A 72,089-nucleotide genomic window follows, 5' to 3' on the forward strand; every position below is an offset into this window, starting at 1 on the left:
CGGGGCTGCACTTGTCGACCGCCAAGTCGGAGCTCCTCCTGTACACACAGCCGGAGAAACGCAAGTTCACCACTATTCTATTTCCGCCGGAAGAGATCAGGATCGAAATTCACACACGGTCAGGGCAGGCCATCCCCCGTGTCGATAAAATTCGGATATTAGGCATGTTCCTGGAGGAGCACGGAAGTAACTCTCATACTCTGACTCGTATTGCGGCAAAGGCGGAGAGCATGGTCAAGCTTATACTTCGGGTGTCTAACAGGCGTGGAGGGCTTTGTGAGGCCAACCTCATGAGGCTTTTCCATGCCTTTATTATGAGTCACATTAATTACATTGCCGCAGCGCATAGGTGGGAAAGGAAAGAACAAGGGAAACTGGATGCGATTATTCGAAAGTGCATTAAGAGGGTCTTGGGCCTTCCAAACAACACAAATGAGGAAAAGCTCAAGGCTCTTGGTATGCATAATACATTTAGTGAGATTGCAGAAGCGCAACAAACAGCACAAGCTGCACGACTGTCCTCTTCCAAAGCTGGGAGACGCATCCTGGAGTTTCTGGGCTGCGAACCAACTATGGTAGCAGACAAAAAGATACAGCTTCCACCCAAATTGAGGGAGCAGATTACGGTCTCACAAATTCCTAGAAATGTTCACCCTCTTTACAATGTTGGCCGCCGGGCCGCTAGGGCTAGGTCGCTCCTCAGTTCCGCCGCTGCCACCCCTGAACTTGTGGCGTTCGTTGACGCAGCACAGTATCCCGGCACATCCAATTTCGTGGCTGTGGTCACTGACCTTCACGGTAAAATCCTCACAGCAGCATCTCTTCGAGATACCACGCCGGCTAGGGCAGAGCAGGCTGCTATAGCAATGGTCGTGGCGATTCCCATGCGCACGCGCATTTTCACTGATTCTCGAGCTGCTGCACGAGCGTTCATGACCGGGTCAGTCTGTGAGCAGGCGGCCCATCTTCTTACCAAAAGACCACATTGCACGGAAATCGACGGCCACATCACCTGGTTTCCTGCCCACATGGGCAAGGATGTCCACCCTGTTATCCCCAATGCCAATGAGCTTGCCCATGCCCGAGCACGCGAACTGTCCCACCGTGATGGGCAATCGGCATCTAATTTTGGGGATGGCATCCGGCAGCTTGATTCGCTCCTCACCTTTAACGAAATTTGCAAAAATTATCAATTGGCCAGGCGTAGCTTTCCGCTCCCGCACCCGCAACTCTCTAGGGCCCAGTCAGTCACTTTAAGAATGCTGCAAACGGGTACTTACCCGTCGCCTTTAGTGTACAGCAAGTTTATCGACAGCATAAAGCCGCAATGCCCTCATTGCGAAGAGAGACGTTGCACGTTACCCCACATGCTCTGGCAATGCGCGGCGCTGCGCGATGGCGAGCCTCTCAGCACAGAAGCTGCCTGGAGGACGGCAATTACCAGCTCGGACCGAGAGGTCCAAATCCGGGCTGTCCAGAGGGCCCGCAATTTGGCGGAGGGGCTCGCTCTTCCTGTTCCCACGTGGGTGCGGCCCGCAGCCGACCCTCCCTCTTGAGGGGAATCGGCTCCTCAGGACAATTTGTAAATAAAGTTCATTGACTGACTGACATAAGGGCTCGTTTTTTTTGTGTTTTGACACAATATTAATGAGATCTAACAGACAGTAATGTCAAGGAATGTATAGGGGAAGTTGTTAAAACCAATGGAATGTAAATAAGAAGAAAGAAAAGTGGGTGAAAAAAATAACCAGCCGTGGGCAGGAATCCTGCTCACGGCTGATTATTTTTTCATCCACTTTTCTTTCTTCTTCTTTACATTCCATAGGTTTTAGTAACTTCCCCTATACATTCCTTGGCATTACTGTCTGTTAGATCTCATTAATATATATATATATATATATATATATATATATATATATATATATATATATATATATATATATATATATATATATATATATATATATATATATATATATATATATATAAACTGACGAGTGAGATAGGTTATTTGCCCCCCCCCCCCCCCTTCATGAAAGAGTTGGTACGCCACTGAACTAATGGTAATCAGCAGTGGATATATGAGCTCTGCATTTTTAACTCTAACTAACACTTCCATACGATGGACGCATCGAATGCAAGGTGCGGCATCCGCTATCAATCACTACTGATCTTTGCGAACGCTTTGCGCAAAGTCCTGTTATTAAACCCGTAACTGCTGCTTGTCCCGAAAGCAATAGATACAGAGCGCTTCGTGGCCCGCATTGTTTTTGCAACTTTGAGCTGGTGCAGTACTCTGCCATAGTAAATCAACAGCGTACTCTGAATCGTTGAACATTTTTAAATGCGAAGCATTTCTTAGCGAACTTTGGCGACTTTGAGGATATCTGTCTATCTACACACTTACGACTTTTAGCTCTCCTGGCCATTTCAATAACGGTATCGATACCAAACTTTGTATGGCATAACGGGACTGTATGACGAGTGTAAGTGACTAGTCATAACATGAATATCATGATATGTATGTCATGAAAGTTATAATTTAAATTTCATGGTTTTGCTGCTCTCGCGGTGGTTTGGTTCACAAGACATGTTGCAAAACTGGTATGGTACGACTTGACTGCATGGCGAACGCAAGCGACAGACCCTAACGCAGAAATCGTGACATGTTTGTCATGTAAGTCATGAGTCATGACTACACGCCACGCTCATAGCGCGCTCGCGGCCGTTTCGCTAGCTTCACATACCCCAAGTTTGGTATTACAGGACTTGAATGGATGACGAAGGTATATGACTGGTGCAAACATGATAATCATGAGATGCGTGTCATGTAGAGACATGACTACATGCCACGCTCATGATTCGCTCGCCGCAGCCTCTTGCTTGTCATTTAAGTCATGAGTCATAACTACACGCCACGCTCATGACGCGCTCGCGGCCGTTTCGCTAGCTTCACACATACCAAATTTGGTATTACGGGACATGAATGAATGACGAAGGTGTGTGACTGGTTCAGACATGGTAATCATGAGATGCGTGTCATCTAAGAACATGACTACATGACACACTCAGGGCACCAATACACTTCGACGGGACCCGGCACACGTGCGCGCCAGCATTCGTTTCGTCACGGTGCGAGGGAGATGCCACGCCTGGCGCTGGTCCTGTCATCCCGCAGTTGCGCGTTGCGCTGCGTTGCTTAGACACATGCGCGTTTGACCGCGGCCGCCCTCCCTCCGTCACGAAGAAAGGCAGATGCAGTGCTATCTGGGCGACGTCAACGGCGTGAAATGCACGAAGTCACATTTCGCACCGGTTCCCGCCGGGCCGCGCTGACGGACGCTGGTCACGCCTGGCGTGAAACTATAGAGTGCTTACGTTTCGCTAGCGCAGCGTCGCTGTGCCCAGCGTGCATGCGCGTCAACGTTACGTCGGAGTGTATTGGCACATTAATGATGCACTCTTGGCCGTATTGCTAGCTCTCCATATACCAAACTTGAAATAAGGTGACGTGAATAGATGACGAAGGTAAATAACACGTTCAAACATGGTATTGAAGAACAAGGAAGTCATGTACGGCATCATTTACCTCCACCTCGTAACGCTGTGCGGATTTTAAAGTGACATATCAATGTCGCTCCGTAGGCAACAATTTTGCGTTCCTGCTACTATAGGACTGGATATGGTAGATCCCTAATTGCATACCGCGCCCCACAGCTTATAAACCATTTAGGTGTACAATTAAATTTTAACCTCTCATTAACGCAATTCAAATACCACATAAAACATCTGCTCAATAATTGAGTATAGTAAAGATCATGTTTCCAATAAACTTTTGGCTAGGTTTCACATATACTCTCACCTTTAGGTACAAAACGCGTGTATATACAGTAGCATGTACGTACATATGGGCACATGTATGTATGAATATATGAGTGTATTATAGGAATATATCAATACGTATGTGTTTTAATATGTAATGAAAAGAGCCTCGATGTCTGATTCTGTGTGTCTATGAGCCTATTTTTTGTACTTACATGTCACCTATTTTTTCCTTTTATTCTATTTCTGTGTTTCTGTCACTATGCTGCTCCTTGTATTGTGATAATTATTATTCAACGTAGCACTGTTTGCTGAACATTTTTTCGTGTAGCGAAGCCACGTCAGGCCGAATGGCCTTTAGCTTCGCTTCGTTTTTCTGTATCTCTCCAGAAATAAAATCTGTTCATTTCATATCAACCTTCTTCATTCGTGCTTTGCATATCATCGATTCCCACTGTACGTGGGATCTGTCAATTTTTAAATGCGAAGCATTTCTAAGCAAACTTCGGTGACTTTCAGCATATCTATCTATCAATCTATCTAGCCACCTACGACTTTAGCTCTGGCCGTTCCGACAATGGTATCGATACCAGACTAAGTATGGCATAAGATGACTGTATGAGGAACATATTTGACTAGTCGTACAATGAAAATCATATGTATGTCATGAATGTCATGATTTACATTTCATGCTACTGCTGCTCTTGTGGTGGTTTCGTTCACACGACATGTTGCAAAAGGGGTGTGGTATTACATGATTCCATGGTGAACACAAACGACAGATCCTAACACGAAAATCATGACACCCGTGTCATGTAACAACATAACAACATGCCAAGCTCATGATGCATTCAAGGCCGTTTCGCTAGCGTTACATATACCAAACTTGGTATTACGGTACGTGAAGAGATGACGAAGGTATGTGGCTGGTGCAAACATGATAATCATGAGGTGGGTGTCATGTAACAACATGACTACATGCCACGCTGATGATGCGCTGGCGGCCGTTTAGCTAGTTTCACTTGTACCAAATTTGGTATTACGGAACGTGAACGGGCGACATAGGTAAATGACACATCCATGCGTGATAATCTTGACATGCGTGTTATGTAGCAACATGACTACATACCACACTCATGATGCGCTTGCGGCCGTTTCGCTAGTTTCACATATGCCGAATTTGGTATTACGTGACGTCAATTAATAACGAAGGTATATGACTGATGCAAACATGATAATCGTGATATGCGTGTCATGTGAGAATATGACTACATGCCACAGTCAAGGCACCAAAACATTTCGACGTGACGTGGTGCGCGTGCTTGCCGGCGTTCATTTTGTTACGTCACGCCAGCGTTGCCATGCCAGGCGCGTGTCCTGCCATATTATTGCAGGCACGCGATGCGCTGCGTTGGTTTGACGCATGCGCGTTTAAGCGCGTCCAACATCCCTCCCTCACGAAAAGAGGGAGAGGAAGTTTTGTCTGCGTAACGCATCGGTGCGAAATGCAGCATGTCGGATTTCGCGCCGGTTGCCGTCGGGCCACGCCGGTCACGCCCGGCGTGAAACTATAGAGTGCTTGCGTTTTGCTAACGGAGCATCGCTGCTCCCAGCGTGCGCACGCGTCAACGCTACGTTGGAGTATATTGGGCCTTTCATAATATGCTCGTGGCCGTTTTGCAAGCTCCACATATACCTAATATGGTGTTACGTGACGTCAACGGATGACTAAATATGTGGCTGGTGCAAACATGATAATTCTGACACGCGCGTCATGTATTTACATGACAGCATACCACGCTAATAGCGTGCTCGCGGCCGTTTCGCTAGCTCCACATATACTACTTTTGGTATCGCGGGACGTGAATAGATGACAAAAGTAAACGACACATCTAAACATGATAATCATGACACAGAAGTCATATACGGCATCATTTACCTACACCTCGTTGCATAGTGCGGATTTTAAATTGACGTATCAACCTTCCTCATTCGTGCTTCGCATATCATCGCTTCCCACTGTATGTGAGACCTGCAGTTTTTCTGTTTTGTTTTTGTGATGAAATATAGAGTACCAAATTGCACTCGACCACATCTGCCAGCCCGGCCCCCACATATCTCATGGAGGTGCCTCCCCGAAAATAAATTCTGCCTTTTCCCATGGCACAGCATATGCATACTTCATACAGCGCAATAAAACACGCTATCGTGCAACGCTCCATAAATATAGGCCTTCTTCTACGGAACCGTGTTCTGTTGCCCAGCCGCATCGAGGTGAAAGTCTTCTATGCCTTCTCAAACTGTGAATTCTGGCCGTCGGCGGCCCACGGGTGCGGCTTTTTACAAAAAATCATAATCACGAGATGATGTCGCTAAACATCATCGAAATTTGGGACGTCGTTACATTTCCATTATGACGGAACGCCACAATATAACACCATGATATCGCATCATAGCTAGCTCATAAGTGGGCCTATCACGGAGTTAATGCAAAACCCGGAGAGGCGCCTGCGATCTTGGAAGCCGTGCAAAACCACGTTAACTGCAGCAAGCTTTAGACGTGGTCGGGTGGCAAGAAAATTTTTATACCTCCTTAGAGGGCGGGGGGGATTAGAAAAAGGGGGTAACGATTTAGAGCACAGGGTACTCTACTATGGGAGAGCTTAAAGCCGTCCCAGACGCAGAACTTTCAGACAGTGTGTCTGTCCTTAGAGGGTAGCAGCATCAATTCATCGGCTGAGAGGAAAGCAGTATGGTTTTCGCTTTCGAGTCGTCTTAGGTGAATGCATATGACATGGTTACCGTTGGTAGCTGCTCTGCATCAAGTTGGCTACTTTTCGACCTGTTTGGTAGCGAAAGTTTCCGCTTGGTGCCATGGCCAATTTCTTGGTATACTTTTGAACTTTTATTCTTTTTACTATTATAAATTATTTTATTTATTCATTAACAGTAACAACTCTATTCATAATATCGCTCCGGTTCTATTTGACTACACATTTGGTGGCAATGGTAAATTACCTGGCTAGTTTGGCAACTTTCGGCTTGAGTTCTGTCGCCTTTATGAGTCCACCCAATGTAGACGCTGGTGCAAAAGATCCTGTCAGACTTTAGCTATGTTCCTTGATGTTACCAGTTGCACGGCTGCTGGATGAAAAACTGGCAGATCCCACGTATAGTGGGAATCAATGATACGCGAAGCAGAAATGAGGGAGGTCGATATGCCACCTTCAAATAACTATAACGTTAAGAGAAGGAAGTAAATTATGCAGTACTCAGCTTCAGTGTGAAGATTATCATGTTTAGATGTGTCGTTTACCTTTGTCATTTATTCACGCCACGTGATGCCAAATTTAGTATATCCTCCTGACTTCCGGGTTGGATTTTGGTCCACGGAATTGCCTGAAACTTTCACAACTGGGTGTGTAGGTGACGAAGATAAAAAGTGAAGCTTATTATTTCCGTGATGCCTGTGCTTTTGGTATGGCGTGATGTCCAACTAATTGGACGCTGAAACTTAATTAAAGCGTTAAGTAGTGGGCCTGAAGCAACACAAAGCAAGGCTACTGAAAAAAATTGTGACAAATTCCGGAATAACTGCAAGCTATTATTCAAAATGTAACAAATAATAAAAAACCAACAGAAAAGTGGACCTTAACTTTCGCCGTTTAACTTCTAGAAGATTGCCCTGTTGAACGCCACCATGTTTTCTTCTTTGTTTCGCGATCTCCTGGCGCAATTTTGACAAAACTTCATGGAGGGCGCCAGTAGATGTCCAAAATATTGGACAAGTGGTTTTTGAGGAAGAAAACATGCTGAGATCTTTGTAGTGATGGGGTATTTCATGTCCAATATTTTGGACAAATCGCCATAGCTGGAACTCAGGAGGATATGTGGAGATAGCGAAACGGCCGCGAGAACGCCATGAGCATGGTATGTTGTCATGTTGTTTAATGACGCGCATCTCATGACTATCATTTTTTGCACCAGTCATATACCTTCGTCATTCATTGACGTCAAGTAACACCAAATTTTGTATATCTGGACTTAGCGAAAGGGCCTTAGTGCATCATGAAGAGCCCAATACTCTCCAACGTAACGTTTACGCGTTTTCACGCTGGGCACAGCGGCGCTACGTTAGCAAAACGCGAGCACTCTATAGTCTGGCACCAACCGCAGCCGGCGCGACCAGCATTCGTCATGGCGGCCTGACGGCAACCGGCGCGAAATGCGACATGCTACATTTGGCGCCGATGCGTGACCCAGACAGCACTGCGTCTGCCTCTTTTCCAGACGGAAGGACGCCGGACGCGCTGAAAAGCGCATGCGTCAAAGCAACGCAGCGTGCGCCTGCGAGTATGGCAGGACCTGCGCCTGGCGTGGCAACGCCGGTGTGACGTGACGAAACCAACACCAGCGCGCACGCATGCCGGGTCACGTTGAAGTGTATTGGCGCCATGACTGTGGTATGTAGTCATGTTCTCACATGACAAGCATCTCATTATTATAATGTTTCCACCAGTCACATACCTTCGTCATCGATTGACGTCACGTAATACCAAACTTGGCATATGTGAAGCTAGCCAAACGACTGCGAGCGCATCATGAGTGTAGCATGTAGTCATGGTTGTTACATGACACGCATGTCGTAATTATTATATTTGGATGTGTCATTAACCTATGCCATCCGTTCGCGTCACGTAATACCGAACTTGGTAGATGTGAAGCTATCAAAACGGCCGCGAGCTCATCAAGGGCGTTTCATGTACTCACGTTGTTACATGACACGCATCTCATGTTTATCATGTTTGCACTAGTATCATACCTTCATCACTCATTCACGTCCCGTAATACCACATTGGGATAAGTGAAGCTAGCGAAACGGCCGCCAGCGCATCAAGAGCGTGGCATGTAATCATGTTGTTACACGACACGCATGTCATAATTTTCATGTTAGGGTCTGTCGTTTGTGTTCGCCATGAAATCATGTCATACCATACCAGTTTTGCAACATGACATGTGAACGAAGCCACCGCAAGAACTGCAGGACCATGAAATGTAAATCATCACATTCAATATATCCATGTCATGAGTTTCATGTTATGACTTCTCAATTATGTTCTCCATACAGTCATGTTATGTCATACCAAGTTTTGTATCGATACAATTATCCAAACGACTAGGAGAGCTAAATGTCTTAGGCGGCTAGATAGATAGATAGATAGATAGATAGATAGATAGATAGATAGATAGATAGATAGATAGATAGATAGATAGATAGATAGATAGATAGATAGATAGATAGATAGATAGATAGATAGATAGATAGATAGATAGATAGATAGATAGATAGATAGATAGATAGATAGATAGATAGATAGATAGATAGATAGATAGATAGATAGATAGATAGATACGCTCAAAGTCGCCCAAGTTCGCTAAGGAATGCTCTTCGCATTCAAAAAGCGCATGATGTGCACTTTTTCATCCAGCGGCCGTGCCAGTCCATCGTCGCTTGGTCTGAGGAGACACGGTCATAGATATAGTTCAACATATCGTGAGGAGCAGAATGCTTCAGGGGCGGGTGGGGAGGAACGGAACAACAATTTGATTCACAGAGAAAGTCATGACTTGTAGCGAGTCTCTCGCTCTGCCGTTCGTTATATTCTGGCAAGAGTTGTAACTGCCGATCGTATGAGTAACTGCATCATCAAGTGGGCATCATGCTTTCACTTTCAAATTCTACATGTAGGGTAACGTATTCCCGAACTTTCATTTTTTTTTTTTTGTCCACAACAGGCCAACGGGACAAGCGGCTCGACTTCGAACAAGAAATCGAGCTTCCCGGCGTCAAGGGAATGCCGGTGTCGTTCCTGGTCTTTCTGCTCATCGTGGGCTTCGTGGTGGTCGGATTCGTCGTAGTGGCCGCCATCAAGCTCGTCGGGGCGGCAGTGTTACCCAAGAAGCTCGAGGCGTACAACTGCACCACGGGTGCCTGCATCGTGTACGGCCGCTTCCTGATTGAAGGCGTTCGCGACGACGTACACCCGTGTGACGACTTCTACAAGCACGTCTGCGGGAAGTGAGGAACTACGCACCCTTCCTCTCTTGTTGATCTTTTTATCCTTATGAGAATGACACTATACTGTCCCAGAAAGTTACGCGTACACAAGGGGCATCAATATTTGGACAAATCGCTGTCACTGAAGTCAAGGAGAAAAAAAGGGAAGGATACGTACACTGCCAGAGAAGTAAGAAAATCATGAAATCGCAAAAGCATAGCACGTGAGAAATTTCCAAGAAGATATATTGTGAAAAATTGCACCATAGTCTCTCAATACTTTTCGTCGTGTAGTTATAAAAAATGTACCATATTCTCTCAACAAAGTATTGAGGGACTATGATTGTACGCATCTGTTTGTAAAGGGAATCACGAGTAGTATGTAAGGCAGCCATATGTTGACTTTAGGTTCTTAAGAGGTGCTCTTTATTAATCACCATAGATGTTCATGGTCGCACACACAGCCATTTTGCGAGCACTTGCCTCTGCCGTACTCATGCTTAGAGAGAGAGACACTTCATTAGAAAAGCCGATATTTTTTCCGGCATCTATATGTCGCTTGCGTTCTACTCTTTATAGGGATGGGGAAGGGGACTAAACAATTGCAGAAAAGAGGGAAGAAAAAATGATAATAATATAAACGAATATGAAAATAAACCTGATATAAATATTTGTGGTTAGGGTGTCCAGGTATAAGTTACAATTTTCTGATGTCAATTGTTCCATCAATAAAGCCTTTCGAAAAAGCGAACTTCGGACAGGCAATTGACTAATGAACATGAATCCCGGCGCTCTCTTGTAGGTCCAGGCACTGGGCTTCATATGTTACGAAACGTAAACTGGTCGTGGCAAATCATGTCAATTAGGCGTTCGAACACTTCCCTTTCATCGCGCTACGCGGAACACTGAAGCCCTGCGTATAGTATAGAAATAGAGGAGCAGACTCATGCTCATGTCTTCATACAGACTACTACGCTGTGTGTGTGAGAGAGAGGAGGAAGTGCTTTTCTTATACAGTTATACAAAGTATAGGGCAGCACCGATAGCAGTCTCCACTCGTACCAGAGCACACGCTGGGGTGGAGCGAGCACTTTACCGCAGAGTCATCTATTGCGCGCTCCGAGTACTAGCGTGGCTACGAGAACAGACGAGGAACAAGCCCCGACCATAAGCTGCTTCACATCTGAAGTTTGACAGGCCGCTACATTCATATGAGCGCTGATTACCAACAAACCCGTATTAGCTAGAGTTAACTACCCTCTTGACGTCTGTCAGGTTGTTACTCAGGCATTAGCGACAGCAGACGGTCTTTTCCGACTGGGGATCGAGCAAGGGGAGGGGAGAGGAGAGGGTGCTTATGGTTGCCGTGCTATGGCAGCAACAATCAGTGTGAAACTTGCCCCCCCCCCCCCCCCCCCCCCGCAGGCGGGAGCTTCTAGGGGCTGCTGTCTCCGCAGGAAAAAAATGGTGCCAAAAGTGTACCTGTAGCAACCATGTTCTTTTATACCAGCGTTTTATAGAGCTACGTTAGATCGGATTTAAATGAGTTGACTGCCAGCGTCACTTCGTATATCAACGCCGTTACTGCCTACGCACGAGCTTTTTTTGTGGTCATCTAGTGTGACCGCACCGCAGGAAACTCTGTTAGTCAGCAAGCGCATGCTTACTACAATTATTATTACTCCTAAAATTGCTAGCCTTACTTTGTAAAACATTCAAATATGTTGCTATTGCATTCATTGTTTCGCCCTTTTGGTGAAACACCGTACCACAGGAAAGAAACGAGAGGACAAGCACTGCGCGGCGCACGCGAAGTCGTTATCCGCATTCACGGAAACATTGGACGATAGAATTGTTCGTCCGGAATTGGGGCTGGATAAAATATCTCTTTACAAACTATTCTATCATCAAATCTTTCTGTGAATACGGGCACCCATTTCGCATGCGCCACGCAGTTCTTGTCCTCTCGTTTTTTCCTCACAATATACAGGGTGTCCCAGGTAACTTTAGCCAGAGTTTAAAGTATGCCTGCACATGCGATCACGACGCGACCAAATGCACGTTGCTCACCCTTACCTGGAGTTAGTCAGACTATTTTTGTGTTGTTAAATATTGTTTAATTATATATGTTTAGTTACCTAATTATTCAAGAAACGAAGATAGATAAAAAATTTCAAAGGCAAAGTTGTAGATCGGTTAGCAAAACGTCAAAATAGATAGTTTTGAACTTTATATCTGTTAGGTATTCGTGCTTTCTACTAATTACAATTGCCCGGGAAATACTAAAAATACCACGTCACAAACCCGCGCGTGCGCCAGTGCATACAATGATTCTAGTGCTCCTTAACGTTCTTTGTAGGAACGACCATATTATTTGCCTCATTGTGCTGTCTCGGCAGGGCCGCAACGATGGTGGTGGCTTTGCGATGAACACGTTTTGCTATCGGCCACAAAAACAATGACCGCTGTGACTGCTCATTACTGTCATGAACCGGTGCGAATGAAGCATATCGTTCATACGTGGAACGTTAGGGAGCACTAGAATCATCGTGTGCACTAACGAGCAAGACAGTTTGTCACGTGGTATTTTTCGTATTTTGCGGGCATTTGTAATTAGCAGAGAAACAATAACAAAAATTACATATAAAGTTCTAATATATCTATTTGGACGTTTTGCAAACCGATGTACAACTTTCTAATTGAAATATTTTATCCATCTTCGTTCCTTCAAAAGTTGGTTACTTAAACAGATCTAATTACACAATATTTAAGAACACGAAAATAGTCTAACTCCAGGCAATGGTCAACAACATGCGTTTGGTTGCGTCGTAATTGCCTGTTTCGGGATATTTTCAAACTCTGGCTAAAGTTACCTGGGACACCCCGCGTATGCACTAAATTTATCACTACTGTCCGCTTGCAGATGGGATGTCAACCGTGTGGGAACAAGCTTTCTGGACTACGTTCGTGACCGCTTCTACCGTGCCATAGTGCAAGCTGCGCGTGCCACGGAGATTCCTCGCATCGGTCAAACGCCAGCGCACAAGGCCGCTCAGTTCTTTCAGTCGTGCGACGACGTCTTGGATCGAGACCAGAGCGGTGAGGCGATGACAGCCTTGAACAAAGGCGGCATCACGTGGCCCCATGAGAACGCCGGTGAACCGGACGTACTGGCCGCAATATTTCACGCGAGCATCGATCTGTTCCTGCCAGCCGTCGTGCATGTGTCGCTCATCGTCGAAGGTGCCGGTCAAATTCGGCTTCACCTGCGGCGGGCACACAGCTACGACACATTGGCCGAGAAGCAGGCCCGTCTGATGGCCCTCGGCCAGTTCGACCGATACTTCGAGTTACTGCGCGCTAATTTCGTGAGCCAGAACAGGTCGTCGGTGAGCATCGAAGACACCGCCCGCTGGGAGAGCACGATCACGCCCGAGCTGCGGAGGTATGCCAGCAACGCCGAAACCGTCGGCGTGTCTGTGACCATGGAGCAGCTCGAATCCGCTACAAGAGGCTCCACGCGATGGACTTGGCGCGATGCAATAGGGAGACACCTTGAAAACGCAAGCAGTAACGAGAATGTAGTGGTCATGATTTTCGGAAAGGCGTTCCTTGACACCTTTTTGAACCTGACGCGCGTGCACGGAGAGCGTGCGATGCACCAATACGTCAGCTGGTACGCCGTGCAAGACATTGCAAAGTACGTGAACCTGGAACTGGCGATCAATCACTACGGTAGCGAAGACCTGGCGAGACGCGTGCACTCGATTCATTGTGCCCGTTTGACGGAAATGCTAGTTGGTGTTTCGTTCGCGTTGCCTCAACTTCGAATGTCCCTGCCTGCAGACGCTGCTCGAACGATATCCTCGATGGCGCAGATTGTGGCCCTGGTAACGGATGACCACCTGAATTCGAGGCAGAATGGTACGCTCGGATCTCTTACGGCCGAGCTGTCTGATGCATCGAGCCACGCTGATGAACCATCCGGTGATAACGCTACTGCTGAGCTTCCCGCGTTTCGCAGTTCAGAGGATGCGCTAAAAAACATTAGCGATATGTCAAAAGCTTTCCTTCCCAACTGGATTCTTGCCAACAAAGCTAGGCAGACTGATGCTGGAGAAGACACTGCTCTTGGCGTTGAGGTCAACTTTACTTTACCAGCCTTAGCGAACTCAAGGTTCTATGGCAGGACGGTGTACTTACGACCGTGGTTCGTCCTTCCACCTGTGTTCACACCAGATTTGCCACCGGGTTTCCTGTACGGGGGCCTCGGCGGCGAGCTGGTTTCTGCGCTCATCGCCCTCGACGCTAATCATCGAGAATCGGAAAGCTGGATGGAACAGGGGGACGACGGGCCAACTTCAATGCCGGCAAAGGAGCGCTACGACTCAGCCACCCTTTTATTCGTTGTCGACGTACTCGTGAGTGCACTAGGCTATGCACTCAGTAAGAACGCCTCTATAATTGAAGAATACAAACGAATCTTCGTACAGTGGTGCTACATGCGGTGTGGCAGCCCGCTTGACGCCGACTTGTGCAATCGACCTTTCAAGGAAACCACAGTATTTTCGCGAGTTTTTGCATGTCCTGTTGACAGAAACGTGACATTTACCACGACGGCTGAATAAGGTTGCCGTGGACACGTTCGCACACGCCCGTTTATAGTGCTTCTATTTGTCGTGAACATTTAATGGAATATAACGTATGATGAACCACTGAACTATATGACTAAGAGCGTTTGTACGAGCAATCGAGTAAACCGATACAGATGCGTGCGTTATAGACGGCCGCGCTATGTAACATAATGCCTTGAAAAAAGAAATATAAAAAATGCATTAGAATTTTCTACCTGCCATGCACTGATTTCTGAAACAAAATCAGTGCAGCACATGCTTCAATTTCAGCCGTATAAAATCTGTTGATATCTACACTAAAGGCTGTAATAAACAACTTCGGACGCCACAGGAGCTCAGATTTTCCAGCCGCTAGGGTTGCCCCACAGTACGCTTACTTTCTCAGAAGCTCGGTTCAGCAGAGGCAAGAAGTGCGTGTTCAAGGCCTGTCTGTAAGCACGCGCTTGTATCACGCATGCCTTCAGACCAGCTGTGCAATGTCGCGATTACTTTATAGCTGGGAGTAGACTGACTTTTATTCAGAAGTAGAACTATGTGTACTAATCACAGGTGGTATGGCCTGGATGCAAATAAGGAGCAAGGCATTGCGACTTCAGATTTAGTAATCGTGTTGTTATAGTTGTGAATTATTGTTTTATCGCTTCGTTATTTTTCTATGGTTTTTTTATAACATTCTTCTGTTAAAAATACATTGTCTTCTCATTTGCCATTGTACCTTTTTTCATCTTTTTTTTATTGTGGGTCTCCCCACAGTCTTCGAACTATGGGACCCTAGTGTGTAAAACGTCTCTTTCATTTTATTTATGGCTACTTTGTTACTAGCAAACTTCAAACACAAGGCGAGAAAAAAAAACAGTTATTTTTCCAGGATTTCCCTGTATGTCGCTATAAGAAAGCCTGACTCTTCGGGGATGCAAAGAGGAAAGCGACAGATTGTCGCTGTGCGCCACTTAGCAAAGCCTCAACAAAAACATACGAGCAAGTAGTGTGGATCGATAAAGTAACTTTTCTGTTGAGATTTTTAATCAGCTAAATGTTACATGAACACTATAAGGGCCATAAAGGGGTTAAGCTTTTATTCTAGCGCGTAATACACCAAAGTATGAAACACGTGTGCTCTATGCAATTTCCAAAACTAAGTCGGGTTCAGTGACTGAAAGACATAGCTGGGTGACTTGTCCTACAGATTACTTTATGAAGACGAGCGTACACTGAATCACTTGAAAGTCACGTTTGATTTGGTTTATATGGCCAACCTATTAAAGTAATACTTGTATGTCTAGAGATGCGTGCCACCAGGTCATCAGCAAACTGTCTTACCTCCAAGAACTATGCGTGTGGTACCATCATTTCTTGAACAACGGACGAAACAAAAGCTAAAGGTTTCTTCAGAGAAGATTTATTGCACCATGATTAGAGCTTAAAATTAGTAGCCTGGTATCTTAACTGAAACTCGGTATAACACGCTTCAACATTCAAGAGAACCGAGATTGGTTGACTGTTTGCCGAACAAACTGCAAACACCCACATACACACACAGAGTGAAACGCGAGTGCAAGCACTTTTAATTATTATCACGAAATGTCCTTGTGTCATCACTTAAAAGGTATGTGATCCGATAGAATTTGTTGGCTTACAGAGCATCCGGATTACCGCAGAAAGCTCACAAGGCGCTTTTCATAGCTGAATGCCACGTACGAGACTAGCATAAGAGAGTCACCGTGACTTTTCGCTAGACCACCAGTTCGGGGTATCGGGAAAATTCTTCACTGCGCAGGTATTGCTCGAGGATCCGCAGGGAACGCGCCGACAGCGCTGCCTCGCGGGCGCCTCTGCGTTCTGCCCAGGTTGCTAGGCGCCGCTGCCGCTCCTCTTCGTACTTGCGCTCCAGCCATCTGCGACCAGAAAAGCACACCACCTTTTGTCATGCGACCTCGCTCACGCAGTCATTCAATCCTGACCAAACGACAAACAACCTGGCATACCCCATTGGTCAATCAGAAAATCGGCTGGATTTATTATCAACCTTATTCATCCTTAGGCAGATTTCAGTCGGGAGTCCCTGACTGCCACACTCACTAACTACACCATATGGAAGAACATACTTATATGTTTCGTCACTAAACGGGTTATCTGTCACTTAGTTTGTTTATGAGTCACTGAGTACAAGCATAGGCGTGCATACATAATTGTTATTGTAAACGTTTCACTCCGATTTAACACAAGTATTAACAAGATACAGCGTTAAGATGGAGAAAAACTATGAGAATTAGGAATCCACATGGCGTTCGGAAAATTTTCTCACACAAAACTATGCAGGCCAGGTGCATTCATGTTGAATGCGTACAGCTCTACTGCATGATTGACACATTTTAAATGCCGTTGTTGTTCTTCTTCTTATTGTGCACCATTTAGACCAGAGGTAAAGTTAGGGCTAGCGTTTTCAAATTCATCTACTATTAACTTAACTGATGCAAGGAACGATACAAAACCACTGCTCGAGTCCTGCATCTGCGATTTATGTCGAATCCTGTGTGGCTTTAGTTATTAGAGAATAAAATGCCAAAACGTCATATAATGCGCTCGCAGCAGCAGTATAGCTACCCCGGAGCATGCCTTTCTCCTTAGGAAATTCTCTTAGTGACACGCTCTACGCAGTGGCACAAAACGAACAGCACAGTTTCAAAAGGCGGCGCAATGGGTGTGGCCACTCACGCGAGGTACACCTTCTGCGCCTCCTGTCGTGAGCAGCGGGGTTTCTCCGTAGCCGCCACGTCGAGCTGACGTAGCCTGCGTCGCAGCTCTTCCTCGCGCTGTTGCCGCTGCTTGCGGCGTAGCCAGGCCTCATAGGCGCCCGAGGGGTGCCTCCCATCCGAGTCCGTGGCACGCGAAGATTCGCTCCTCGAAGAATCCTCCTGTCAAGCGCAGCAGTGACAAAATCCAATCAGGCACGCACCATTCAGAGTTTGAGAAAATCTATTCGACGAAGCCTTGGGCCCCTTACAACATCTATGCAGTGCTAACTGCACTGCTGCATTGATGTTGTAAGTGTGATGCATTGATGTTTTCAGTGTGATGTAGAAACATGATCGTAAAAACATCGCTGCAGTGAAAACGCAATTGATTATGCAGTTAGCATTGCATGTTTCCAATGCGCACAGAACCTGCAACTGGCACCCCAGTGCATAAAATGTTCATAAAGGTAGCATTGCATGTTGCATGGTCTGGTAACATTGCATTATACAAGACATTCGCAAAGTGCTCAGTTAGCGATTCATACTGCAAAGTACAATTAAAGTGCAGTATTTTTTTTCCAACGTGTTATGTATAAATGAGCTTCTGACAGTTCCAAACTTTTGACAGTTCAAAATCATCTTTTGACTGTTCCAATTCAAGCGCGCCGAGTACTATAGTACCACATTTGATAAAAATGCTGGAACGGGTGTCAATTAAATATGAAGAAGTCAGTGTCAGAAAATGACGCTGAAGATATGCTCTAAATCCTTTTGAAACAATGTGATGAATGTTAGTGGCCACTGAAACTTGCTCATGTATAGATATGACTGGAATGTAGTTGAACAGAAAGGTCGTTTCATTATATCATTACCATTGTATCAATCTGCCCTGCTAAAGAACTGCAGTTATTGTGGCTGTAAACAATGCTAGAGATGAAAGTGAGTGCTGTAAAAACTCTCTGTCAGGCACTTTGTTTGCACACATTGAAGCGTGTGCGAATCCCGAAGGATTACGGCCACTAGCCTGGGTCCGGTCTTAGCGAACCGCAGGGCACGCGTTAACCGTCGTCATGGCGAGAACATGGCACTGCTCAAGGTCGCAACGCTTTATTGTCTGTGACAATAGCAAAACGCAGCACAGATCCCATTGCAAAAGAAGCGGTGGAAAAGCAAATGGGTTTATCCACGCCACGGGCGAGAATCACTACACAAGGGGCCACGAGCACATCTCCGTAGGCAAAAGTGATTCACGGGGACACCGGTATAAAAGGGCCCGGTAACTCAAGCGAGGGCAAAAACGCACTCGCGTTGGTGTCGGAGAGATACGGGTTGGCGTAGTCTGACCGCGCACTAGGACCCCGCACCACTCTTCGGCCTAGCGTTCGCAAGGGGCAACAAAAGGCGAGCGTTCACCGCAGGTGCAAAACGCCGTTGGCAAAGTCTGACGAGCCCCAAACAATAAGAGGCGATGGACGAAAAACTGCATGCGCACCCTAAGTCATTCAGGAGAGATCTGACTCACTCTCCAGACGCGCGCGCGCGAAACGTCCCGAGAAACTCCGCGCACGGCACCACAGTCGACATTCGCTACCGGGTGAGAGGGGTTAAACGTCTTTCCCGCTCCCCAACGCGGCAGACCACGGAGGAGGGAAGTCATGTCAGGACATGAGAATGGCAGAAATAGGGAGCAAATCCCGCGCGAAGGCGGCGGGCTAGCCTCGATTTCAACAACAGTCAAGTTATCAAGTATTGAAAAGCTGCGTTCTCACTCAAACAGATGTGACATTCGAGATCAACAACATATACATTGAGAATGACATTCATTTGATATTCAATATGCAGCATCCTCAAACAATGTCGTAATGTCAAAAAGCGATACTCCCTACGATATATGCTTTAACCGTTTTCGACTACCTTTATTCCTGACAACTTATGGGATGCAAGCCCTTATATCAAATATATCATCTGCTCCACAACCATAGCTCTGTCCGTGAACTTTTAAAACAAAGTAATGCTAAAAACAGAGTGTAGAAAAAAGTTAAAATGTACTTCTTCCTTGTACCGTGCCCTAATTATACTATTACAAGTATTTTCTTGTGTTTTTTGTACGTTCGTATAATTTCGTAAAAGTAGCTCGTTTTTTTTCAGATGTGTGTTTCTGTATAGTACTTCGGACTAAATATTCTCATGGTTTCAGTTTTTTTTATATTTTTTCATCTTGCTATTGTGAAATTAGTGATTGTAAAGTGATATTTTAAAGTGTTTTATTTTTAATTCGTTATACTGGCAGCGGCGTTCACGCTGGTGCTCATCGCGACGTTGCCCAGAAGAGACACCTGAGGAGGCGCAAAACACGCAGTGATGGATCGGTGTTTTCTACTGAAGCATGTTAATCGCTGTTGATGGGCAATGAGAAACAGAACATAGGGATTATACACAGACAACCGCAGTCCGCTTTTAGTTAATGCGCACGCTGCGAATTTGTATTGTTCAACAACGCACAGGATAAATCTCTCACCAGCACTACCGTGCAGGCCTATAGATATGCAGCGTGGCCAGTGAACGTTTTGCAGTGCGACCAATGGTTTTTTTTTCTTCTTCAATCAAGAAACCTGTTAACAGGTGCTGCCTGCGTTGGCGTTGCGTAGTGAGATAGTGGGTGTCGCGTGCGTCGAAGAGCGGAGAGAGAGGAAGGGGACGTGCGGTGGAGCATGAACGCCGCTGGATCAAGCTCGCTCATAAGATGCTTCGCATCTAGAATTTGCGTGAACATAAATAAGCGAACCTTTGGAGCATGAAATAACGTGGGCAAACGGCATAGGAGAAAGACTCGGGACTTGGCGCTTGGTAAGATAGGACAGGTTTTGGCAGCGTGAAGTCTTGTCAATCTTCCTATTCCTGTTTGCCCGTGCTGTTTCCTGTTATGAAGCCAAGCCAATAAGCTCAAGTTGGTGCTCTTTGGGGCTGACTCTGCCTTCCACCCCTCCACTCTCTCTTAGGTGAATGTGGGGGGGGGGGGGGGGCAGTCGCCAGTCCCTTATCCTCCTGTTGCGCGTGCCTATGCTGTAATTACATGTCGTAGACTACTCACATCTCTGCTGACTGAGTTGTCAGTGCGCGTCAAGCTTCCCTCTCGACGCTTTTTAGTCAGCCATGCGCGAAAAGCTTGCTCCGCCTCCAGAGCGCGTTGTCGTCGCTCACTTTCCTCTCGTGCTTCGCGTTGCAGTTGTAGCTCCCTCTCGTGGCGCTTCTTGCGCGCCAGCTCCTCCTTGAGCTCTCGTGGCAGCACGTACGTTGACTTTGTGCTGCGCACGACGGTGGTGGATGCGTCATTCCTATCAGTCTTTGCCCGGTCTGTAGACGACGCGTGAGCGCCGCTCGCAAGCAGTGGCTGTCGCTGACCCTGTGCATAATCGAGAAGTAGCGCTTTGTAATGAAAGCTTTGCAGGAACCAATGATGAGCCTCGGGCCAGTTGACTCTGCACAATCGAGGTTCTTAGCATGTAGAGCTAAGATTGACTTGTTCTTGTTCTTTATGCTTCACATGTTGATTATTCTAAAGCAGCGTTAAAGAGCGCTTTAAATAAAAGTATCTCACATCGGAATTATGCTCCATCACACATGATCAATTTCACTGGTAGCTTTAAGCATAATTCTGTAATGATTCAAGCATAAATGATACAGACATACGTTTAACCACAATATTACCTATACATGAAGATCTAGCAACCGTATAAAAAAGTTTCTTTACTGGCACGACCTATTTATTGATAAAGTGTTAATAAACTCAGTTGTTAGTCAGCGTTGTGTATGTCTGCTTTTTTTCGTGTTCCTTGTCCCCTCTCGGCACGCTGTTTTTCATGCTCAACTGGTATTCATTGTAGTAGGCCACTTGAAATCTCACTGTCTCATGACGTGACAAATGGCACCGAAAAGGCAGGCAGCGCCAGGGGAGGATAGAAACCTCGTTTTTTGCATTATAGGAGGTCGTTTAGGGCTCTTTAAGGTGTCATTCTTTTGATTTAGTAAATCGATTAAAAGGCCGCAAAAGGGATTAAAGGAGAATGTGAAATACGGAACTATACACCGGGCTCCTACAGGGGAATTAATTTTCTTTCCAGAATCTCTTGTCCTGAAATATTTCGTGGCCGGCTGTTCATATTTACCTGCCTCACGGTGCTGCAGCGCGTGGGAGGTTGCTGACGCTTCCCGGACTCGGTAGACGATGCCGTCGGCTGTCCCGATGGCACGCTCCGAGCATTCAGTACTGAAAACTGCAATGACGTCTGCTGCACGGCCCTGTTCCGAGGGCTTTTCGTACGCTGGTCCGCTCCGTTAAAAACAGAGCCAGAGCTGCCACTCCTCCCTCGAGTAGGCGTCGAAGCACCGCGAACGGTACGCACACTGGTACGACCGGCAGTTCCCACGGTTTTCGGTCGCGATAAGCCACCGTATATCGCTGTCGGCGTGGCTGGGCTGGTAGAAGGACGGTCCACAAGGACGTGAATTTTCGGGGCTGGTGGTTCTTTCTCTAGCGGTTCAGAAGTGGCAACCTGCAGCTGCTGTGTAAGGTTGGGAAATGGAAAGCAAGAGTGAATAGTTCAGATGGTTATAGGGTTGCTACTTGTAGCATCACAAGCAGTATCCTATCTAAACAAAATATTTAGAGGCTACAGATATAAGCCAGCTTGTGGCGCACAAACAAGGCCTTTCTCAATACTGCCCTGGGTAGCCAGCCAACTTCCGTAGGAAAGTATAAGAGTAACCCCTGGGTTAGTCCTAGCGAAGCGCGCTGTATCCAGCGAGGCCCTTGGAGAAGGAGCCCGCTTCCTTAAAGGTTTCCTTCTATTTATCTATCTATCTATCTATCTATCTATCCGTGACGACCCCCCCCCCCCTCACGACCAGTCACTTCTGCATAGTTAGCTACCCCTCCATCACTGATGAAGAACTACCATCTATCTCACCTTTCCACCGTCTTGAAGAGCGGAGGCGTCGACACTAGTCGCTGGCGGCTCTGAAGACGCATCGGGTGATAGCGTTCTGTTCGTAGACCCACTGGCTGTGATAACAGCTTCTTCGACAATATCGTCATCACCCTCTGCACTTAGATCAATGTTGACCCGCTCTTCTTGTACAATACTGACAGTTGCCTCTTCTAAGCTGCTGTCCCTGGAGTTGCATCGTTTCTGTGCTAGCCGTTGTTCCCGAGAGTCACTCGACACGGACACCGTGCTGGCGGCATCCGGTGAGCACCTGTCCACGGCACCGCTCACTTCCTGCATGGAAGCGTCCTGGTTGTCGACACCCTTTCCTTGCAAGGACAGCTCCGATATGTCCTCACTGACTGAAGCGTTGTCATCCGACTCGAAACTGTCCTGTAATGGAAATCCGTTTTTGAGCGTTACTATGCGCAAACGCATGGTCTTACGTGGTACTGGCTAGAGGCATTTTCATGTGAAACATTTCATGCGCATAATATGACAGGGCCTCTTTGTCAAACCCCCAATGCCGTGACTCCATCGATGTGGTTTATTTGCCTGGTTATATATCAGAATACCCATGATATACGTATATTGCATGTGTGTATAATAAAAATGAATGGTATATGGAGCACAAGTTTGGGTCATGCATATTATTCATGTCATGATACCGATAGTACAAGTGGCATGACCGAAGGCCTTCTAGCCTACTCATTCACTCAGTTTGTCATAAAATACACATTATTTCATAACGCAGAAAAATTAACGGGACATCATATAAAAAACTACGTGGTTATGTAATGGACGTTTATTTGATAGTGGTAACAGAACATCGAGGACACAAATCACATCTCTCACATGCCATGGCATGCACAGTACTTACTCGCGAAATGTCATCACTGGCTAATGTCGACTGACTGTCCGCTATTTGTAACCAACTGTTGGGTGCTCTGCGTTACCATATAATTTCTTCGGTGGCTCTCTTGCAAAATTTCTCTTGCGGTAATTCAGCGGCTATTTTTATTTCCTTCATAAAAGATGGCTATAAGAGGTGCTCTTTCATTTTTTTTTTCTGATATCGTCTCCATTTTGCTTATGCAGTTCGTACTTATGCATTGTGGTCCCGTGGCATATTCTAGCTAATATAAGTTGTGACGATGGCGGAGAACGCAGATTGATGAGAAATAGTGTGACGGGAGAATACAGGTGACTCATTAACCACTGCTAAAAAGGGCGATGACAATTTTTTGTTGGGTAGGCTTGGTTGCGAATGGGATAGTCATATACAACTTCGCTCTAAAATGCCCTGTGCCTTTAACACTATAATACAGACTCATTTATTTATTTATTTATTTATTTATTTATTTATTTATGTATTTATTTATTTATTTACTTACTTATTTATTGGGTGAGTGAGTGAAGTAGTGAGTTAGTGAGTGAGTGACTGAATGCACAAAGAAGCCATATCAAATTAAACTTACAACGTCATCACCGGAGTCGTTTTCTTGTGCCATTCGCTGCTGGATGTCGTCACCGTCGTCGTCGTCGTCGTCTGAATCCTCTCCTCCGGGAGCCGTCATCACCACTGCCGAAGAAAGTTCGTCTTCGCTCGTCAGACTGCTCCTTCGTTCGACCGCGGCTGCCGTCACGAGCCTACGGATGGCACCGGAACGCGCCAGCGAGTCTTCAGCCCTCTGGGTGTCTTCGTCTTCTTCTCCATCATCCGTGTTGTTGGCGTCGTCGTCGCGCCCGTTGGCGTGGGCCTCGTCTTCTCCCGGGCCGTTCTCCTCCTCCCCGTCGGGGGTGAAGAAGAACACCGCCCTGATGGGATCCCGGAACTGAACCCGCCGCTGGCGGCTCGACTCCAGGGGCGTGACGTCCGCCCGCAGCCTGTCGTTGGCCTCGCGGACTTTGCGCGCAATCTCGTACGCATCGGCCAAGCCTGCGAGTCAGCGCCACGAGTCCACCAGCTCGAGTACACTCACAACCACAGGACGATCGCCTGTTTGTAAAGTCATATTTGTCTGCAAACACACTCATGAGCGGACTCGCTCTCACCGAAACCTGATCGACATGTCACTCTCTTCATGATTAAGTCCAGCGGAGTCATAGTCGAGTGATTTTGAGTAATATTTACTTACGTGTATATAGTTGAAATTTTCTCAGTATGAAATTTCTGATTTTATTATGATAGCACATGTATAGGCACTGTGAACGGGTTTTCACGGTCATCGTCATTTTCCGTATAAATCCCAAATCAATAACCTATTCCTCCGCGCATCGTATGTTCTACTTGCGGGTAATGCCGCGCGGGCGGGGAGATGAACGCTGCTGAAGCAGACATCAAATGAGTCAGCCTACCTTTGATGCTCGGGCAGTTTATGCGACAAAATCTCCCTTTGTTCCAGGCCTGCATTCGATTATTGCTCTATCAGAGAGGGAACTTCACGCCTATCTTGAAGAAGCCTGAAGCAGGGTAATGGTGTCGCCCGAGCAGCAGCTGTGAAATTTAATTCGGGAAGTTTGGTCACGATCACGTGCGCGCGCTTGCTATCTCGGCACGCATTCGAGAACGAATGCACTCTGCCATGCGAAATTTCCTTCCCTCTCTAAAGTGGTCCTATTTTCTTACACAAGTGTTATGTAGAGTTGCGTGAGGCTGAATCTACAAAAATCAGCTCGCGAGCGTCACTGAATCCAAGAACAGCGCAACCTAGCAGTAGTTACTTCGTAACTACGGAAGCGACAAAACAAGGACAGAAAAGAGCGCTGACTTTCAACAAAGATTTAAAATCGGAGCAGTGTACATATATAGGCGAAAAATGAGAAAATTGGGCATGCGTAAAAGGGTGCAGGAACAACCACTGCGATACAATGTCATTCATACAATGTCGATTCGATTTCAATGTATTGTTGAAAGTCAGCGCTCTTTTCTGTCTTGTTTTTTCGCTGCCGTAGTTACGAAGTAACTACTTCTAGGTTGCGCTGTTCCTGAATTCAGTCATGTCGTACCAACTTGCCCAAGCTTCCACGCTTCGCGAGCGTCACTTCGTGTAACCACACGATTTGTGGCTATCGCATACATTGCTTTGCGCTTGCGGTGAAACTATGATTTTTTTTAAGGATCACGATTACTCTGTACACAGTGTGAGAAATATCTGTGATAGACCTTCTATCAATGCGTACTCACATGTAACAAGCGTAAACGAAAAAAAACACCTAGACATTCGGCCCCAATTGACCACGTATTGCCTCATATTGAGTGAAAATATTTTCTTCTTTATTGAAACTTTCCCGAGGGATCACCGACAAGTTACATTCGCCATTAAAATTTCGTGTATATGTTTCGATACTCAATATTTCCAAAATACTATAATGTCGAGGTAATGCACCTTTTACACACATAGCAAGCTACTTAGTACGCGTGCGTGCAGGGTATCTAGCAAGAGAAATCAATGGATAGTATATTCTACTCGCACTATATTAGCAACAATAGTACACCGCTCTACGTTTTTATTTCTTTATTTTTTTTAATTTACAAAATACTGTCAACTCTTCACTGGGGTTATTACAAGAGTGAGTACAAGCATTACACAATGCAAGCTAATGCAATGACAAGATATGCAAAAATAAACACACACTGTATAGTAGCGACACCTTTACGTCAAATGTTGCGTTCACGGGATTTGCCGATGTATCCGACATACAAACGTACACATAACAATGCATTGTCTACAGAACCAAGATTCCAAAATGAAACCTTAGAGTTTGAATGCTTTCACCCGTACTCTAGTAGTTTAGCCAGAACTTGGAGACACCAACACGAGATTTTCAATACTTTCTAGAATTTTTTTTATGTGTTGGCTGTGCTACAGTGATTTATTCCAGCACAGTCCATTCTTATGACGCCATGAAAAAATGAAAGATAGAAGGTGTTGTTACAAATGTTTAAAAAAAGAGATAAAGCGATTTAGAGCATATCCCACTATATTGCGCGTGAGTTTAGATAGCCGATCCATGTCGCTTCCCATGACAGTGGAGTCCCACTTGTGTTTAAAACAAAACGTTGAAGACCTATATTGCCTATCACATAATAGGCTATGTAATAATAATAATAATAATAATATTATTATTATTATTATTATTATTATTATTATTATTATTATTATTATTATTATTATATTATTATTATTATTATTATTATTATTATTATTATTATTATTATTATTATTATTATTATTATTATTATTATTATTATTATTATTATTATTATTTCTTCAAAAAAAAAAGCAGTACATATGGCTAGGCCTGCCAAAGCTAAATGGAGGCTTGAGTGGCCGAGCTTCGCAGGCAGAGTTAAACCAAACACGTTACATGAATTTTAGTTGTGCGCACAATAAAGATTATAGGACATAACAACATGCACGTTATGTAAGCTGGATGAAGTTTACGTGTCGATTACGGCTCTGGTACGTGACATGCCATCAAACGCGCTATTCATACGTCGTGACTTATCCAATCTGCCTTTACTGATAGGCGGGTAGGGTGTTGGTTTGTGCTGGTAACAAATTTATTCAAATTCTGCAAAGGTGGCAACGCCCCGAAGATCAGAAGCAGAGAGTATATAAACAGTAATCATTCCCAATAAACAGTAGTTAGAAAAATTGAAAGCGAACAAAAGCAAAGAAAAAAACAGCGATGTTTCACAAGCGAAAGTGCCACACTTGCAAATGAGTGCATATAACTTGCAAATGGGCGCCAGTTGCTCATACACGTGTAGACAAATCAGCCGTATTAGTTTCTTTATTTGGTATTTCTTTTTTACGCAAAAAATGGTTGAAGTTATTGAACGGGAAAACACATACAGAACCAGGAATTCAATGCAGGAGAAATGTTTTACGACAACCGTTTGTATTATTATATCCTTGAAATTAGGCATTCACAGCATTTTGAAAATGTCTCTGTCAGAGTTCAGGTTGAGGTCATTATATATGTGTTATCATTTTTCGTAGAGAGAACGGCACATAGTATCTTATATCATATAGCAAACATCACGCAGCACGAAGTCACACAGCACGAAGGCAACATAAGCGATATGGCTATTCTAAGAATGGTCTCTATGAATGTATAAGCCGAGGTAATTCACAACAGACGAATATTTCAATGGTTTACAAGAGAAGGATTGACAATCATGCAAAATAGAAGTATAGTCAATGGTTACTTTCTTTATCGATTATGAAAGCAGATAAGATTAGTTTTGGACACATTTATCTTAATAAGTTTGTCTCGAAACCAATCTATGGCTTTAGTGAGCTAACTGCAGAAGAGTAATGGCCTCATGTAAGTTGTTGGCAGACGTCAACATCACCGTGTCATCGGCATATTGATATGGAGAAACCAGTATTGTATTAGAAAGGTCATTTACAAAAATATTGAACAACAATGGATTGAGAATCGATCCCTGGGGAATGCCAGTATTGATGGCTTGGAAAGCACTACAATATTGTCCAACGGATACTAGTTGACGTCTGTCTTCTAAAATGTTAACCAGAAAACACCAGAAAGCACCTCTAAATCCTGATTGAAGAAGTTTATTCAATAACAAAGTGTGATGGACATTATTGAATGCCTTGCTGCAATCAAGAAGGAGCGCACACGCAACCTTGTTACTATCGAACACTGAATTCAATTGGTCAGAAGAGTGTCTGAGTATTTTTCCCTTGCCGAAAACCATGCTGACAAGGCGATAAAATGTTGTGGCTAACGAAAAAGCTAGTCATCGTTAACAACAAACGTTTTTTCTAGTATTTGTGCTATAAAAGGAGAAATTAATATTGAACGATATTTTTCAATTTTGTCACGAGCGCCGCTTTTGTGTAAAAGTGTAAGTACTGCTGTTTTGAGTTGGTGAGAATTTCCCCACTCTAAATAGCATAGACTCAATTGAACATACTGTATCTTGACCTGTATTGTTAAAGTGTTAAATGTCTTTCTTATTCATTGTTTGAGTTATGTCCTTATTCTTCGCGCTTTTCATGTTCTTGATCTTCTGTTGTCCTTATTACGAGCTTTGTATATACGTCCCTCCTGCTTGGGCCCTTCACTGGGCCTGCAGTATTATGTAAATAAAATAAAATAAAAAAATGTGATTTATAGTGCTAGCAGAACTTCGTTGGCGTGTTCAAATGCACAAATCTAGTCAGTTTTAGAAATACCATCGATACGAGCACATTCATTACACTTTAAACGAAAAATGATAGATCGTAATTATATGAATCTACCCCTATCTCTTTGTAATGCGTAGGAATGATTCAGATCTTGAAGTTTACATGAGAACTAGGTAAATCTGCTCGCAGCCACCTCGAGACTACTCGCAGTGCACGTCACTACTACCGAAATCAAAATGAGCGCTGCACTATTCCCGCTGCGTCACCTATACCGAAAGCTTTCCGATTTAACGCGGTATTGCTATGCCTCCAAGAATGGAGGCACCTCACCCGCTTCTCCACTGCCTCCATGATCCACCCACCTCTGACTAGCAACGATGTCATGCAATAATGCCATCACGCGATGTTGTGGTGACATCACTAATTTCGGGGTCTGAGACATCATGTGGGCGTCACATTATAACGTGAAAACTTCGTGGTTTTTGACGTCAGTCGGGTTGACGCTGACGACGACGGGCACTGACGTGGCACGCCGGGGAATTATTACCCATAACGATCTCTCCTTAATACCCAAACTCCATAAGCGCGAAAATGCACGCGACAGCGACGAGCGACGTGACGTAGATCGGCGTCGCGCGATCAGTCACTAGCGCAGGCAAACCTCATTCACGCGACGGCTTCGGCGAGCGAATTCCACTGTTGCTGGCATGAGGCCGTCAACTCGCACCAAGAAAACCGCGTAGCGAGCGGTTTTCAATTTAAAAATAAGATATATTGTTGTGTAATGAAACGGAAAGTGTTTATTATTGCCTTGCAGCATTTTTTATATGCGCATGCGTAATAAACATTGCGTTATTTCTTGTTGCGCAAACGTGACTCGGGCAGGGTCACGTGCACCTATGTAGTCTTCGTCTTTTCCGGTTTTTCGCTATTGGCTGCTTGAGCCCAGCACTTCCGGGCGATGAGCGACGGTTTCCAAATCTGGAGAACCGAGCGATCGCGCGAAAACGAGCACGCGACACGTCGCGCGAACGCCCTGTTTCGTCGCTCATAGCGTCGCTCGTCGCTGTCGCGTGCATTTTCGCGCTTATGGAGTTTGGGCTTAAAAGGGCGCTAAACAGAGTAACCCATTGTTGCTCATACTAGTAAATTATTCTTTCACAAGTTCAAAATCACCACGCTTTTCGCGCGCATATGCTCGCTGAGCCAGAAAACGCACGAAAAATAAAATGCTGGGGGCGACTCCACGAAGAAGTTCCCGCACCGAACGCAATGACGTCATAGATTTTGGCGGCGTCTGTTAGGTCCTGCATAGTTCCCACTGGGTAAAAATAAAATATATTGTCCTCCGAGGGGAGCAGGAAAGTAACGTACAGGGAATTTAGTTGAGCCAATGATGCTAAACGCGAAAATGCACTATATATTGCGTGACGTCACCCGCGAAGATTTCGGCGCAAGATTTATTGCAGTGAGACTCTAAACTCACTTTGCAGCTCTATTAATAGACATTGGTCGTGAAATTAATGACACTGACTTCCCATAGCAGAGCTTATCAATATTCTAAACCAAATCATTATTTTCCTTTTAGCATCCCCTTAAGGTGCTTCGCACACAGAACTGTGCTTTGCCGTCCCTTCAGCCTTGCAGGGAGTCATATCGGCTGCTTAATTTCGTTGACATCACAATCACTTTCTCTCTATGGATATAAATGGCAGGCAAGTTGAAAAATAAAAGACTAACGTTTACCATCATAGTCTTATTTTTGACAAACGCTCGAATGGAAGTGTAAATGGTAAGTTGGCTGGGACATCCAGTTTTTACGTCTAGAACCAGCCACTGGAAGCTGTATTTGTATGTTGAAATTCAACTACCTCCCACTGTCACTTTTGTGTAGTATGCATTTATCTGTCTGAATCAGTTTCCAAATTGGTGGGCAGAATGTCTTGCCATCTATTTCTGCTCCTCACGGGGCGGCTTTACGCTCTTCCATAGTAGAGTACCAAGTACTCTAAATTGTTAAACCCACTTTACTAATCACACAAAATGTCATGCTACTCCCTGCGATTTTACAGTGATGGGTGGGGCCTACGGGACGACTTTTTGCTCTCCCATAGTAGAGTGCTACGTAGTTTAAATCGTTAACCACTTTTCTAAACATGCAAAATCTTGGATTCAGGGATGGCACACAGCTCTTCCATAGTAGAGCACCTGGTGCTTTAAATCGCTAACTACTATTTCTAAACACACTCAAGTGGCTGTGTGCTGTGGAAGATCTCCTATAGTTGAGCGCCTAGTGCTCTCAATCGTTAACTACTTTTTCTAAACACACAAGTGGCTGTGTTTGTGTGAAACATCGAATGTACATGTTCTTTCAGCGTCAACTCATATCCATGTTCATGGTAATGACGTCTGTTTTACCATCATCGTTATTCTATGTCTTGGAAGAAAATGTTCTGTTGAATGTATTGACATTTGTGACAATAATTTTTTCTAAACAAGCCTCTTGTTTAGTTTGCAATATTCATATGTGTATCTGTCTTTTTCTGACCCATTTTTAAATGCGAAGCATTTCTTAGCGAACTTCGGCAACTTTGAGCGTATCTATCCATCTAGCCACCTACGACTTTTAGCTTTCCTGGCCGTTTCAATAATGGTATCAATACCGAACTTGGTATGGCATAACATGACTAAATGAAGAACATATTTGACTAGTCATAACATCAAAATTATGACATGTATGTTATGATTTATATTTCATGGTCCTGCAGCTCTTGGGCTAGTTTTGTTCTCATGGAATGTTGCAAAACTGATATGGTATGACATGATTGCATGGCGAGTACAAACGACAAACCCTAACATGAAAATCGTGGCCTGCGTGTCATGTAACAACATGACTACATGCCACCCTCATGAAGCGCTCGGGCCGTTTGGCTAGTGCCACATATATCAAATTTGGTATTACGCGTCGTGAATGGATGATGAAGGTATGATACTGGTGCAAACATGATAAACATGAGATGCGTCTCATGTAATAACATGACTACATGCTATGCTCATGATGCACTCGTGGCCGCTTTGCTAGCTTCACATGTACCAAACTCAGTATTACGGGACGCGAACGGACGACATAGGTAAATGACACATTCAAACATGATAATCACGACATGCGTGTCATGTAACGACATGGGTACATGCCACACTGTTGATGCTCTCGTGGCCGTTTCGATAGCTTCACATATGGCTAAATTGGTATTACGTGACGTCAATGAATGACGAAGGTATGAGACTGGTGCAAACATGATAATCATCAGATGCGTGTCATGTGAGAACATGACTACATGCCACAGTCAAAGCGCAAATACATTTCGACATGATGCGGTGCGCGTGATCACCGGCGTTCATTTCGTTGCGTCACGCCGGCGTTGCCACGCCAGGCGCCGGTCCCGCCGTATACTCGTAATCACTCGTGACGCTGCGTTGCTTTGACGCATGCGCGTTTCAGCGCGTCCGGTGTCCCTCTGTCACGAAAAGAGGTAGACGCAGTGTTTCCTGGGTAACACATTGGCACGTAATGCAGCATGTCGCATTTCTCGCCGGTTGCCGTCGGGCCGCGTCGGTCGCGCCTAGCGTCAGACTATAAAGTACGCGCGTTCCGCCAACATAGCGTCCTTGTGCCCAGCGTGCGCGCGCGTCAACGCTACATTGGAGTATATAGGGCCTTTCATGAAGTGCTCGCAGCCCTTTTACTAGCTCCACATATACCAAATTCAGTGTTACGTTATGTCAATGGATCACAAAATATATGACTGGTGCCAAAATGATAATCCTGGCACGCGTGTCATATAATAACATGACAGCATACCACGCTCATATCGGGCTCGCGGGCGTTTGGCTAGCTCCACATATACTAAATTCGGTATCACCTGACGCGAATAGATGACGAAAGCATACGCCACATCTAAACACGAGAATAATGACACGGAAGTCATGTACGGCATCATTTACGTCCACCTCGTAACAATGTGTTGATTTTAAGTGACATATCAACCTTTCTTATTCGTGCTTCGCGTATTATCGATTCCCACTGTACATGAGATCTGCCAATTTTTTTGTGGCTGTGTTTGTGTGAACCATCGAATGCACATGTTCTATCCACGTCACCTCATATCCATGTTAATGTAATTGAAGTCTGTTTTGTCATCATCGTTATTGTACGTCTAAGAAAATATTCTGGTGAAATGTTGCTGACGTCTGTGACAATAAATCTTTCTAAACACAACTCACTGTTTGCTCTCACGCTGAGACACTTATTTGTAATCAGGACTGCTCACTGCTCTCCCATAGTTGAGAACGAAGTACTCCAGGTCGTTAAAAATTTTTTAAACACATATGGGATTTCTGATTGCGTAATGCTCTTTCATAATAGAGTACCAAGTACTCTAAATTGCTAAACACTTTTTCTGAACACACATGTTGACTTTACTTGTCCTTGTTGGAAATGGCACTGGGACAGCTAAAGAAAAACGCATGGTGGCGTGGCGACTCTGGGTATAGGCAGCGCCAACTCGCTGGGCGTTACCTCCTTAATTTTAGCAAAGTTCTCGCCTGTTGTTTCGTCATCTTTGCTAGCATCTCAGGACGTCCCTGATCTGGCGGACGCCTGTAGTTTTAAGACAGCCTCCGAAGAATGCGCTAGCCTTTGGCGGGGTCATCCCCGGAGGGACGAGTCCCGAAGACGCCGTTGACGCGATTTCTTCAAGAGTAGGAATCGAAGAGGCCTACTGTATGCAGCACATGGAGGCCGGAACTTCTAAGTAACCGTTAACAGTGAAGCCGCACTGGCTCAAATCGTCGACGCATTCCACCTCATTATCATAGGAGAGCGCGTTGTTGAGCCCCTGGGACCCCAAGTCACTCAACTCACCACTCTGTTCCTGCCGTGCCGCGTCCCCAGCGAGGTCTTCGCGGAAGCATTGTCTCTCTACAGGAAAGTGCTGCACATCAGCAGAGGGCTCATGGGGTCGCGCCCAACCGTGACCACTTGGACGCGATGCGTCCGGATGGAAACGAAGACGTCGCCGGTGCCCAACTACCTCGAGGTCGCAGGTCATCGAGTGACTTGTGACTATAAATGGATTCAGCGAGTGTTCCGTTGGTGTGGAGACAGTGGGCACTTCCGCATGAACTGCCGGCGTAAGGCCGGCACCAACATGACCGTGCCACTCACGCATTTTTTTCTGTTAACTCTGGTTATCTACTGCTACGTTGCAAATGCGCATCACCGTAATGGCAGCGCAAGCACTGAGCGACATACATCGGCGACTACACTGTGCAGAGCCGAGGTCCGAGGCAAGGACGACGATTGCGGTGTGTGCCCGGCTACCCATTTTGGACAGTGTCAACTGCCGATCAACGAACCCTGGGCGGATGAAGGCCGTGTCTACCAAGTACAAAAGCAGGACTGGATCAGTACAGCAACGGGGCGTGAGACCGGCGCCAACATGACCGTGCCACTCACGCATTTTCTTCTGCTAACGCAGGTTGGTGACTGTTCAATTGAGGGTTTCATCTTTTATGTATTCATGATGCCGGTCCCGCCCAGTAGTTCAAGCACGGACTTAAAATGCCATGTAGTGTGTTGTTATACTAGACGTCGCTTTGTTTTACTACGCAGATACGCGTTTTATTTCTTGCTTTTGTTTCTGTGTGGTGACGCTGAGTTAAGCCCTGGTGCGACTACGGCAGAGGCACTAAATAAATTTTGGATGGTGAGAAAGACATAAAGGCCAAATTACAGGCTATTTAGACATCGCAAAATCAAAGTAACACAGCTATACAAGAGCTTAAGTCACGAATAGATTCAATAGAAAGCGCAATAGCCCATTTCGCAAACTTAAAAGACGCTGTGACAGAATGCAGAATGAAAACTGAAGATACGCATAGTATCGTAAAGGATTTATCCGCTAAAGTGGATGACTTGAAAAACCGCAGCAGGCGATGTAACTTGATATTTTATGGTGTCGCTGACAGTGAAAGTCGTGAATTGCCCACTTCTTCTGAGAAAAAAGTTCAAGAAATCGTATCCGGTTTAGGATTATCGTCAGTAAAGATTGAGCGGGCACACAGGCTTGGACGGTACCACAATAACAAACCTCGACCGCTTATTGCAATGTTTTCAACGTACAAAGATAAACAGACGATCTTAACCAACGCTAAGAAGCTAAAAGGCTCCAGTATTAGTATTTAAGAAGATTTCTCTGAGGTAGTGCACAGGAAAAGAAAGTTTCTCTGCGAATTCAGCAAAGGAATGTTTCTAACGGTGCTCGCGTACATCTGAAATATGATAAACTGTTTTTAAATGGGCAAATATACGTGTACGATGAAAGTCGCGGCCAGGTTGTGCAAACTACATGACGCATGCGCAGCTCTATAGCAGATGTAGCTTTCCTGGTTGTCAATTGCCGTAGCATCAAAAACAAAGTAGAAGATTTCCATAACCTGCTTTGCATGGTAAAACCAAGCATTGTGCTTGGAACCGAATCATGGCTAGATGCTGACGTAAGAGACGCCGAGGTCTTTCTAAGCTGTTGCAACTGCTTTAGGAACGATAGAAATCGTCATGGTGGTGGGGTCTTTGTACTTGTTGATAGTTCGCTGTCTTGTTCCGCACTTGATCTAAGTGGCGGCACTTGCGAGGATGTATGGTGCAAGATCAGATTGCCAAATGGAAAAACATTATCAGTGTGCTCATTTTATAGGCCTCGTGCAAGTTCTACAACTGTCATGACCGATTTTTCAAAGACACTAGAGACCGTCCATACTGATTATCTTGTTATAGGCGGGGACTTTAATATTCCAGAGCTTTCGTGGAATGATCAGTCTTCCAATGCGGGGGCTACATCTGCAGCAGCAAAGGAAATGTTGGAGATGCTTAACAGCTTTTCCTTAACTCAAATAGTAAAGCAAAGCACGAGACAACATAATATCTTAGACTTATTTTTAACTAATCAGCCAAACTGGGTAAAAACGGTTTTGGTGGTACCTGGCATTAGCGACCATAAAGCTGTTTTGTGTGAAATGAAGCTAACATACGAAAACACTCAGAGATCCACATCAAGAAAGATGTATAATTACAGCCAGGGAACCGCAAACCAGATAGGCCTTGCATTGGAAGCTTTATTTCCAGAATTCGAACACCGTTCCGGTGCTTGCAGCATTCAAGAGTTATGGCTCCTTTTTAAAACAAAAATGCTTGACCTACAAGAAAAGTACGTGCCTTCATGGGGGCAGACTACACGTCGTAGTAAATCGAAGCCATGGTTTAATGGTGAGCTGCGGCGCCTTACCGGTAAATGGAATAGGGTATATACAAAATTTAAGAAAAACCCCACCTCTGAAACTTGCCAGCAACTTGAAACCATCACAAAACTTCTGCAAACAAAAATATGTCATGCGAAAAAATAATTTTTCAACGATCTGTCTTCTCGATTCAAAACAACAAAAAAGTTGTTCTGGAATCTGGTCAAATGTAATAAAAAAGATGCAGGGTGTATTCCTTCGCTTCAGCATGACGGTAAAGAAATGGAAAATAGGTTAGATAAGGCCAGCTGTTTTAACACATTTTTTTCCTCCATATTTTCGTCGTGTTCGTCAAACAGCGTGCTGCCTACACCTACTAATAGATGTATGACAGATATGGATGACTTAGCTGTTGATGAAAACGGCATCCAGTGTATTCTCGAACACTTAAACCCTAGAAAAGGACGAGGACCGGATGGATTGAGAGGCGGTTTTCTCAAAATGTGTGCACCGTTCATCGCACTTTTCCTTAAGGTTATATACTCGAAATCATTGAGAACGGGAAGCCTGCCACGCGACTGGAAGGTGGCATGCGTTGTGCCTGTTTATAAATGAGGTCCTCGTGAACTAGTCGACCATTACAGACTGATATCCCTGACAAGTATAGCCCGCAAAATATTAGAGCACATCTTGTGCAGCAATGTAATGACACACATAACCAATCAAAATCTTCTTAATTTAAGACAGCATGGTTTTAGACGAGGGCTTTCCTTTATAACTCAATCAACAGAATTTGTTCACGAAGTTTGTAGTTCACTGAATGAATGCTCCTGTGTTGATTCGATATTTGTAGACTTTAGAAAAGTGTTCGACCTCGTAGGTCACGGGCGGCTTGTATGTAAGCGACGTTGGTTTATTATCAATGAACAGGTGATAACATGGATTCGGGAATACTTGTTCTTGCGTTCTCAGTACGTAGTGGTAAATGGCGCAAAATCGGGTATGGCTAGCGTAACATCTGGTGCCCCTCAGGGCTCAGTGTTGGGTTCCTTGCTCTTTTTATTATTCATAAATGATCTTCCCGACACCATCGCTTCTTCCATAAGATTGTTTGCTAATGATATAATAATATATAGGGAAATTACAAGCGTCGATGACACCGTTATTTTACAAAATGATTTAGCGAAAATGGAAAACTGGTGCCGTGATTCACATATGCAAATAAACGTGTAGAAAACTGTTCATATGCGTTTCACAAAAAAACGTATAGCATCTACACTTTATAGTCTGTCTGGTTCTTCGTTACAAACTGTTTCAGAGTATAAGTACTTAAGCGTATTCCTTACATCATCCATATGTTGGCACAGGCACGTCGATTACGTTACTTCAAAGACATGTAAGGTGTTGGGATTCTTGCGGCGTAACACAAAGCTGTTTCCTCAGCAGGCCCGCGATCTTCTCAACAAGAGCTACGTCAGACCAATATTAGAGTATGGGTGCACTGTGTGAAATCCTCCCACAAATGCCGATTGCGACAAGCTTGAGCGAGTTCAGAACATGGCGGCAAGATACGTTATCGGCAGCTATGAGAGATACCTTAGCTTTATTGCTACAAAGGAAACATTAAAATGGGAGCTTCTAGAAAAAAGAAAGCAAATTTTGCGCTTGAAGCTTTTTTACAAAATATATCAGGGCCCCATTGGAATAGACCGTAATCAGTATATTGTCACGTGCTTGTCAAAAAGAAAGACAGTGGCAGTTGGGCATGTGCCATGTAGTACAAGAAAGTGGATGAAAAAGAAGAACTCTCTTGCGCGCTCTAATAAAAGAACCGACCTGCTTCTGGTGTCTGAATCTCTGCGGCAAGACCTCTGTTTTGACGTCTTGACACTGGTGGAGGTGCTGGAGCCTACAACCTGATGCAGGACAGTCTTGCTCGGACCCGTTCACCTAGTCCAGAGACTCAGCCCCTCGTCACAACTCCAGTGCACCGATTCAGTCGGCGCCTACTAGGCCTAAGTCCCGAGTCCACACCTGTTCCGCCTCTTTCCAGCATGGCAGCTCCTACGACATCCACGGTTATCCCGCCATCGCAGACCACTCTTCTCTCGCAGGTAACTCTTGAACATCCTCGCGTTCCTGAAGTTTTCCGTGGGGAAGAGTACGAGGATGTCGAGGACTGGCTTGAAAAGTTCGAACGGGTCGCTGTATCCAACCACTGGAGCGAAGAGCACAAACTTGGACATGCATATTTCGCACTAGAAGATAGCGCTCGCACGTGGTATGAGAATCGCGAGGCTACATTCCAATCTTGGGAAGACTTCCGTCGAAAGCTCCTCGCTACATTTTTGAACTCGGACCGACGGGATCGCGCACAGCAAGTGATTGAGGCCCGCGTGCAAAAACCCAATGAAACAGCCGCCATGTACGCAGAGGGTATGATCCGTCTGTTCCGACGAGCTGACCCTGACATGCCCGAGGCGAAGAAGGTGCGTCACCTAATGCAGGGTGTTAAAGAACAAGTGTTTGCGGGGCTCCTACGAAGTCCACCTATCACATTAGATGACTTCATAAGAGAGGCGGCTGTCATCGAGCGCGCACGGCAACAACGACGCCAACACTTTGACCACCTGCAGAATCACACGGCAGTAAGTGCTGCACCTCAGAACACTGCCGTATGCGAAAGTTCCCTGCAACAAATGATTAGGGAAATACCGCGTGAGGAACTTCGGGCCCTCTCCGTTTCCCTTGCTCAACCACCAGTCGCATCTGTTGCCGAAATCGTCCGCCAGGAGTTGAGGCAAGCTATTACACCACCCGCGCCAAGTCCTGAGCCACATCCAGTGAGCTACGCTGATGTGGTCCGTCGCCCTCCACCGACATTTGTGGCGCCGCCCTTTCAGCCACGAGACGCTGCCGTACCTTGGTGGCAACGGGATTCTACGAGACGACCACCAGTTCGCCGAACTGACTTATGGCGCATGGCCGACCGTCGACCTATTTGCTTCCGTTGCGGAGAACCCGGTCACATTGCCCCCTATTGCCGTCATGGCGATTCCGGGTTCGGGAACTTTTCTCGTCCTGCTTCTTTCCGCTCGGAATACCGTCGTGCCCATGATGCCGATCAACTATCGCCTGCTCAAGCAACCCCACCGCGTCGCTGGCGATCTCCATCACCTGCGCGTCACCGTGACTTCCCTCAGAGCTACGCGGACGTCACCAGAGGCCGTTCGCCGAGCCCGCGCCGGGGAAACTAACTGATGCGACCTTGGGGGGCAAGGTTGCCAATCGTCGAGACACTGAAAAGTTCCCCCAATCACCGCAACAAGGTCTGACGACTGCGACGACGAATACGACGACGAATACTAATGCCGATGAAGTTGTACGTGCTGATCTGAGCGTTCTCATTGACGGACATCACGTTACAGCACTGGTCGACACTGGCACCGACTTCTCAATCATGCGACAAGAGCTCGCCGACTGCCTTAGAAAGGTCAAGACACCGTGGACTGGGCCGCACATAAGGAGTGCTGGTGGTCAGCTGATGACTCCCACGGGTAAATGCACCACTAGACTTCGCATCGGGGATTCTAGCTTCGTGGCCACTTTCGTCCTGTTGCCAGACTGCTGTAAAGAGTTAATTTTGGGCATGGATTTTCTTCAAGATCATGGCGGTGTTATCAACATCCCTCAACGTATGGTGACGTTTTGCGCACATCCTTATGCCGACAACAGCAGCGAAGAGCCACGCGGCCGTTTGCGAATAGCCGACGATGTAACACTCCCACCGAGATCCTGCTGCCTTTTGTCGGCGTCCAGTGGGTGTCCTTGCTATAAAGATGTGATAGCGGAGCACATAGTCATTCTTTTGTTCACGCAAGGCATTTCCATCGTGAGGGGCGTCCTGGCGCTTACTGGTGGACAGGCAGAAGTGCTTCTTACGAACTTCAGCAACGAGCGCCGTCAAATCCAGAAGGGTACCGCAATTGCCTACTACGACGATGTAGACCAAGCCGGAGATTGTTTTGCCTTGCAACCAGATGACGCGGCTGTCCTCGCCTCGACAACTTGGTCGGTGGACATCTGCTCTACGCTACCGCCCTCTTATAGCAAGCGCCTGCTTGAACTTATACACCAATTCGAAGACTGTTTTTCGCGTACGTCAAAGCTCCAACAAACACGTATGACCAAGCACCGCATTATTACTGAAGACAACACGCGACCGATTCGGCAGAACCCCTACCGTGTGTCTCCGAAAGAACGCGAGGAGATTCAGAAGCCAGTACAAAAGATGCTCGCGGATGACGTCATACAACCTTCGAAAGCTCCTTGGGCGTCTCCCGGGGTTTTGGTCAAGAAAAAAGACGGCAGCTTGCACTTTTGTATTGATTTTCGCAAGTTGAACCAAGTCACGAAGAAAGACGTCTATCCACTGCCCCACATAGACGATTCACTCGATCGGCTGCGTCATGCGCGCCATTTCTCTTCAATGGACCTCCGAAGCGGCTACTGGCAGATAGAAGTCGAAGAAAGAGATCATGAAAAAACGGCCTTCGTGACGCCCGATGGTCTATACGAATTTAAGGTGCTTCCTTTTGGGTTGTGCTCGGCACCAGCCACTTTTCAGCGTCTCATTGACACCGTACTATCAGGCATGAAGTGGCAAACATGCTTGGTCTATCTGGACGATGTTGTATTCTCAGCAACATTCGAGGAACATCTCAGCCGTTTATTCACCGTTTTCCAAGCCATACGTTCGGCTGGCCTTACTTTAAAACCGGAAAAATGCCATTTTGGTTTTAAAGAACTCAGCTTCCTAGGCCACGTCGTCAGTCACGAGGGTGTTCGACCGGATCCGGCCAAAATAGACGCCGTTGCGCAATTTCCTGCACCACGCGACAAAAAGGCCGTGAGACGCTTCTTAGGGTTGTGCGCCTATTACCGGCGATTTATCGAGGACTTTTCGTCTATTGCGGCGCCATTGACACGACTCACACGTGAGGACGTCCCTTTCTTTTGGGGTGAACAACAGCAATTGGCATTCAATGAACTACGACAATGCCTGCAACCTCCAGTTCTCGCACACTTCGACCAGGCGGCCCCTACAGCACTTCACACTGACGCCAGCAATGTAGGTCTGCGTGCTGTTCTGGTGCAGTGGCACGACGGCTGTGAAAAAGTAATAACCTACGCCAGCAGAACTCTCTCTCGCACGGAGGAGAACTACTCGACCACCGAGAAGGAGTGTCTCGCCGTGGTGCGGGTGGTCATCAAATTTCGTCCATATTTGTACGGCCGCTCCTTCAAGGTTGTTAGCGACCATCACTCTTTGAGCTGGCTCACCAACCTTAAAGATCCATCTGGCCGTTTGGTGCGCTGGAGCCTAAGGCTTCAAGAGTTCGACATGATCATCGTCTCTGTTAGTCCTGAAGATTCATGCTTCTTAACGTTGATTATAAGATATTCACAACAGAGATCGCTCAGCATTTGAGGGCTCTGTTGAACACCCTGGTGGGTCATCATTGGGCTTCATCGATGCCTAGACGAGAAATACACAAGTTGTCCTTCACCGCACGGGATATCGTAGCCTATACACTGTCGTGATCTGCGCATGCTCTCCTTGTGTCTTTGGACCAAGAGAAAACATTTGACCGACTAGAACACACGTATAACTTTAAAGTTCTCACAGTCATTGGTTCTCCTGGTTCTTAATTTGTGGAATTAATTAGAAATACCTACTCTGGTATAAAAAGCACACTAGTCCTTAATGTTTGGGAGAGTGCTTCCTTTTCTATTACGCGTGGGGTGAGTCAGAGATGCCCATAGTGTCCTGTTCTATTTGTCCTCAGCCTTGAGCCATTTTTGTATGCTCTAGAAGCGGATTTTTGTGTTCGGGGTCCTGCGCGTCCGGGCAGCAGTGCCGTGAAAGTCGCAGCTTTTGCTAATGACATAACCCTCTACCTTTGAGATGAATATAGTCTTTTCCATAGCCTGCGTTTATTTTTTCGGTATGGTGACATTTCAGGTGCCGCGCTAAACTTCTCCAAATCCTGGTATTTGTTCATCGGCTGTCCAAACTCCAGACTTAGCTCCACATCTCTTTTTCAGCTGTCTGCGCCTCTTCACATTTTTGGAACTCTATACAACCACTACGGGGTTTGCAACTCCGTTTGGTCAAACACCCTCGACGATGAAAAAAAAAAAGTTGATAACGCCCGGTATGTCGACTTTTTGCTTCTTGAGCGCAGATACCTTGCGCAGGCTATGTTCTGTGGCCGCATTTGGTACCTTATTCACGAGGAGCAGCCGCTTTTATGCATAGTGAGGTCATTACAGTCTGCTTTGTGTTCCTTCTTTTGGTAAGCTGGCACTGAGTTGGTTTCACGTGGGGCTTTAGGACAGCAGCGTTACTATAGTGAGGCTTTGTTGTTCATTCAGTGTCAATACGCTGCCGGCTGCAGGTTCTGCGCTTCTTGTTGAACCTAGTACAAGGAGATTATTCCCCTGCGCGAACACTTATTATTTTCTGGGCACTCACCTGCGGTGTTAAATGTCTAATTTGATCCTTAATGGAGGCCCACAATCAGTAATACTTCCTTCGTTTTATAAAGGCAACAGCTGTCGCGCTTTTTCGTCATATACAGTTGGATTGCCCTGGGGTAGATGTGTTGGACCATCCTACCGTTGACACAACAGCCACTGTTGCTCCCATTAGTTCCTCCCGAACGCCGCACCCGCTCTATTCGTGTGTGTTGGAGCACGCTGACGGCCTTATTTCTGCTTAGCCACCTCCTGGACTTCATGTGGCGGCTGGGATGGGGTGTTCTATCTATCTTTATTTGCCTCGAAAGGTAGAGAATGGTCCAGTCAGTAACATGGCCGAACTTCTTCCTACGGGAAACAAATAAGCATGTTTTGAGACAATGCGTCGTTAGTCCAGTTTTTTGGAGGGCCGTACATGCTGAATTTTGCGGCTTCGGAGTAAATCGATTTGTTTCTTCTGGGCGTTCTCTAGAGGCCGCTTCGCCTACCTTTTCACTGTTGCTAGTGCCTATTGCCTTTGGCGCAATCGCTGTGATGCGGTTGTAGCAGGTCGTCGCCATCGCGCTGTCTTCCCGGTTTTGAAGCGACTGTACCAAGAACTACTATCTGGTTCGTTGGAGGAACTCTTTTTTTTTCCTCGGTGAAGAGGAGTTCGTTCGACATTGGTCCTGCCCTTTTGTGTTCTTCTGCGAGAGACGTGTGAAACTTGTGTTCAGGCCTGTCTGGTTTTGGTAGGTTAGAGTTTGTTTAGTACTCGCACAAATACATTGTAAGTACTCGCACAAATACTTTCTAAATACTATGTAAATACCTAACAAATAGATATTTACGTTTAATTGGTGTGTTCTTCGTTTTACCCTGTAATGTACATATCTAAACATAATTTATTGTAACAATTTTGGGTGTCTGTGTATGTTGTGTTCCATTTACATATGTAAACATACCTTTTTGTCACAATGTTTGATGTGTCTGTGGATGTTGTGCTCCCTCGCGAGATTGTACTTGATGTTCACTGTTCGTGAGAATAAATTTCTCTAAATACAAATGAGGCCCATGGAACGCTTTATGCTCTCCTATAGTAGAGTACTAAGTATTCTAAATTGTTGACCACTTTTTCTAAACACACATCTGCTTACAGCATGCGGACGCTTTTCGCCTGGACAGCTTAGTGCTCGCCCCTAGTAAAGTACATCGTCCTCTGAATCGTCGAACATTTTTTTTCTAAACACATTCAGGTATTCGACCACAGAGTCAAGCCACTGGACACCCATTACTTTCGCGGTGTACTAAGCCATGGCGTAATTTTTGTCGATGCGGCCTCATCAATTGTGAGGCCCACGGAACGGCTTTCAGCTCTGCCATAGTAGAGCACCAAGTACTCAATATCGTGAGCCACTGTTTTTCTAAAAACACATCAAGATGATAATTCAAACCGCGAGAACTTAATGCTCTAACATAGTAAAAGAGAACATCGAGCTCTGAATTGTCGAACATTTTATAACATTGCTTTCTTTAACTCTTGCCCCGCCACGGTGGTCTAGTGGCTAAGGTACTCGGCTGCTGACTCGCAGGTCACGGGATCAAATCCCGGCTGTGGCGGCTGCATTTCCGATGGAGGCGGAAATGTTGTAGGCCCGTGTACTCAGATTTGGGTGCACGTTAAAGAACCCCAGGTGGTAGAAATTTTGGGAGCCCTCCACTACGGCGTCTCTCATAATCAAATAGTGGTTTTGGGACGTTAAACCTCACAAATCAATCAATTTCTTTAACTCTTAACATTTGGATTTGTATACAAAAAAGTTGATGTTTTAGTGCTCATTTGTGAGATCTATATAGCTTACTTTAAGTGCGGAGCATAAAAATCACAGCATATCCATGGAGTGCATGATGATGAGTGGGGTGAAGCATACGGCACACCGTCCGCGCTTCCGTCCGTCCATTCGTTCTTGCTTCTGTCCGTCCGTGCGTCCGTCTGTGCGACCATCTGCCCGTCCGTGCGTCCATACGTGCGTATATTCGTCCGTCCTTGTGTTCGTTCTTGCGTCCGTACGTCCTTTCGTGCGTCTGTTCGTGCCTCCAGCCGTCCGTGCATCCATCCGTCTATGCGTCCATCCCTGCGTTCGTCCATCTGTGCTACCGTCCATCCATGCGCCCGTCCGTGCATCTGTCTGTCTCTCCATCTGTGCGTCCATCCATCCATCCGTTCATCTAGTAAACACTCCAAGTACCGCCACCTCACATCTTTTCATCATATATTCATTCAATACAAGTATCGCCATCCAGCGCAAATTCCAAGCGCTAAACGAGACGTGGCACGGACAGACTAGAGGAGCGGTGCGCGCGCACGTTCTTACGGCTTGCGCTCCGTGTCTAGTTTCCACCTTTCAGCTACGCTAGTTCATGGCCCTCGCTAAACATTGCTAAAACCAAGAAGGTTACTCCCAGCGAGTTAAACGCGGCAACCTTTTCTGCTCAGATAGTACTCAAAGTGTGTCCTTTTGTGACTAGTTTTTCTTTCTTTGGTAAGCATCAAACTCAAGGCAAATTTTATTGGAGATCAAGCCACCGATACACGTGTCTTTAGGTTATTTCAGCAGAAACAGCTATCTTTTTTATTTATGATTAACGCGCGCGGTTTTTCTCCTCAATTCAAAAGAGTGCGCGCGTGCTACTTCTCTAGTGCGACTGTAGGGGTGGCTGATCGAGCTGCACAACCGCTCACTGGCCATTCCGGATTGCGCGTTTGGGATTTAGTCAATGGCGCCTTGGCTCTCGCTTGACTTGACGCTTTGTTGGACTCGAGTTGATGCAATGGAAACAGCAGTGCCTTCAACCTAAAGTACCTCAACCAGTAGGGGGGCACAACTCAACATCAGCGTCCCACCATTCGTTGAAGGTAACGCTTCTCTTTCATTCAATAAATAAGATCTATAAAGACCAAATACCAATTAAGCATTCTCTAAGCATACCCGATTACGCAACATTCACGCGATACCTTCCCGTGCCACTCTGCGACGCACTTACTCGCGTTCCCCCCGTGGGAAGAAGTTGCAGGTTTTTGCTTGTTTTTGTTATTTCGTTTGTTTATGTACAAGTTGCGTGTACTTCCCTTTTTTCAATTAAGTGTTGATAAACATTAATACAGTGAACTTTTGTAAGCAAAAGTTACCTCATGTCAGCTACGTTACTCAATGGTTACCCATTAACAATGAGGTTGCTCGGTTGTGGAGTACCACGTCAGCTCGTAGTTGGTGACAGCCGCACACGATTCTGTCACGGTATGGTGCTCTCGGGTAGCGCGTCTGGTATTCACAATGTCCATGGAGTCAGGGATTTTAAATGTTCATTGACAGTCGTGCCGCCTAGTGGAATTCAGGAGCGTCCTCTGAAGGATGACCAGTAGGCAGACGCTCCCTTGTTTGGCGGTGCTAGCTGGTGTTAACGCGTTAGCAAGAAACGAACACAAACCACTAGTTGCGTGCATCAGTGAATATACCGGACCATCCGTGACGCGATAAATGTGATTCGTTCTTCCGAGAGGTGAAGTTTTTGTGAAAATACGTGACAATTAGCGCTTTTGATTATAGTCCACAGAGTACACATATCAGCTTCGCGAGATTTTCTGCAACCACGTTGGATAATGAAATGTTTTTGTCTAACATTTGCAGTTGAAACTCACCTTGTTTTACGTGAGTATAGCGTTCGTCAGTGCTTTTGTCGTGTATGAATCTCATAACTTTCATTACAAGCAGAAAGTAGCGCAAGCTCACGATTTGCGCTTAAAAACCCTTCGCCTACACTGCACCGCTCGTTGTTTTTTTTTTTTTTTACGTTCGTTCATAGATGGCAGCACACTGAAAGCGATTCCCTTCTTGCCTGGTATCGGAGGGAAATGTTCTCCGAGCCCACAGATAAGCGTGGTGAGTGACACTGTGTCGGGGTCGTGCAATGACGCGTTGTTGATGCGATCGAAGTCGTTCGGTGGAGAGAATTCTTCAAACTTGTTTTAGCAGTGATGATCAAAAAAACCGTCTTGACGTCGAGGATTTTTCCCTGGACGTAGATGGTTGACAACGTGGTGAGAGTTACAGCGGTGATGAACGATCAGCTGCCAGCTCACGAGCAGAGAGTCGCACTTCCCGTCCCATCGTGCGTTAATGTTTTTTTTTTTTTTTTCATGCTCGTAAGTCACTTCGATTGTATTTATTGTATATTATTTTTCAGTGAGCTCAAAATAAAAAAAACGTAGTTTTTCTCGTGCATTGCACGTAGCCCATTTACAGTGGATATTACAAAATGTCGCGAGCTCAACGTACATTCGAGCTCAACCAGCGAATCGAAATAGAACAAAGAAATATGCAGGTACGGCTACAGTCCACGCTAACTTATCCTGCCCTCTACCGGTGCCGTATGAATGACGTTGTTGTCCGACAAATTTTCACAGTTTTGACGTTGCCAAAAGCGTACGCGTGTATTCGTTTCGATATCGTTGTTTTAATCGCGCTGATGGAACCTGCAACATCCGAGTGCAGCGAATTGCGCACTACTGGAGTCTGATCGTGGCTGTGACACAAGCGCTACTTACTGCGAAGTTAAATGCTTGTGTTTCGTTGAAGAAGCAGCTGCATGATGCTTACAGTGCGAGTAATCACGACGGCGTAATATGTTTGCAAACCATCGCTACGTTAAAAATTCCGTCCCATGCAGCCGCGACGGCGCGCTTCTCGCTGGTGGCCTACTACTACGAAATGCGGCAAATCCACCCGACAGGCTCAGCACTAATGATCTCGCAGCGCCGTTCAGTCATACGTGAGTACTAGTTCACGCAGTTTTCCGTAGCACGCACAGGATCACGCAAAGCATCGTTGATACGCGGTCGATCAGGTGACACCACCACTCCTTGCAATGCGGCAATAATTGAGGCAGAGAACATTCAGCAGTTCTTATAGTTTGGAAAAGTACTTTGGTCCGATATACATTCATTTGATGATCAAGAGTTCATATGGTGAAAGCGGCACGGGGAGTACGTCCGTACGGCTTATCTCATGCGAGTTTACGAGTTCATCATCCGCAGCCATCTTGGTAGAGTTACTGTATATCTTGGATTGCACGGTGCGCCACGTATAGGCTGTGGGCATTGCGAATAGCCTTCCGTGTGCATGCGGGATGCTACCCGACGCACCGGTCTCGAAGCCATCTTTGCAGCTGCTGTATCAGTTGTCGAGTCATCATGGAGGATGGTGGCGAGCTTTGGGCTGACCGGTGCCTAAGAGTCGCTACAAGTGCCTCAGTATGTCGATGGCGCCTACCGCTGTTTACACACACGAAATAGCCTTATACCAATTTCTTGTTGAACGAGGAATCGCAAGTAGCTGTAATTTTGTAGAGAAATTTCGTGCGGTATGAACTTGGGCCAGCTTGACACCCTACACTCGTCTGGCTCAATTTCACACTTATCTCTAATCTGTGTGTATACTTTAAGAAGAAACGATGGATAGATAGAAAGGGAGAATGCAGGGAGGTTAACCAGAAATGCTTCTGGTTAAGTTTTGTCTTACGCTTGGGGATATAGGAAAAAGGGAATAGTAAGATGAAAAAAAAGGAGAGGACGGAACAGCAGAAAAATAAATGAGCTCACTAAATCGTGCGCAACAGCACCGCAAGTCAGAGGCATTCGCACAAGCCCGTCGTTTTTGAAAATCCCATGAGCGATTTCAATGCCATGCAGACTGCCGAGAGGATTCGGCAAAATTTAATTTGCATCAAATGGCTGCGCCCGTAACGCGTTGATACATTAGGGAACCGTTAAGCTTCGCCTTTGGGAGTTAACGCAATAGCAATACTCTGTTCTCACAGAGTACTTAAAACGCTTATTGTGTGAAATGTTTTCGGACACGCTGTGCACCCGCTTCCTATGGGTGCAGTAGAGTGTGTGCCTTTTTTAGCGGGTGACTGGCTTTAAACTATAAATTTTTTTTACAATAATCTCGTTATCTGACGCCTGATGGCATTGTACGCTTGTAATACGCGTTATTAGGGTAATTATTTATTTTGTATTGTGAAGCATCTATATGGGACGCGTTTATTTGTAAATCATAAAGGGTGCTTTCACTTCATTTCCAATCAGAAGAAGTCATTTTATCAGCATTCACAGGCAGAGGCGTGGCTGTCAGGTGAAACACACGCTTGCCACGCAACCAACGTGGTTTCGTTTCCCTCTCAAACGCAGAATTTTTTTCATCTTTTTTATTTGTATCTTTCTCGATTTTTCAGTCACGCAAAAATGCTCAGATTTTCGGTCACGCACAGATGATAATTTTTCGCTCACAACTAGCGACGCCGACACCGACGCCAACACCTGAATTTTTGTGAAAAGAGATCTTTACCTCTATCACGATAATATAAATTTTACGCCTACATTTAAGGGTTATCATTCATATTAAACTTGTGTAAGGCGTACTGGTGGATTAGTTGGTTATTCAGTACGGTAAATATGTACAGCAGCTTTATTCAAAACATTGAAGCCAACCATAGAATAATCACAAGTACTTCTTTTGTTTGTTTTTGTGTTTATTTGTTTTTTCCTTTTTTTCGTTTATTGTCAATCTCAGAACGTTCTCGCGGAACTGTGTCCTCGGGGTTCGGAAGCGGGAGCGGATACAGGACTTTTCAGAAGGGACGCGGGTAGGAAGAACAAGGGCTATTTGGGCTGGTTCGTTAACACGCATATTATAGAGGTTTCCAGCGGAAGCATGGAAGGGCTGATGGAAAGGCGCAACAGTGAGCATGAAACGAAAGGCAAAAAGGGATGACCCGCACGAGCACTTACTACCAACTGATTGATTGTTCGTGACACACACACACACACACACACACACACACACACACACACACACACACACACACACACACACACACACACACACACACACACACACACACACACACACATACATACATACATACATACATACATACATACATACATATATATATATATATATATATATACATATATATATATATTAAAATAGAGGTGTTGTACGTCGAGAAAGGTTCAGACGTAGCTTGGCAAAATGTCCTTTATCAGTCAGGTCTGGCTAATGGCGAGCGGCGTGCGCGAGCTACTACTGCAGCCACCGATCATCATCGTCTTCTTCGTTGCCAGCAGAGCGTCCGTTACTCAGATTCATTAATTCATTACAATTACTCCCCGCGAAATAAGGAGCCATCCTGGCGACCTATGGACAAGTAAACACGGGAGGGTCGTAGCAGGGCTTAAGTCTCGAGACGTGGACAATTTCCTGGCCACGACGACGTTGGTCAGAAGATGGTTCCAGTGGCTCGATGAGGTAATTCACCGGTGACGTTTTTTGTAGCACACGATATGGGCCGTGATACTTGGGGACCAACTTGGTAGAAAGGCCAGGTGTAGCAGAGGGAACATGCAGCCAGACGAGTGAACCTGGATCGTAGGAAGTGGTGTTATTTGATGCGTCATGGTGGTGCTTTTGGCGTCCTTGGTCTTGGGTTGTGAATGCTCTTGCCAGTTGGCGGCATTCCTCAGCGTATGTAGCGGCTTGAGACAAAGTCGTGGACTCTGAGGAGTCAGGTTTGTACGAAAGAATGGTGTCCATAGTGCAAGAAGGTTCGTGTCCGTAAAGGAGGAAAAAAGGAGAGAACCCAGTAGTGCTTTGAATGGCGGTATTATAAGCGAACGTGATAAACGGGAGCACTCGGTCCCAATTGGAGTGGTCTGACGAGATATACATAGACAGCATGTCACCAAGGGTGCGGTTGAAGCGCTCTGTCATTCCATTGGTCTGGGGATGATAGGCGCTTGTAGTGCGGTGAACGACGTGGCACTCACGCAGCAATGCTGTCATGACGTCTGACAAGAATTCTTGACCACGATCGCTCAGTAACTCCCGAAGTGCTCCATGACGTAATACGATGTGTGAAGAACGAAAGTCGCAACGTCTTTTGCTGTAGACGAGGGAAGGGATGAAGTTTCGGCATTCCGCGTGAGATGGTCGACGGCAACTATGATCCAGCGGTTACCGTCAGCAGTGTTGGGAAGGGGACCATAGATATCGATGCCGACGCGGTCGAATGGTCGGGATAGGCATGGTAAGGGTAGCAAGGTACCGCTGGCGTGACAAGGGGGAGTTTTTCGTCTCTGGCACGTCGAGCAGGCCCGAACGTATTGTCGTATAAAACGGTACATGCCACGCCAGTAATATCGGAGACGTATGCGAGAATAAGTCTTCAGGAAACCTGCGTGGCCACATTGGGGGTCGTCATGAAACGTGGAACAAATTTCGGATCGCAGATGACGTGGAATCACGAGTAGCCACTGACGTCCACCGGGTGCGTAGTTGCGTCGGTACAGCACGTCGTCGCGAGTGGCGAAGTGCTCCACTTGCCGACGCAACGTGCGAGAAGGGGGGGAAGCCGTCCGCCCAGCCAGGATGTCTAAAATCGAAGCAACGCAAGGGTCCTTGCGTTGCTCAGATGGCATGTCGGCGATGGTGACGGCAGTGGCATCACAGGTTATACTTTCGCAGCAGTCCGGGTCAGGGGGTAGAGGCGAACGGGATAGGGCGTCTGCGTCCGAATATTTCCGGCCGGAGCGATAGACCACGCGAATATTATATTCTTGGAGGCGTAATGCCCATCGGGCGAGGTGACCGTTTCGATCCTTCAATGACGACAACCAGCAGAGGGCGTGGTGGTCAGTCACGACGTCAAAAGGGCGCCCGTACACGTAAAGTCGAAATTTTTCTATCGCCCAAATAATGGCGAGGCATACCTTTTCAGTGACAGAATAGTTGCTTTCGGCTTTGCTAAGAGTTCGGCTTGCGTAGGCAACCACGTACTCTTGGAAGCCGTCTTTCTTCTGTGCAAGAATAGCGCCTAGCCCGACACCACTAGCGTCGGTGTGGATCTCTGTGGGTGCCAATGGGTCGTAGTGTCGCAGAATAGGCGGCGACGTGAGGAGGCGGCGCAGTTCATTGAAAGAGTCGTCACAGGTGGCAGACCAGGCTGAAAGGTCTCTGGAGCCGGCGAGGAGCTTGGTCAAAGGAGCGATGATCGTCGCGAAATTGCGGACGAAGCGCCGGAAGTAAGAGCAAAGGCCTATGAAGCTTCGGAGCTCTTTCATGGTGGTCGGTTTGGGAAACGCTGAAACGGCTGTAAGTTTGGCAGGGTCAGGAAGAATGCCGTCTTTTGAAACCACGTGGCCAAGGATCGTAAGCTTTCGAGCGGCGAAATTGCACTTCTTCAGATTCAGTTGCAGCCCCGCGGCAGAAATACACGCGAGGACTTTCTCGAGGCGGGTTAAATGGGTTGCAAAATCAGTTGAAAAGACGACAATATCATCTAAATAACAAAGGCAAACGTTCCATTTGAGGCCTCGAAGGATAGAGTCCATCATCCGCTCGAAAGTAGCTGGCGCGTTGCAGAGGCCGAAGGGCATCACTGTGAATTCGTAAAGCCCGTCGGGCGTGATGAAAGCAGTTTTTTCACGATCGGCCTCTGCCATGGGTACCTGCCAGTATCCAGAGCGGAGATCTAAAGAAGAGAAAAATTCGGCTCCCTGTAGGCAGTCCAAGGCATCGTCAATGCGTGGCAGCGGATAGACATCCTTGCGCGTGATTCGGTTGAGACGCCGGTAGTCCACGCAAAACCTGATGGATCCGTCCTTCTTCTTCACCAACACAACTGGAGAGGCCCAGGGACTGCTTGACGGTTCGATTATGCCACGTGTCAGCATGTCGTCAACCTGTTCATTGATGGCACGTCGTTCGGTAGTTGACACACGATATGGACGCTGCCGTAATGGCGTCTCTTGACCGGTATCTATACGGTGTACAACAGATGACGCTCGACCTAAGGAAGGCTGATTGTGGTCAAACGAGGCTCGAAAACGCTGTAGGAGCTTGATCAGCTGCTTCTGCTGCCCAGGCGTGAGGTTACAATCGATGGACTTGCGGAATACATCCATAGGTTCATTAGCGTCAGTTGCGGGTGTAATGGCACAAGTCGGTAGAAATGGCTTGTCTGGATAGATCGGGTCTTCGAAAATACAATTTAAGGTCTCGAGGCTTCCCAGACACTCACCGCGTAGCAGGATGTACGGGCAAGCAGAAACGTTGCACGCATAAAGTACCGCCGAACCATTGGAAAAGTTGATGACGGCAAACGGGAGGACGATGGTTCGGTGTTGCACACTAGCTATAGTTGGTTGGAACAGGAGCGTTGAGTTAGTGGCAGCAGGGGAAAACACAGGCACTAGGACGGCGGACAACGGCGCGATGCGGACGTCAGCTGCGGCAAACACTTTCGAGGGACTGTGGTGGTCGATATCAAGGCACGAATTTGTCAACGTGAGTTCAGCACGAGCGCAGTCGACGAGGGCCTGATGGGTAGAAAGGAAATCCCATCCTAGTATCACGTCGTAAGATGAACGTGGCAGAACAACAAAGTTGACGGCATACCAAACATCTTGAATAAGAACGCGTGCTGTGCATTGAGCTGTCGGCGCGATGAAATGGGAGGTGGCTGTACGCAGAGCAAGATTCGTGAGCGGCGTTGTAACTTTTCTCAAATCGCGACACAGTTTTTCACTAATTACAGAAACAACGGCGCCTGTGTCGACAAGTGCACGTACAGCAACACCTTCTACTAGCACATCGATTTCGTTGGACGGACAAAGAGGAGGTCTTAGAAAGTTCGACGACGACGCAGTTCTTGCCTCCGGAACTGCGGCTGTCAGTTTTCCTCTCGAGAAGGGCTCGTGCGCCGAAGCATCGGGGAGACAGATCGGCGACGGGGTGGTAATGACCGGCGAGAATCGACGGGGCGTCGTGGGGACAATGAGTCGGTGATAGGAGAAGATGGTCGCTGGGGATTCTGGGCAGCCTGGTAATTTGCAGAATTCCCATGGTCTGGAGGCTGGAAGTTGCGACGGCGACAGTAGCGTGCTATATGTCCCACGAAACCGCATGCGAAACAGATGGGTCGATTATCCAAGGTGCGCCATGGGTTAACGACAGAAGGTGCAGGGGGCGAAACGGGATGGGGTGCCGTGTATGTAGGCAGCGTCGTAGGGTAGGAGGACCCGGTGCCCCGGTATGCGCCAGAGACAGGTGGGGCTGGGGGTCTAGCAACGACGGCAGCATAGGTCAGCGGCGTAGGGACAGGTGGCGATGGAGGCAGTGCTTGCGTGACCTGTGTCTCAATGACCTGGCGTAGACGTGGGTCTAACGAGGTCACTGGTGCGGATGCTTCGGCCACAAGAGAAAGCTGACGCGCAACTTCCTCACGAATGAATTGTTTGATTTGGGGGAGTAAGACGGTGTGATCAGCAGTGACGTCGTGTACGAGGACGGAAACTTCAGCCGTATCTTCTGCGGCCCTGCGCGTCGAGACACGCTGCTTACGCAACTCGTCGTACTCCTGACAGAGGTGGACAACATCGGTGACGGTCTGTGGATTCCTAGCGACGAGCATCTGGAAGGTGTCGTCGTCAACTCCTTTGATGATGTGCTTGATTTTGTCGCGTTCGGTTAGAGATTCATCGACGCGCTTGCAAAGGGACAAGACATCTTCAATGTAACTCGTAAAGGTCTCGTCCCTGCGCTGGACTCGACTACGGAGACGCTGTTCCGCGCGAAGCCGGCGCACGGCGGGACGGCCGAAGACCGCGGAGATGGTGGTCTTGAAGGCGGACCAGTTGGTAATTTCGCCTTGGTGGTCTTGAACCAGAGGCTGGCCACATCAGCAAGGTAAAAGCGCACGTTTGTGAGCTGGTCGCCGGCGTTCCACTTGTTGGAAGCGCTTACGATTTCGTACTCGACGAGCCAGTCCTCGACGTCTAGTTCATCGTTGCCGCGAAAAATTGGTGGGTCGTGTTGCCGAGGCGCGCCAGTACAGTAGACTGTCGTTGGTGAGGCAGCTTGAGAAGGGCCAGGAGCAGTCATGGTGAACGGTGAGGGTAGCGTCCGATTGCGAAGTTCCAGGTTGATGGGAACCCCGGCTCCTCCACCACTTAAAATAGAGGTGTTGTACGTCGAGAAAGGTTCAGACGTAGCTTGGCAAAATGTCCTTTATCAGGCAGGTCTGGTTAATGGCGAGCGGCGTGCGCGAGCTACTACTGCAGCCACCGATCATCATCGTCTTCTTCGTTGCCAGCAGAGCGTCCGTTACTCAGATTCATTAATTCATTACAATATATATATATATATATATATATATATATATATATATATATATATATATATATATATATATATATATATATATATATATATATATATATATAAGGGAAAAAAGGGTATATCTAAGGGCTCATTTTTCCGTTTCGACACAATATTAATGAGATCTAACAGACAGTAATGCCAAGGAATGTACAGGGGAAGTTATTAGAACCAATGGAATGTAAATAAGAAGAAAGAAAAGTGGGTGAAAAAATAATCAGCCGTGAGCAAGAACCTGCTCGCAGCTGGTTATTTTTTCACACTTGTACATTCCTTGGCATTACTGTCTGTTAGATCTCATCAATATATATATATATATATATATATATATATATATATATATATATATATATATATATATATATATATAGAGAGAGAGAGAGAGAGAGAGAGGTATGGGATATGGCACAACGGGAGCGTTGTCAACAAGGATAAATATATTTATTTCCAACAGTTTCGGGAGGGGTCCTCCCTTCATCAAGAGATGAGTTATACTGACATGAACTTCCAAACTTGGTTGCTGCCGCGTCTTTCTCGCCTTGAAAGATGTTTGCGAGAGTGAGAGGGAACTAAAAAAAGGAAAGAAAGAAAAAAAGAAAAAAGGGGAGAAGAAAAAAGACGTAAAGAAAAAAAGAAAAAAAGAAAAGAAAAGAAAAAAGAGGAAGAACCACTGTCAACGCTGAGAACGAAACCAACTCTCCGTGTACGTCCACATCCGGTTCTTATCACGTGCTGTTAAGTTCTCGACGTGTGTCGGGCCACCCAAGATTGTCGCCGCGGTGGCGGAAGGGGTCCATGACGGCGTGAGTAAAGAAAGGGTTTCCACTTAATGGGTCGGTGGGCTCTTTACCTTTAATCTTCGTCCGTTTCCCTTCAATGGTCATCAAGTGGTAGGCGCACATAAACACTTTGTATGTGCATGTGAAAAAAAGAAAAAAGAGAAAAAAGAATAAAAACAAAAAAAAACAAGAAAAGACAGTGTACACGTACGAGTCAGTCCTTACTCTCGAATATGACGCTGACACTCCCGTGCCACCTGATAGCCAAGAGCAGCCGAAAACTTGTGAGAAAAATGTCCTCAATCTGTCAAACCCAACACTCACACCCGCTCCGCTTCAACTTTTGTCGAGAGGCTTAACCTTTTGTCCATTATCCGGTAGATTCATTGAATTTGAACTGTACCAAGACCTCGATAACGTCGCGCATAATCTCCGTCTCCGTGAATACTTTCATGATCGCAAGGACTGTACGGACGAGAATAGATTGATTGGTGGTGACAAATCATGGTGTCCAGGTGAGCAGAGGGACAAACACCTCGATATGTATATATCAGCAGTTCAAAAATATATCATCAAAGCGTATGAAAAAATCGGCCATTTCGATACAACATATCAGAATCAGAACGAAGGGCACTCGGTGAACCATGAAAAAACACTGGAATTACCATCAAACCAGCTGATAAAGGGGGCTGCATAGTAATTCTAAACACGTCGGACTACTTAAAGGAAGGGGAACGACAACTATCAGACACAAAATTCTACAAAGAACTTCCAACGGACCCGACTCCCGAATTTGAAAGGGAGATAAAAGTAACCCTAAACAATCTCCGCCGGGACGAGAAAATTACCGGCAAAATGTTAAAAGCAATGTTACCGGCCTATTCTCTTCCCGGTTGATTCTATTTGCTCCCCAAAATACACAAGGCAGGCAATCCGGGACATCCGATAGTATACAGTAACAGCACATCAACAGAAAATATATCAGAATTCTTCAATTCCTTAATAAAAAACATCCCCCCAAATTTTCCCTATTACCTAAAAGACACAAACCACTTCATCTGCGAAACTTCAAGTCTCGACGTCCCAGGCGGCAGTTTTCTCGTGACCATGGACGTCTGCTCACTGTACACCAACATACCCCACCATGACGGAATAGCGGCTATGGTTTCTGAATATGTAAAATCTGACTCATCAACTAGTATAAGTGGTGAGGTACTGTTTACATTTCTTAAACTTGTACTAAATTATAACCATCTTGAGTTCAATGGCAAGCATTTCCTTCAGGTCAGTGGCACTGCAATGGGCACGAAAATGGCCCCAAACTTCGGGAGCACCTTTATGGCTTCACTTGAAATCCCATTCATTGAGGGACGCACCTTGAAACGTTTCTACTACAGAAGATACTTAGACGATATTTTTATGATATGGAACCATGATGAGGAGAGTCTTTTCCGCTTCATAGAGGATTTTAACAAGTGCCACCCGTCAATTAAATTCACGCACAAAATTTCCAAATCTAGCAATAACTTTTTGGACGTCACTGTCATGGTCAAAAATGACCACTTGTCAACAAACCTTTACAAAAAGCCTACAGGCCGTCAAATGTACCTACATTTCAACAGCAGCCACCCAAAGCATTGCAAAACAGGCATTCCATATTCTCAGGCCTACCGGTACCGAAGAATATGCACCGATATGCGGGAATTGGGCAGACACGCGGAACACCTAAAGCATTCCTTATTGAAACAAAATCATTCGGAAGACATTACTGACGATGCCATACTACGTTCTCGCAACGTGAACAGGAATGATATAATTAAGGGACCAAACAGAGTATCTAAAACGACTTCCCAAACAAACCTTGTACTAACTTACTCCTCGTCAGCGCCACGAATCAACAACATACTTTTCCGCCATTTCAACATAATCAGGCAAAGCAAACGACTAACTTCTATTTTCGCGAAGCCACCTCACGTGGTGTACCGCGGGGATATAAATCTGAAGTAAATTCTTGTCAGAGCAAAAACAAACACCCCCAAAATTCAATCAGGGTGCCATCTCTGCGGAAAAGCTCGATGCAAGGTATGCCCACAGATGGTCACAACACGTGAATCCAAAGCGAACTTCTCGGATTTCAAATTCTGCATAACTGAAAGCCTTAATTGTGAGTGCAGTAACGTAATATACATGCTACATTGCAACATCTGCGGACAAGAATATATCGGCCAAACAGACACGCCATTTCGGCTGCGGTTCGATAATCACCGGTACCACGCCACTTCACTGCCGAAGCTACCTTTATCTAGACATCTGCGCCTGCCAAACCACAGTTTTGAAAATATCAGCGTAACTCTTTTGCAGTACGGTTTCTCAAACAGGTGCGAGCGCGCACAGCGTGAGGCATATTTTATTATCAAATTTCGAACATTAGTAGCCGGCACCAACGAGGACCCCAGAAAGCTCTCCTGCCTCCGACAAGTAAGCCAGGAGGAAATTGGTGACAAAGATTGATAGCTGGGGACCATGCTTGTCTTTTCGGACTGACTCGTACGTGTACACTGTCTTTTCTTGTTTTCTTTCTTCTCCTTTTTCCCTTTCTTCTCTTTTTCACATGCACATACAAAGTGTTTATGTTCGCCTAACACTTGATGACCATTGAAGGGAAACGGACGAAGATTAAAGGTAAAGAGCCGACTGACCCATTAAGGGGAAACCCTTTCTTTACGCACGCCATCACGGACCCCTCCCGCCACCGCGGCGACAATCTTGGGTGGCCCGACAAACGTCGAGAACTGAACAGCACGTGATAAGAACCGGATGTGGACGTACACGGACAGTTGGTTTCGTTCTCAGCGTTGACAGTGGTTCTTCCTTTTTTTTACTTTTTTCTTTTCTTTCTTTTCCTTTTTTTCTTTTTTTCTTTTCGTCTTTTTTCTTCCCCCTTTTTTCCTTTTTTTTCTTTCTTTCCTTTTTTTAGTTCCCTCTCACTCTCGCAAACATCTTTCAAGGCGAGAGTGACGCGGCAGCAACGAAGTTTGGAAGTTCATGTCAGTATAACTGATCCCCTGATGAAGGGAGGATCCCTCCCGAAACTGTTGGGAAATAAATATAAATATATTTATCCTTGTTGACAACGCTCCCGTTGTGCCATATCCCATACCTTCACGAAGACTAACTGGCCCATTGAATTATTACTCCCACTATATATATACATACATACATATATATATATATATATAAATATATATATATATATATATATATATATATATATATATATATATATATATATATATATATATATATATATATATATATATATATATATATATATATACGTAGCACATTTTGTCGGCCCTGTCGTGGTGGTCTAGTGGCTAAGGTACTCGGCTGCTGACCCCCCACAGGTCGGGGGTTCGGATCCCGGCTGCGGCGGCTGCATTTCCGATGGAGGCGGAAATGTTGTGGGCCCGAGCACTCAGATTTGGGTGCACGTTAAAGAACCCCAGGTGGTAGAAATTTCCGGAGCCCTCTACCACGACGTCTCTCATAATCATATAGTGGTTTTGGGACGTTAAACCCCTCATATCAATCAGTCAAGAACATTTGATCAAGCACTAGCAGACGTCACTAACGTGATACATGATAAAACAAAGGTGCAATAATAACCATTACCATACTAACGCTGATCGAAGAGCGTCGATTCTTTTTCATTCAAAGCCACCGAGGGTTGACTCACGCATTACGTCAGGTTTCCTAATATATCTGAGACATTTCCCGTGATAGTTCATCTTTATGCCATTACAACACACTCCCGACCTGAAGAGTCAAGGCTGACAGCTGAAACATTTGATGGGGTAGGGATGTTCAACCAATAGAAAGGATGAAAGTCATATCTAATGGGATTACCTGTAACAAGTAATATAGTAATAATATCTGGCGTTTTCAGTCCCAAAAACAACTGACATGATTATGAGAGACGCTTTAGTGGTGGGCTCCACAACGGCTACACTACTAATGATGATCATCTGATGTTCGTCAACCTGCGCTGACATTGCACAGCGCCCGGACCTCAACCATTTCGTTGGTGGCGAAATGCGACCACCGCAGCTGGGATTGAACCCGCAACCTTCGGGTCAGCAGCAAGGCACCGAAGCCACTGATTCACTATTTCGGACAAAGTACCTGTAACAGGAGCTCTTCTTTTAGATATACGTTCATACATTGAAAGGAGAGGGGTCAGGACATCCGCAAAGCCCTCTGTATATGACATCGCGTAGACGTGCTCTTGTGAAGCCACATTATTAAGCATCATGCGAATGATTATTGCTTGCACGCACCACTGTCATCGTAGTAGCCGTCGTCATCGTCCGAGCTGACGTCATCTCCGATGATGTTGGGCACTGCAGGTTGCAGCCGCCAGGGGTCCGAAAGCATGGCATTCACGGCGCAGTGCCGGCGCGGCACCCCGGCCGACAAGCATCACTGCGCACAGCGATCGAAGGTGAGCGTTAATGGTTCGCCGGTGAAGCAGCGTCGACCAACTTAACTGGGTGGACTGGTATGGCTCGGCCCCAGCAAAAGTGGCCTTTTTTCTCTAACCCAACTATATAGCTTCGAATCGTCGTCAAATGACACAACTTTCAATAAGAAAAACAATTTTCAAAATAGGTCTACACTGAGAAGGTGACGGTAGTGAAAACAGCCCATGCATTCGACATTTCATGTGAAACAAATATTCAAGTGCTTTAACGTAAGAACCCTACGATTCACGCAGAAACTGACAGAAATACCATAAGTATTTAAACTGAGCAGCAGCTATAGCCTTTGAAATATTTTGTAACTACACGCTGAAATTTATAGCAATACTAAAAGTGTTCGAGGTGGTACTTTGTGAACAGCATATAAGTAAAACTAATACACAATTATCAAGTAAATGTTACGAGGCAACATCAGTCTAAGCTTCATAGCGAATGTAGCTGACTGCCGACCTCCTTCGGTGACACTGCATTATTAAGCGAGACACCTTCATAATGCGATCAACAGGGCGTCGATAGCGCCGTATACGAACATGGGCGGCATGCATCTGGGCATTTCGATTATGAAAACACAAAAAAGTTACCTCTCGCCACTACCGCATCCAATTCGTCGGAGCATTTTCTATCACGACTGGTTATTCGAAACCTATTCGAAAAATATTCGGTATGTCGCAGATGCGCTGTGCATTCTTATCTTGAGTGCCGGCCTCGTTCATGTTGCCTTTCATTTTAGCAAGATATTGGGTAACTGCATGCTCGTGCCGACACCGCTAAACATAGAGTTTCCCCAAAATTAACTATAGGGGACTCTGGCGCTGCAATCGTTCGGCGACCATGGGAACGATGGGTAGTGCACGTATTAGCCCAGTCTTCGTACTTGGGGGTGGCGAATCGTACTTGCGGCTTCGTTTATTTCTGGTTACAGTTTCGTTTTTAAGGAAAGAACAAACCCTTTTGAACTTCGTGACGCGATTCGAAATGGTAAGGCTTAAAGAATAAGGTCGTGAAGCGCAATCGCTCAACATTTCTTCATTTTTGTTTTGTGCGAAAACAGCTCCAATCCACACGAACACACACGGAGCCAGAAGCAAGTTGGAAGTACGAAGATTAGACAAATACGTGTACTACCCATCATTCCCATGCTCGCTGAAGCGCCGTGCGTTGCAGCTCCCATAGACACTAGCGCCAGAGTTCCCTTCTAGTGTATATTAGGAAACTCTATGCCGCTTAAGACCTTTTAGTACGACGTGACAGATTGCAATTCAATGATCTTGACGTGTTCAAACGTTTTGACGTGGTAAAGGTAGCCTAGAATTGGGTTTTTTTTTTTTGACAAAACTCTACCTTCTACCTTACACATTCGGTAAACATCAAGGACAGAATAGCGCAGAAAAATAGTTTTTGCATTAATGAACGTGGTTTTAGCGCTACTTGCTGCCAAACTATGTTACACCACACTCTGCACCAGTTACCTTAATTTGTTGGATGGTTAGTTAGTTAGTTAGTTAGTTAGTTAGTTAGTTAGTTAGTTAGTTAGTTAGTTGGTTAGTTAGTTAGTTAGTTAGTTAGTTAGTTAGTTAGTTAGTTAGTTAGTTAGTTAGTTAGTTAGTTAGTTAGTTAGTTAGTTAGTTAGTTAGTTAGTTAGTTAGTTAGTTAGTTAGTTAGTTAGTTAGTTAGTTAGTTAGTTAGTTAGTTAGTTAGTTAGTTAGTTAGTTAGTTAGTTAGTTAGTTAGTTATTACCGGTCACGGTGCCAGGACTTGGGTACAAGAGCTAAGTACAAACTGGCATTGCAAGGTAGCCGAGTAACAGCAGAAACACAAGTGCAACTGTTCGAGACCACTACCAATAAACGCTTCAATCAGAACACTCTTCAGCGGACAGTGAATCAATAACATAGCCCTTTAATTGAACGGAGAACGAGAATACTACCATCCTCAACACATTCTTTATTTTGAAGTAAGAAAAACAAATCCTCAGCCCCCACCATAAACATATAGCAAGCAGTGCCGATTAGAAAAGACAAATGAACATGGCAGAGGCAAGTAAAATTATGAGGGGGAAGGATGTGCAGAAGTAGCGAACTCCACCACCAGTCGAACCTAAAAACATAAACACAAACGGCTATCTGAGGAAACATCTGTGCTCTAGCAAACAATGTACCATTGCATGTATACTTTCCATTAATTATAGGGTGGTACAGAGACCGGCTGCTTTCGGAATGATATTACGGCAGTGAAAGAAGGACCATGATACGTCAATCCTCGGCACAATTAAGTTTGTTATTCTATTTAAAAGCATGTCCGCTGCATGAACACCTTGCACGAATATAGTTTAGCACGTAAGGCCTAACGCTGATAGGCTCGAGGGCGCGGATTCGATTCCCGGGTCACATAGACAAACTTTCGATGCGGGCGAAATGCTATAGAACACCTAGATTTAGGTGCACATCAAGGAACCTTAGGTGGGGGAAAGGAATGCGGAGGGCACCACTACGGCATCCTTGATAAGTTATACGGTAGTTCCGGCCCACAAACCTTCAGAAACTAGTTATTTATAATTAGCAGCATGATTGCAGATTGTAGCGGAAGCCGGAGTTCACGCCGAAACGGCACCACTCTCAGCTCTCCACGCGTAACCAGTTAGCTTCCGAGGATCATGACGCCAAGTCACGTGCACCGCTTGAAAACAGGAATTATAACTTGGCTCACATGAAGCTTTCTGCAGTAAATTAACTATTTAAGCAGTTGCGGGACTTAGCATTTTTTGCCCAAGTGTCGACGCTGTAGTCCTTCGAATGAAATGCCTTCTACACTCACTCAACTTTCGCATTGAGCAAAGCCCACCCATATGAGCTCAGTCACGCAGTCCACACGTATAGGGCACACTTGTATTCATTGTGCACAACGCCGAAGTTGGTGCCGCCATCGCATATCCTTATGGTTCAGTGTCGATCTCCTTCTCTTTAATGTGCTTCGAATCTTTAATCCCTTTCCTCAGTGCAGGGTAGCAAAACGGTAGCACGGCTGGTTAACCCCCTACCTGTATTTACTTCATTCGCATTCCTCCAGCAAAAGTTCCAGAGGTTCCAAAACTTCCAGTTTCAATAGGTTCATCATCAGCAGGAGCAGCCTGACTACGCCCACTGCAGGGCGAAGGCCCCTCTCATGATCCGCCAATCAAAGCGGTCTTGTGCTTTTTGTTGCCACGTTATGCCTGCGAACTTTTTAATCTCATCGGCCGATCTAACTTTCTGTCTTCCCCTCGGGCGTGTGACTTCTCTGGGAATCAAGTCAGTTGTCTTTAATGACCAGCAGTTATCCTGCCTACGCGCTACGTGCCCGGCCCATGTCCATTTCTTCTTGATTTCATCCATGATATCCTTAATTTCAGTTCATTCCCTGACCCACTCTGCTCTCTTCTTGTCTCTTAAGGTTACAGCTATCATTTTCCTTTCCATCGCTCGCTGCGACGTCCTCAATTTAAGCAGAACCCACTTTGTAAGCCTCTAGTTTCTGCCCCGTAGGTAAGGGCTGGCAAGATGCAGCTGTTATAGACCTTCCTCTTGAGCGCTAGTGGTAGATTACCATTCATTATTTGAGAATACTTGCTGAATGTGATCCACCCCATCCTTATTCTTCCAGTTATTTCACTCTCATATTTCGGCTCCGCTGTTACTACCTGTCCTAAGTAGACATATGTATTCCTTTGCATGTTCTGACTACATCTACGGCCTCAGAGCTTGCTGCTATAAGGGCTGCTTTACAATATCGCGTTCAAGAGCGTCCAGGAAAATGGGTCATATTCTGTGATTCGAAGGCAGCGCTTCAGAGTTTCCAGTCTGCCATGCGTAGAAGGAATCATTAACAATTGGTACATGAAATAAGACATTGCCACCATGAAGCTCTAGCACGAGGGCATAATATTATATATCAATAGCTGCCTGGACATATCGGTATTACCGGATATCAATTAGCCGATGATGCAGCCCGCTCAGCCCATGAAGGAACCTGTGTGGTCCCGATTCCTCTATCAAGGAATGGTGCAGCAAGACAACTTTACCTGCTGGCTCGAGATCTTACACGCACGTTCTGGTCGTCTACCAGTTTCCAAAGGTGTCAATTATAAGAACTGTATCCTTCACTTAAGATAAAGCTACCATCACAACTTTCCCGCTCCGATGCGACACTCTTATGCCGCCTTTGGTTGGGTGTTGCATTCACAAAGGTGGACTCCTTTCGCATTGGTATGGCAGACACCTCTACATGCGACTACTGTGGAGCTGAAAAGACCCTTGAACACGTCCTGTGCAGCTGCGCTTGCTACGACACCCAGCGATGCCAGCTCCGGATGGTTTTGAATCAACTTGACTCCAGACCATTTTGTGTGCAGAAGATTTTAGGACCTCGGGCATCTGCCACAGTTGCGCAGAAAGCGACTAAAGCACTCCTACTTTACTTAAAGACAACAAACCTGAGCGACCGCCTGTAGACTGTGTGTGCTCCCCCGAGTGTGCTCGTGTTTGTGTGTACCTTCTTATCTCTCTACAATCTCTTTCCTTCACTTCATCCCTTCCCCGGTGCAGGGTAGCAAACCGTATGTGCATCTAGTTAACCTCCCTGCCTTCCCTTGCAACTTTATCTCTCTCTCCAGCGTCTCTTCACCTATTGCCAAGTGCTGTTTTCTGCCGAGACTGTTGCACATTACTTTAGTTTTGTGTATATTAATTTTCAAAAATACTTTTCTGCTTTCCGTGTCCAGTTCAGTTATCATGAGTTGTAATTCGTCCTCCGAGTTACTTATCAAGGCAACGACATCAGCGAATCACAGGTTAATAAGATACTTGTCCTCAATTAACTCTTATCTCTTACTCATACCGATCTAGTGCCCTGAAAACACTGGGATAGTTTGCCATTGTCCTGTCAAGTGACTGCTCCTCCGACTTTCGTTGCACACTCTTTGGTGATATTAGTAAGATTATTGTTAATTGTGTCAATGCTAACGTTGGTTACCTCCTTTAGCTAGAGCCTCGAATCAATTCTGAAGCAAAACTCTGAATTCCTTTACTTTCCCTCTCACCACTAGCTCATTATTTGCTTCTTGCGTATCATCTTATGCCCTTGCCCTTTTTTTTTAATCTGGGTGAATTCGAGCTCTTACTATTCTGTGGTCACTGCATCGGATCTTGCCAACTGCTTCTACATTCTGTACAATGTCTGGGTGTGCACACATAATGAAGTCTACTTTATCTTTAGTTTAGCCATTAGGACTTCGCGACGTTCACTTACGATTAGCTCGTTTTCTGAAGGAGGTATTCAAGATCAGTAAATTATGCCTTATTCCCTCACTTCCTGGTTTCCTTCCTGTTTCTTGCCTACTTCGGCATTAGTTTCGCCCATCAGAGTAGTATACTGTGTCTTTACTTTATTAATTGCCGACTTGACGTCTTCGTAAAAGCGTTCAACCAAACGATCATCATGGCTCGATATAGGCACGTATAGGCCTATGCCACCTTCATACTGTACTTATGTTAAACTTGATCATGGTACTTGTTAACCTATAACTGATGTTATAGTATTCCTCTATGTTGCAGTACTTAGTAACTTCGATAGCGATATAGGAAAATCTCTGTCTTCGTTATTAGCTATCATCACTGACTTCATTCAGTTCTAAAAAGTCCTTACGATGGTGTCTGGCCAATTGACGTTTTTGTGTTGTGTTTTATGCAGACTTACTTTGCTGCTTCAGTTCATCGCCAGATACCAATAATATGTATTGTTCACTATTTGTTTATTATGTAGTTGTAGGCGATTGTTAGCGTTACTAAAATTTGTGCCCCAAGTTTTTTCTACATTCGTGGAAAATCCGCTTTGTGCTCTTTCTCGCTGCTGTCATTTCCCTTCCCCACTGAAAAGTACTGGGCACTTTAAGAGTACGGAATGTCAATTAATAATTAAATATAAGTAATATTTTCAGTTTATCTTTTATATCTTTCCTTATTTATATTATAGCCGAATACACATAGATAGATAGATAGATAGATAGATAGATAGATAGATAGATAGATAGATAGATAGATAGATAGATAGATAGATAGATAGATAGATAGATAGATAGATAGATAGATAGATAGATAGATAGATAGATAGATAGATAGATAGATAGATAGATAGATAGATAGATAGATAGATAGATAGATAGATAGATAGATAGATAGATAGATAGATAGATAGATAGATAGATAGATAGATAGATAGATAGATAGATAGATAGATAGATAGATAGATAGATAGATAGATAGATAGATAGATAGATAGATAGATAGATAGATAGATAGATAGATAGATACGCTCAAAGTCGCCGAAGTTCGCTAAGAGATGATTCGCATTTAAAACTGAACTAGTACCACACAGTGGGGCTCGAACAAGGGTCCGCTGGTTGCCAGACCAGTATTCTGCCACTGAGTCACGCTAGGGCTTGGGACCTGTTCGCAAACTTGCCTTAGGAAGGCTTGATGTCGGGAAAGTAATACCGTTAATATAAGTAATAAAGCGTTTTAGAAGAGCAAAAGAACAACGAGGTGTCTATCACACAATGCGAATAGCCTAAAGAGTGGGTAGTCCAATGCTCCAATCCATTAAAAAGCTTGTTCTTGATCATCTATTAACTGTGGCGTATACCCACTTCAGGCCTAATTCCTCATCATTGTCAGCCACTGCATGAATAATTGGCACAAAATTCCTCGCAAGTGTTGAGCGGATACAATGCTTCTCAGAAGAATAACAAAAAATACCATAGCGAATGCTGGTGTACCACCCCAAAATTATTATTATTGCCGTAGCGGGTACGCAGCAAGTATGCTTGCAGCAATTACCCAATGAGTGTTTAGTATAAAATCTCTGAAAGGCCGCTCTTCTAGCTTTCGCATGGGACCAAGGAAGTTAAAAAAAAAAACGCGCAGGCCTGGCGTTTTTTTTTTTTTTTTTTTTTTAGGGGCGAAGTTCTTTAAAGCGGCACCTTTTCGTCCCTCGTAGTAGTTGTAGTCGTACTGTGTAACCAGTCTTACGTTTTGACCTGCAAGGTGGTGCCGGTGGGAGATTCACTCCGTGGATACGCTGCCATTTTTTTTATTTATTCATCGTTATGACTAACTGTGCTTTTTTCGGCAGATTCTTCCCCTTGCTTGGTAAAAACTTCATAGTAGTCATTTATTCGACGACATTTCAAGCATATTTCTAATAATGTTGTTTGCTTAAAGGATAGACTGTAAACCTGATTTACTTTTGTATCAAGTTTCATTTTGCAAGTTAGAAAAAAAGCTGTTGAAGCAAGGAAGCCAAACTTCAAGATTGAACAAGACCTTGCACGGAGGCTATTCACAGTGACTAAGGCCAGGTTAGTTCTTCAAGAGTGGTGTCATTTGCAGTAGATGGCGAAGTTTTCGTGCTCTCTCGTCTCCCTGTACTCTAAATCGTCACCCACTTTTCTACCCCCCTCTCGTGCATCTCTCGTAAATAAAAAGCGGCACGGGACGGCTTTAAGCTGTCCCATAGTACTCTGTACTGTAAATCGTTACCCACTTCTATCAATCTCCCCTCTCACGTCCCTCCCCTCCGAGGTCCGAGACCTAAACTGGCTTAGGGAATGGGGGGCTTTAGCAACGGCCGACCGCCTTGTGCGGGCCCCTCCGCCACATGCCCGCAATGCGGTCGCGTCGAAAATGCGGCCATGTCTGCCATGAATGTATAGTAGCGCGCACCTTTTGGCGCATGGTTACCAGAATGTTCCAAATAAGTATGCAGTGGAAGTCCAACCACAGAGATAACTTCGTCAAACTCTTAATGGTTATCGGAGCCTTCGTCTTATGGAAGCGGAGGGGACTGGCCCGCGTGAGGGGACGCCCTCAGAGATGCATGTTTCATCTGCTACATCGGCTAAGAAACGTAATGCTTATGCGTCTCAACACAGAACTAGTCATGCTGGGAGAGGAGGCTTTCCTCTGACGCTGGTCTACGCGATTCAATATGGTAAAAAACAATAGAATGCCCATGCCTTTCCTCCCCTATTGAGGAGGTGGACTAGAGCTTGTACCACTCTGGCATTACAGTGTGTATTTTTCTTTTCTTCTTTAGAAACATGTTCTCTTCGTGCTATATTGTTCTTGAGCGCGAGAGCAAACTGTCCTCACAGGTGAATGAAAAACATCACCCTACACTGTGAATGACCCCCCTTGTTTCTTCATATAGCCTTACTGTTTATATAACTTTAATCATCTCGATGTCATGAATGTCATGTCTTTAATGTACAATTTTTTGCATTGCACGTCACTGCATATGCTATAAGTTGTTTTCGCTGTATATAACAGTTTGCATTCTACATACGCATTGATCACCATTGTCTATTTTTCTGTGTGCACATAAGCTGTGTAAGATATATCCGGAGGAAATAAACTTCTCTTAAACTAGCTCTCCCGTAGTGGAGTTGAGGCCCATGAGACGGCGTTAAGCTCTCCCATAGTAGAGTACCCTGTACTCTAAATCACTACTCTCTTTTTCTTACCTCCCCCCACCAATGTCCTAATTTGGAATGTTATAAAACTTTTGTTTTTTTTTTGTACGTACTGTAAATAAACTTTTTATAAACAGCCCTAATTTTTACGCCAGCTGTTTTTACCCATGGGACGGCTTTATGCTCTCCCATAGTATAATGTCAGTGCTCTATATCGTTAGCCACTTTTTTTTAATCCCGGTGTCACACTGGCACTTTTAATCGCGATCAGGGCGATCCGGATGAGTTCTCTTGATCGCGATCAAATTTATGACCGCTGCTACACGACCCAAGCTAATCCGGTTCGAGCTTGGGTCAGATGAAATGCCCCAGGTGGCATTTGCGTGCCGTAAAACATGCCACTGACAGAACTCGGCGTACCAACGTTACTAGGACATAGTTCTAGTAACGTTGTCGGCGTACGGTATATTTATGTAGTCCTTTATCAGCAATGTTATTTGTGCAAGAACCGCTCGAACGTCTAAAACTTTGCAGGCCACTGCGATAGTAATTTCAAGAATCCATCACTCGATAAAATTTTCCTAGCACTTACCTGAATTGCTGTGTGAGATTCTTATCCTTCGCTTTATTTTTTTATTTTCTAATGGCCCCCGCTCGTAGCCGTGTAGTCACAGCGAAGCACCAAACTCGTTGCACGCGCCATTGTTTCACTTCTGGCGCCTCAAGTCTGTTTAGTCGCTGCTGCCAATGGTCAATTACTGTAAAGATCTCTTCATTCGACCACGAAGTGCGCGTACGTTGCAACGTAGTCGAAAGGCTTGCGACACTCATAATCAGTTTTAGGGGCGAAGCTTCTTTAAGCGGAACCCGTCCATCCCTAGTAGTCGTAGGGTGTAACAAGTGTTACACTTTGACCTCCAAGGTGGTGCCGGTGAGAGATTTCTTCTGTGCGTTGTTGAACAATAAAAAATTCGCAGCGTGCGCGTTAACTAAAAGCCGAATGCTCCTGGTTCTTATTCCCCATTAGCAGCCATCGGCATGTACATTGAGCACTATCTGACAAAAAAGGCTTACTACGTTATAATCGCTGGGTGTAACCTCTTTAGTTTTAGAAAGGTTTAGCGAGCATTGAGCCGCAGTGTCACGAATACAATGAACTAGTATATACCATGAACACGAGATGGTTAAAGGTAGGAAGTAGACCCGAAGCGCAAGCCGTAAGAAAGTGTGCGTGTGCCACCTCTCGTTTAGTCCTTGGAATATCCGCTGGGTTGCGGTGCTTCTGTATGGAGAATATATGACGAAATGATGCGAGATGATGGTACTTGGAGTGTTGAATAGATTGACGAACGGACACACAGACAGATGCATGGATGGACGCATGAACGGACGCAGGGGCGGATGCATGGATGGACACAGGGACGGGTGCACGAACAGACGCACGCGCGGACGGGCGGATGGACGCATGGACGGTCAAAGACGGACGCATGGACGGACGGAAGCAACAACGAATGAACGGACGAATGCTTCGCCCCACTCTCCATCATTCACTCCGTGGATATGCGGCCAATTTTTCTTCTAGGTGCTCCAACAGCTCCGACGGAGCGAGAGTTGAACTAAGCGCTGAAGGCAATGGACGACTGCTTGTCGTCTGCATGCTTGCCGTCTGCTTCTCCCATACCTACATGCGGTCGATGCGAATCCTAAAATATGCAATACTTAAGATATGGTTTCAATTTAAACAGTTTAGAATTTCCTTTTTTATAAACATCTAGCTGTTTTAAAGCGTTTTTATCGAACTATGCTCGATTTTCTTGTTCCTTGTACTTTCAACAAGCTTGACTAGAGGGTGCCGACGGCAGCAAAATCGCGATCTCTCAAGCAGAACACAATGCGCTGATCGCGATAGTCTTGATCCCGATCACGCCTGATATTGATTAAAGGTGACCGTGTAGAAGCACCTAATCTGGATCGTGGTTAATTTGAATCGACACTGGTCGCGATTAAATGTGCCCGTGTGACACCGGTATAACACATGTCCGTGCATGGAGTCCTTTACGGTCACTGTCGCCCTGAGGTGGTCTGGCATTGTAAATGTCATGCCCATAATTTTTTTCGACACGGCCTCATCAGGTATGAGGCCCACGGAACGGCTATATGCTCTCCCATAGTAGAGCACCAGGTACTCTAAATCATTAACCACTTTTTTAGAATACTTCAGTGTAGGCGTGAGTGTGAGCCAAGCGTACCTTTTTTGGGCAGCACAGTAAGACACAGCGTCGTAAAGAAATGTCAATCGCGGGGCAAAGGTCGCCACACTCCCGTGTTAGCGCACAAACCGCAGGAACCGTCAATAAATAAGCAAACAAACAAATAAATGAATATGAAAAAAATAAAGAAGGAAATAAATAAATAGATAAATAAATAAATAAGTCAATAAAGAAAGAAAGAAAGAAAAAGAAAGAAAGAAGGAAAGAACAAAGAAACACAGAAGAAAGAAAGAAAGAAAGAAAGAAAGAAAGAAAGAAAGAAGGAAAGAAAGAAAGAAAGAAAGAAAGAAAGAAAGAAAGAAAGAAAGAAAGAAAGAAAGAAAGAAAGAAAGAAAGAAAGAAAGAAAGAAAGAAAGAAAGAAAGAAAGAAAGAAAGAAAGAAACTTCTGCCTTGAGAAGGCATGAACGATGAACGCAACGCGCTCTTCTCCAAAAAAAAAAAAAAATAGGGCCAACTTATTCAGCTCTTACCGAGTTCTTTCAGATGAGACGAGAAGAGAAAAGCAATGCCGAACTGATCGATTACTTTATTATTTCTTGCGATTTCTTATCTGCAATCAAAACGTGATATTATTATAGAGTCCCGGCTAATACAAATAAACTCTTTTGGTTAAAGTTGTATTCAGATGCTTCCATTCTTATGCGCATCAGAGGGTGCCGTATTAATCTAGTTGGCTTAAAGTTCACAGAGCAAAATAAAATATCAAATTCCGGTGGAGGCGGAAATGTTGTAGGCCCGTGTGCTCAGATTTGGGTGCACGTTAAAGAACACCAGGTGGTCTAAATTTCCGGAGCCCTCCACTAATGATTGATTGATATGTGGGGTTTAACGTCCCAAAACCACTATATGATTATAAGAGACGCCGTAGTGGAGGGCTCCGGAAATTTAGACCACCTGGGGTTCTTTAACGTGCACCCAAATCTGAGCACACGGGCCTACAACATTTCCGCCTCCATCGGAAATGCAGCCGCCGCAGCCGGGATTCGAACCCGCGCCCTGCGGGTCAGCAGCCGAGTACCTTAGCCACTAGACCACCGCGGCGGGGCAGCCCTCCACTACGGCGTCTCTCATAATCATATAGTGGTTTTGGGACGTTAAACCTCACATATCAATCAATCAATCAAAATAAAATTCCAAATGGTTCTGCTTAACGATAGCTGCGATCGCGGCGATCATCCTCGTAAAGCAAACATTTAAGCTTCGAGAACTGTCTGAACAACTCAAGAACCTCAATAAGGCCATCGTGGGACATAAAAGAAGAGATAGGTCAAGTTTTCTCGAGCGTTTGCGACCCGCTTACCTTGTATATACAGCCGGAAGCGATGTGGCGCTAAGTCCGTATAGCGCGCGGGTGAGATTGAAGAACGGTTGCCTTATTGTCGTCCCGGAGTCGCAGTTGGCGTACGCAAGCCCAGGTTCACCAACACTTCCCGCGCCGTCTAGATATCGCTTAGCCCGGTGCACCGGATTGCGATCGAAGCTCACTGGCAGCTGA

General features: G+C 45.6%; 1 protein-coding gene across 1 annotated transcript; it reads right to left on the reverse strand.

The window, feature by feature from the left end:
• Positions 1-16,056: 16,056 nt before the first annotated feature.
• LOC142817364 (uncharacterized) lies at positions 16,057-59,760 on the reverse strand. The gene is made up of 7 exons (XM_075894391.1): positions 59,620-59,760; positions 23,713-24,173; positions 22,217-22,627; positions 21,416-21,811; positions 20,341-20,652; positions 17,230-17,429; positions 16,057-16,409 (listed from the first exon to the last, which is right to left on the reverse strand). Exons 1-7 carry the CDS (start codon positions 59,714-59,716, stop codon positions 16,247-16,249), a joined length of 2,040 nt encoding a protein of 679 aa, XP_075750506.1. The 5' UTR covers positions 59,717-59,760; the 3' UTR covers positions 16,057-16,246.
• Between the last annotated feature and the right edge of the window lie 12,329 nt (positions 59,761-72,089).

Source organism: Rhipicephalus microplus, chromosome 5 (assembly GCF_043290135.1).
Source record: "Rhipicephalus microplus isolate Deutch F79 chromosome 5, USDA_Rmic, whole genome shotgun sequence".
In the NCBI taxonomy this organism is placed as follows: domain Eukaryota; kingdom Metazoa; phylum Arthropoda; class Arachnida; order Ixodida; family Ixodidae; genus Rhipicephalus; species Rhipicephalus microplus.

Excerpts from the sequence above, each read along its gene's own strand:
- LOC142817364 (XM_075894391.1), bottom strand. The coding sequence starts at position 59,716 with ATGCTTTCGGACCCCTGGCGGCTGCAACCTGCAGTGCCCAACATCATC. Across the intron at positions 22,628-23,712 it reads ACGACTCCGGTGATGACGTT|GACAGTTTCGAGTCGGATGA; the intron begins GTAAGTTTAATT and ends TTTCCATTACAG. Across the intron at positions 17,430-20,340 it reads ACAACTCAGTCAGCAGAGAT|GAGGATTCTTCGAGGAGCGA; the intron begins GTGAGTAGTCTA and ends TGCGCTTGACAG.